The sequence below is a fragment of the Spea bombifrons genome, chromosome 4, assembly GCF_027358695.1.
Source record: "Spea bombifrons isolate aSpeBom1 chromosome 4, aSpeBom1.2.pri, whole genome shotgun sequence".
Lineage (NCBI taxonomy): Eukaryota > Metazoa > Chordata > Amphibia > Anura > Pelobatidae > Spea > Spea bombifrons.
The window spans coordinates 38,312,122-38,384,210 of record NC_071090.1 but is presented as its reverse complement, the minus strand read 5'-3'; the positions used below and the strand labels follow the sequence as shown (position 1 = coordinate 38,384,210).

The window sequence follows — 72,089 nt, the reverse complement described above, 5'->3', positions numbered from 1 at the left end:
TCTGCTATAAAAAAAGGTATTAGGACAGACTCCTTAGGTACCACTGCCCTTCCTGTCCCTCTCTACCAGGTCTCTGTATCATACAAAAATAGGGAATTGGAAATGTTTTCAATAATATATATATATATATCGTTCTGCTTTTGCTTTAACAGTAGGATTGCAATGACATCCTGGAGTGTTTTGATTCTGTTTTAGTTATGTTTATTTTTTATTAATACTGCTGTATTTTTGTAATACTGTATTTTCTGACACGATCACAGTATGTTGATCTCCTCTCCGTATCTGGTCTTGTTCACTGTTCATTCTAGAGTCTTTCGGACCCTGGTATGCTTACCGATTTGTTTTAGCAGACCGTTGTTTTACTGTGCAAACACAAGAGGTGTCTCTCATTCCTCTAATGTACACACTATAACTTGTCTTTACGCATACCTTGAATAAATGGAGATTTGAATTGAGATAAAAAAAACAAAAAACCGTAGGATTGCTGCAACTTAATAAAACAAGATGAAAATGTAGGGTATTTTGATGGCACATGACCTACATAAAAACTCTACGCAGCTATCAAAAAAAAAATAATGTAAAAAAACCTATGCATGTAGGGTATTTCCATAATCTAAAAAACACATACTGGATTTCTCTGCCATAACTCATAACCTGTGCCAAAAAAATTCTAAAAAACACAGAAGCGTTGGTGAAAAAAAATTCAACAAAGTATTTCTATAGCTAATTTCGGCAGTGATTGGTGGCCAAATGTCTGCTTGGACTGTGTCCTGAAACCACTAGTGACATATCCTAGATTGGGTGGTGTTCATGGCTTCTTTGTTTAAATTTTCCAGTTACAAACCCAACATACTAAATGTAAAAAAAAACAGTTCCAAAACAGCAATATACACCTTATAAGCCCAATTAAAATGCTCGAAATGCATATACAATCTGGACACCTGAATTGTTGTTGGGGGTATGTTCTGTCAATTTAACTGATTTAGTGAGGGTTTAGATCAGGCATGTCCGGACTTTTTTCGAAGAGTGCCAGATTTGATGAAGTGAACATGTGCGAGGGCCGACCATTTCGCCTGACATTCTTTGAACCATTAAAATTAAATGCAAATTAACTATTTTATGCAAAGTTTATTGAAAACGGAATACTTTTCATTTTGTGACTTGGATGACAAATCTAAACAGGTGTTAAATCACTCTGCCTTTAATATAAAAAAAACTGATCTATATTCGGGCAACTTATCCGTGGGGCCTTATCAGTCCGGAACGCGGGCCGCAATTGGCCCTTGGGCCGGACTTTGGACATGCCTGGTTTAGATATATATGAAAAATATGGGGTTTTAGTATTTTGTATAACATTACTCATTCTAAATGTTTAACTATGATGTGTGTGAAGATGTAAGTGACGTCTAAACATGAGACGCACGGATGCAAATTTGTAACCTTTTAAATTCATACATTGTCCTTTTTGTACACCTGTGCATTGGTGTTTTTTAATAAAGCATGAAATACCTGGCAAAGGGCCCTGAGGAAGCCAGCCCTGCAGCTCTTTAGCATACACACTGGTTGGGCCCGAACCATTGGTCTGGATAAACTCCATTCATTTTTGTTATTACATATGGTTACAGCTACTTTTAGTCAATAGTATAAAAAACACAACAGAAACTGATGGTCATTTAATTTGTTTATTATTAATTACAAAATTAATAGTCCAATTAATTAGGCCTGAAAGCAATGATCATGGTGACAGCTACCTCGAGACTCACGAAGAGTCACCTTTCAGCACGCAGGAGAGGAAAAACCACCCTAAGGCTGGGGAACCATGGCTTGAAAGATTGTCCTTCCCTCTGGACACTAAGAGGTTAACTGTGTATTTATACCTGTAGAAAAGAAAAGGCAAAACGTAATTGACAACACGGAAGCACAAAGCTTCTGTGGATGATTATGCCTCCACCGCAAGCTCTTTCCCTTTAATAGACTGCCTTAACATCATCAGTTCAATATAAACGGACATCGCATTAAAAATAGACATCGCATTACACATGGAGATAGCATTAAACATGGATGTAGACCTACTCACAGACATAGCATTAAACATGGACATAGCATTAAACATGGACATAGCATTACACATGAAGATAATGATACACATGGACATAGCATTACACATAGAGTTAACATTAAACATGGACATTGCATTACACAATGACATAGCATTAAACATGGATATAGCATTAAACATGGACATAGCATTTGTCACGGAGCTGGCTAGTCCGACCGACTACCTCCGCTGTCTTGTGCTCCCTTAGCCTGGGACAACACACTTTCCCCGGTTCCCCAGTCACTAGCCGAGACTCAGTGTAGGGTAAAACGAAGACTGATTTATTTTGGACACACAGGGCTGGATATATCCATCAAAACACACATTTACATAAAATAAGATATTGAGACACAAACTGCCCCCCTCCTTAATCTGCCTCCCAGAGACAACAGGGGCAGTAACTAGATTAACAATACAATGGGGGGGGGGGCTGATTTATACAACATTAAACTGAAACAATGGCAGTCACTCCCTGGTTGCAGATCCTGGCTGTATGCTGGAGATAATCCCCTCAGCCAGTGATGAGATGGTACTGCTGGGGGTAGCCACAAAAGTCTTTACAAACCCAGGGCCCATAGTCAATAGGGAGGAGGCTAGCAGTTAGGCCTCTCCAGTGGTCCCAGTGATTGAGGGTTCCGTCACAATTCTCCCCCCTCCAAATTGGACTGACACAGGAGGAAACCCCAAACGGGTTGACTCCGTAGTCAGTCAGTTCATTTGGCCCATCAATGCCCTCCCAAAATTGTTGCTCCTGCTGCTGCTGGGGAGATGGGCCGGCTGCGCCATCTTCCGGGTACCGCTGGGGAGTGATGTCTCCTGCATCCCCTCCCTGGTGCTCCTGCTGCCGTTGAGGAGGGAGGTCAGGTTCCTCCTGTCCCGGAATTAGGTTCTGCCGCTGGGGAGATGGACCGGCTGTTCCACCTCCCTGCTTCTGCTGCTGAGGCGGGTCGGCCGCTGTATCTCCCTGAATTCCTGCAGCTTTGGTATGTGCTGGGCAGAGGCCAGCGATGCTCTGCCCTGTTGCCAGCGCTTCAGCTGGGGTTACGGCATCTTCTGAATCCGCCACTCCGCTATACTTCCGAAGTCCGGATCCTCCTGAAGACTATCCCATAATAATCCTGGGCCACCAAAGTCATAGCCCTCTGGAGAACATTCTTTCACAGTTCCCCAATATGCTTGCTCTGTATACCACTGCAGAGCCCTATAGTAATTTTCCAGCTCTACCTCCTGTTGGACCAGCTTGTCCGATTTGGATACCCATTGCTCCTGGGGTTGCTGTCCCAGGAATGACATGCGTAGTTCCCGCTGGTCTCTAATCTTTTGATCGGAGCTTGGAAGACACTGACCCCGGCATATAACAGCCCTCTGCCATAGTGACTGTCGAACCAGTTGCCTCAGATTCTGGTATTGTTCTGTAGGCAGAGTAGTGGTGTAGCAAGAGAGGATGACCCACAGCAGCCCCTGGAATTCTGATACCACATCCATGTCCTCGTCAAGGCGACCGAACTCTGCCGTCCTGTTGGTTAATCCCGGTAGAAAGTGAGTGTCCCTCAGAATAAGAAGCAATCCCACTGCTTGCCACCAATGTCACGGAGCTGGCTAGTCCGACCGTCTACCTCCGCTGTCTTGTGCTCCCTTAGCCTGGGACAACACACTTCCCCCGGTTCCCCAGGCACTAGCCGAGACTCGGTGTAGGGTAAAACCAAACGAAGACTGATTTATTTTGGACACACAGGGCTGGATATATCCATCAAAACACCCATTTGACTGAAGGGCAGGGCAGGTTCATAAAGGCAGGGTAATCACAGGTAACAAGGCCCAGCTGGATGTATTGGCTAGGGCTCAACCCAGGTAACAAGGCACACCTGAGTTCTGAGTGCTCCAGAGGGCGGAGGGCAGCCACTAGTGGTAGCAGATTTAAACACCACAGGTATAAAAAAAAAGCCATGGTTCAGGCAGCGAAAAAGTGGTTCCTGACAGTACCCCCTCCCCAAGGAGCGGTCACTGAATGCGAACAGTCTGAACAAAATCTGTACACCTTTAATAAACTGAGCAGAAGGGTGTACTTAACGTGATTTCTTCTTTTCACAGCTTGTTCACAGATCTCCAGGTCTTCATTTCTGATTATATTGCCATTAGAGGTAATAACACAATCAAAGGAAAGGTTATCTGTGGTGCAATCATAGGTCAAATTAGGACTGGATGCTGAAGAAGTTGATGAGAAGGTATGATTCAGTGCTTTCTCTTTCCATGTACCAGGGGTCACATAGCTGCCCTGTACCCAGGGCACTACTGGGGGCAGGGGGGTAGTAGCAGAACTGCACTGGTTCAAAACAGGAGAAGCAGACTTGGTATGGGAAGCACTGATGGAAGGTCCCTTCCTCCTCAGAGATGGAATAGGGTCATGTATCTTTGCTATCAGTCCAGAGGAGATATTAGGGGCTATGGTAGTCTCTGGTGTATCACACTTTGCTGAGGTAAGAGTGATAGGAGTTGCAATCATGGCTGAACAGAAAGCAATTGGAAGTTCATCCATATGGGAGCAACCCACACTGCCACAGACTGTAGAATCACAGAAGCTGCATTCCATCACAGAACAGTCATCAGGCTTCAGGCTTCAGCTGGACATCCACTGGAGTTTGAGAAGCATTAGGAATCACCAGGGGTGGTATATACTCCATGCGTTCACTGTCCTGGGGAATAAAGCTACTTCCCCTTTTAGGAGAGCTCTGTGCTTGTGACATAGACTGTTCAATCAGTACAGAGGGTTTGGGAGGTTTCAGAGGACATTGGGTGATCCAGTGTCCCTTTTTGCCACAGTAAAAGCAAGCCTCATCATCACACCTTTGTTGCAATTCGGTTGTGGTAAGGGGTTCACGTTTCCTAGAAGATTCCTTTTTCATACTGGTAACAGGCTTGTTGGATTTCTCAGGTGATGTAACAGATGTAGGTGAATGGTCTTCATGAGGACACAAAGCAGGGAGTCCGCTTGGAAGGACGCAAAGCAGGGAGTCCGTTTGGAAGGACGCATAGCAGGGAATCCGTTTGGAAGGACGCATAGCAGGGAGTCCGTTTGGAAGGACGCATAGCAGGGAGTCTGCTTGGAAGGACGCAAAGCAGGGAGTCCGCTTGGAAGGACGCAAAGCAGGGAATCCGCTTGGAAGGACGCATAGCAGGGAGTCTGTTTGGAAGGACGCATAGCAGGGAGTCCGCTCGGAAGGACGCATAGCAGGGAGTCCGCTCGGAAGGACGCATAGCAGGGAGTCCGCTCGGAAGGACGCATAGCAGGGAGTCCGCTCGGAAGGACGCAAAGCAGGGAGTCCGCTTGGAAGGACGCAAAGCAGGGAGTCCGCTTGATCAGGACGCAAAGCAGCGAGTCCGCTTGATCAGGACGCAAAGCAGCGAGTCCGCTTGATCAGGACGCAAAGCAGCGAGTCCGCTTGATCAGGACGCAAAGCAGCGAGTCCGCTTGATCAGGACGCAAAGCAGCGAGTCCGCTTGATCAGGACGCAAAGCAGCGAGTCCGCTTGATCAGGACGCAAAGCAGCGAGTCCGCTTGATCAGGACGCAAAGCAGCGAGTCCGCTTGATCAGGACACAAAGCAGGGAGTCCGCTTGATCAGGACACAAAGCAGGGAACCCGCTTGATCAGGACACAAAGCAGGGAACCAGGAACAGTACAGGTGCCGAGCCACAGCAGGAAGATCCATAGACTTCAATACAAAGGCCCTGACTGAAGGGCAGGGCAGGTTCATAAAGGCAGGGTAATCACAGGTAACAAGGGCCAGCTGGATGTATTGGCTAGGGCTCAACCCAGGTAACAAGGAACACCTGAGTTCTGAGTGCTCCAGAGGGCGGCCACTAGTGGTAGCAGATTTAAACACCACTTGTATAAAAATGCCATGGTTCAGGCAGCGAAAAAGTGGTTCCTGCCATAGCATTAAACATGGACATAGCATTGCACACTGACACTGCCTTACACATGGATAAAGCATTAAACATGGACATAGCATTTGTGACAGTGTAAACCCCAGGGAGATGCTTAGTGTGGCATTTGGGTACAGGTGCTATCCAGATCGTAAATATGGGTCCCTGGGGTGGAGCAATTGGAGAGCAGGGTGGGCCAATGCTCCGTTTCCCCATGCTGTGGAAATTCCATGCCGAGTTTTCCAGGAGGCAAGAAATCTGCAGGATCCGGTCCGGGATTCCTATGTGGCCGGCATCAGGCACAGGTGCTGGACATTAAAAGCCCCTGGAGCTTGATACTCAGAGAGACTGTTGGGGGAAGAGGAAGTTCCCTGTGCTCCTAGGGCAAGGAGAGGCCCTGAAGAAGACAATCCCTGAGCCAAGTGAGGCAATACCTGCCTGGACGTTTTGTGTGTTTTCTGGGGGAGGTTTTCCAGAGCCTGGCGTAGCTGGGTCTGGCTGGGAGGTTGAGGTAGTGGGTGATTAGGCTGGTCAGTCTGGACCAGCATAGTTCAGTTAGAGAGGGCTCCAATTGGGAGCTAGGTTTTCTTTTGCAGGTTTCACAAATATGCAATACTTTTATCCAGCAAAAAGAAACTTCACGTCCGGATCATCAATAAGTCAACACAAACACATCAAGGCCATCCTCCATAAGCATATGTATTTCAGCCAGCAATACACAAGGGCACATACCATGCAACAGTCAAACAGTGGTTTACTACCTTTTTCACAAGCTGCTATGAGAGGGGAATGAGAAACAGACACAAATCTTCAGCACTATTGTGAGTGCAACTAACGTAATATAATTAACACCGTATCGTCTGAACAGTCTACACTATTGTTGTTTCGTTTGTTTTTCTTACATGAGCGCCCCCTATTGAAATTGAACCTATACTTTACAACACCTGGAGAGAGTTGTTTTTAAGGAGGCAGCTGTGAGAAAACAAAAGGGAAGTATTTTTAAGAGATTTACTTATTTAGCACACACTATTTTTGGGGCACACCGGTTCTCCTCACAATCTTTTTACTAAAGCACACACACCCAGGGACTCACACTAACACAACCAGACAATCACCACTAATACACACACACCCAGACATTCACACTAACACAACCAGACCCATACATTAACACACACCCAGACACTAACACAACCAGACAATCAGCACTAATACACACACCCAGACATTCACACTAACACAACCAGACCCATTCATTAACACACACCCTGACACTAACACAACCAATCAGCACTAATACACACACAGACACTCACACTAACACAACCAGACCCATACATTAACACACACCCTGACACTAACACAACCAGACAATCAGCACTAATACACACACCCAGACATTCAGACTAACACAACCAGACCTATACATTAACACACACCCAGACACTAACACAACCAGACAATCAGCACTAAAACACACACCCAGACATTCACACTAACACAACCAGACCCATACATTAACACACACCCAGACACTAACACAACCAGACAATCAGCACTAATACACACACCCAGACATTCACACTAACACAACCAGACCCATTCATTAACACACACCCGGACACTAACACAACCAGACAATCAGCACTAATACACACACAGACACTCACACTAACACAATCAGACCCATACATTAACACACAGCCTGACACTAACACAACCAGACAATCAGCACTAATACACACACAGACACTCACACTAACACAACAAGGCCCATACATTAACACACATGCACAGACACTTAAACTAGCACAAATGCATGCTATCATACCCAGAGAGACACACATAGACAATATCATACCCAGACACACACAGTAATAACATGCCTGCACACAAAGTCATAACATGCCTGCACACACACTAACATAAAACAATAGAAGAATTCCGCGCATATTCAGCGAATATCAATCACTGATCTGAGGAGTAAGTATTGGGGGTTGCATCACACTATATGGCTATATAACGCTCAGTTGCCACTACATCAAAATACCCCGAGTTGGACGTGTCTGTCTAACCAGCCTTAGATATAGCCATATAGTATAAAGAAATCCCCAATATATATTCTTTAGGTTTTTTTGAATGATATTTACTGGGTATGCGCTGAATTCTTGCTTTGTTTTGTGTATAGCAGATAGCATTAAACATGTTGATAGCATTAATCATGGACATAGCATTAAACATGGAGATAGCATTACACATGGAGATAGCGTTAAAAATGGAAATAGCATTAAGCATGGGCATAGCATTACACATGGGCATAGCATTGCACATGGACACAGCATTACGCAAGGAGATAACATTACACACGGACATAGCACTACACACAGAGACAGAGCCGGCCTTAAGTGTTCTGGCGCCCTGTGCGGACTACTCCTCTGGCGCCCCCCATCCCCCAAAAAAAGAAAGGAAAAAAATCTCCCCCTTCTGCCCCTTCTCACTATCTACCACCTCTGCCCCTTCTCACTGCCTTCCCCCCTCTGCCCCTTTTCACTATCTAGCCCCCTCTCCCTATCCTTAATTACCTTGTTGCCGGAGTCCTGCGATGGGAGCCGTCTTCCCACTCTGCCGCGGTGTGGCATAATTCCAGCGCTCAGCATGAAACGCCGGCACCCCGACGGAGTCTCGGAGAGTGAAGGGCGCCAAACGGTCGCTGAAAACTTCACGAGCGACCCGGGACTTAAATTAAAACACCGTTTTTTTTTGTTTTAACTTTATTTAACATCCTCTTAAGAAAAAAACTTTATTTAACATGAAGGATTTTAAATAAAGTAAAAAAAAAACACCCCCCCCCCGATGTTTTAATTTAAACCCTGTGCGGACGCACACCTGTAAGGCCGGCCCTGGCGGGGGCTTCCCGGCCCCTTTGAGTGGCGGACCCGGTCGCGGTTGCGGCGGGCTTAAGGGGCAGGTGCATTTTTCGGTGCACAAGTTTATAGCAAGATGCACAAAACATTTCATAAAAGCCAAAATACACCTACATTTCCATTCCGACATGTCATGTTTGGGACAGTCTATTTTAGTAGTATTAATTTTAATTCCAACTATGTACCACATGAGAGATACAAAAATAAAATACCTGTATTAACACCAATATAGGCTATGCAATGTTATACTTCAAGTGTAAAAAAGGAACTATTATTTATTAACTCTAGTTACCTGGGGAAAGAAATATATTTTTGCGAGCAGTTGATAGGAAAGCTACAGGTTGCAGGTGCAACTTATAACCGTTACAAAAATAAAAATGCCCTGGTCCCCAAACCTTAATAGAATTTAAGAGACTGGAAACGGCATGTGATGTAATTCTCTGCACTAAGGGAATGGCATCCGTAGTTCCCGCTGGTCTCTAATATTTTGTTCGGAGCTTGGAAGACACTGACCCCGGCATATAACAGCCCTCTGCCACAGTGACCGTCGAACCAGTTGCCTCAGATTCTGGTATTGTTCTGTAGGCAGAGTGGTGGTGTAGCAGGAGAGGATGACCCGCAGCAGCCCCTGGAATTCTGATACCACATCCATGTGTTCGTCAAGGCGACCGAAGTCTGTCGTCCTGTCGGTTAATCCCGGTAGAAAGTAAGTGTCCCTCAGACTAAGAAGCAATCCCGCCGCTTGCCACCAATGTCACGGGGCTGGCTGGTCCGACCGACTACCTCCGCTGTCTTGTGCTCCCTTAGCCTGGGACAACACTTTCCCCAGTCACTCGCCGAGACTCAGTGTAGGGTAAAACCAAACGAAGACTGATTTATTTTGGACACACAGGGCTGGATATGTCCATCAAAACACACATTTACATAAAATAAGATATTGGGACACAAACCGCCCCCCTTAATCTGCCTCCCAGAGACAACAGGGGCAGTAACGAGATTAACAATACAATGGGGGGGAGACTGATTTATACAACATTAAACTGAAACAATGGCAGTCACTCCCTGGTTGCAGATCCTGGCTGTCTGCTGGAGATAATCCCCTCAGAAAGTGATGAGATGATACTGCTGGGGGTAGCCACAGAAGTCTTTACAAACCCAGGGCCCATAGTCAATAGGGAGGAGGGTGGCAGTCAGGCTTCTCCAGTGGTCCCAGTGATGGAGGGTTCCGTCACAGCATTAAACATAGAGATAACATTATCCTATGGGCATTCCATCAATACTGTCATTCACCTGTCATTCCATAGAACACAGCTATAATTCCACTTAATATGAGGTTTAGAACCTATAACTCTACTAGGGGAGTATACATGACAAAGATCTATATGATATTTAAGATGGTTTTCTCTAAAAAACAAGTTTAATTTTTCTCCCATTATATCCTATGGGCATTCACTCAAAACTGTCATTCACCTGTCATTCCATAGAAAACAGCTATAATCCCACATAATATGAGTTTTAGATCCTGTGTCTGTGCTAGGGGAGAATGTGTGCCAAAGATCTAAATGATATGTTTTAAATTCAAAATCAATTATTTTTTTACCTTCCATTATAGTCAATGGGCATTTCTCCCCATTATAGTCTATGGGCATTCCTCCCCATTATAGTCTATGGGCATTCCTCCCCATTATAGTCTATGGGCATTCCTCCCCATTATAGTCTATGGGCATTCCTCCCCATTATAGTCTATGGGCATTCCTCCCCATTATAGTCTATGGGCATTCCTCCCCATTATAGTCTATGGGCATTTCTCCCCATTATAGTCTATGGGCATTCCTCCCCATTATAGTCTATGGGCATTCCTCCCCATTATAGTCTATGGGCATTCCTCCCCATTATAGTCTATGGGCATTCCTCCCCATTAAAGCTAGTGAAACAGAATAGTAGAGGAGAAAAAAGATTATTTACAGAACAGAGGAGGTCAAAGGTGGGCAAAAGCAGGGGAATGGAGAACGCAGGGAAGGAGCAAGTACTGAGAGCAGTGGATTACTTGTATTGCATTTGCAACCCTGAGCCCTTGATTTCTTATGAGAAAACGAAAGTTTGGTGTTTGATCTCTACATCCAGCAAGAACTTAGTTGCACAACACAAATAGGAATGGAAAGCATCTTGATACCTTTTGCAGAAGCACAAGTTCTCAACAAATTGCTGCTCCAGTTAGTTAGAACCCCTTAGCTAGAACCCCGATTCTAAACGTCAGCAGCAATGAAAATGATCTTGATATCGGAGGCAGAGGCACCAGTCTCCACCAAATGATACATGAGTTGCTGCTCTAACTAATTAGAATCTCCTTAGTTAGCCCTTAGAATCGTTATACCTTTTACAGAATCATCAGTCGACAGCAAAATCCTCAGATACTTCCAGGTATCCGAGGATGTTTATGCCGTGTAGATGGGTATCAGATCTCAGGGTGTAGGTGAAGCTGTGCCGGAGACTCAGGGGGCGGGGGGCATTTTAAACTTCGCCCCAGGCGGCGTTAAGTCTACGGCCGGCCCTGACTGTATGATCACTTTATGACATTGCTGCTCCCTGCTCTGTAATAGCAAGGGAGTACATTTATACTTTATATATATAATAAAATATAAATCATATATACAGTAATTGTATGTAGTGTAATTTCAATCACTCCTTATTGCGGATTTAGAGGGAAACGAAACTTTACTAAAAAAAAAAAAAGAGTTTGAAAACTATTAATAATCTGACATGTACAACTATCCAATCGTTTTCCGGTAGTGAGCCCTTGATTTCTTACAACAAAACGAAAGTTTCTTGTCAGCAAGGATTCAATTACACGACAAACAGGAAAACAACACATCCGTTGCTCTAATAAAATGTTCACTTTTTCGTGCACAATAAGCTTCAGTCATTTCCCCCCCCAAGTCTGGAAACTTTTAATGCTTCTACGCCGAGAGCCCAGCCTCCCCAATTTGTTAGGCGTTGCCTAGCGACAGAAGTTCGCCTGTGTGCTGGGGAGGCTGGGCCGCAGCCCGTAGATACAGTCGGGTGACGAACAGGCGCACCGGCTACCGGCTACCGGTAACGTAACTATTACTTTATATCTTCCTTGTCGGACATCACAGCCACAGCACCGGTGTGTGTCAACCCCTCTCCTCCCAATCTGTCACCCCCTCCATCCGCGGATATAGTTAATATCCAGCTTCAGCTCCGATTGCTTCAATGCATCTAACGAAGTTATTATAGAAAAGCAAATGTATTACTGATTTATTTACCACTGAGCAATATTATTGGTTTATCCATCAGTTATGCTTTAATCTAATTAATTCACTGCCTGCATGTGGAATGTCAAGTGGAACTGCAGTTGTATTTTTGTTGTAGTGTTTGTGTTCCATCAATCAATATGAAGTGTTTATTGCCAGATAAAGGTTATTATTATTATTATTATTTTAATTAGTATTCAAAAATGCTACCAGCTTATCTGCTATCTGTCCTGTTTTCAGAGTATTATAATAGTTATTGTGCAGTGTAACAGGTTAATCCACGTCAAATGACACCTGATCAATTTTATCCTTGTTTTTTTTACGTTTTATTATCTCCAATACTATCTAGACCCTTATGTAATATATTTGCTTTGGGTATAGGTAACCCCCTAAAATAAGGGCATGGTGGGGGTCATTATAGCTAGCTGAGCATTATGGTAGTTGTTGCTTCACAGCACCTGTAGAGTGACTTGTTGACTTGTTGCATGCAATAAAATCATTTTGCTAGGAAAACACAACAGTAATAATGCTAGTCTATATAACTGAATGTATTTCCTTTACCTCATTTTCAGGAATCTCGTAGCACAATTTTTAAACTGGTACACGATAGTGATACTAGTATTATCTGGTAAATTAACTATAATAAAATAATGCACTAATACACAGGAATATATATAAATATATATACACCAATCAGCCATAACATTATGGCCACCTACCTAATATTGTGTAGGTCCCCCTACACAAAACAGCCCTGACCTGTCGAGGCATGGACTCCACTAGATCTCTGAAGGTGTGCTGTGATATCTGGCACCAAGATATTAGCAGCAGATCCTTTAGGTCCTGTTAGTTGCAAGGTGGAAACTTGTCTCTCCAGCACATCCCACAGATGCTTGATTAGATTGCAATCTGGGGAATTTGGACACCTTGAACAACATCTTGTTGTTCCTCAAACCATTTCTGGACCATTTTTGCTTTGTGGCATGGCACATTTTCCTGCTGAAAGAGGCCAATTCCATCATACCGTGTCTATGAAACGTTGTACATGGTGTGCAGCAGTGCTTGGGTAGGTGGTACATGTCAAAGTAACATCCACATGAATGGCAGGACCCAAGGTTTCCCAGCAGAACATTGCCCAAAGTATCACACTGCCCCCGCCGGATTGTCTTATTCTCTTAGTGCATCCTGGTGCAATGTGTTCTCCAGAAAAGCGATGCACACGCACCCGGCCATTCACGTGATGTAAAAGAAAACATGATTCATCAGATCAGGCCACCTTCTTCCATTGCTTTATGGTCCACTTCTAATGCTCACGTGCCCATGGTAGGCACTCCCGGCAGTGGACAGGGGTTAGCATGGACACCATACGCAGCAAATTGCGATGCATTGTGTGTTCTGACACCTTTTTATCAGTACCATCATGAACTTTTTTAGTAATTTGAGCTACAGTAGCTCACCTGTTGGATTTGGGGCTACAGGCCAGCTTCCCCCTCCCGCATGCATCAATGAGCCTTGGCCACCAGAAACCCTGTCATCAATTCACCGGTTTTCCTTTCTTGGACCACTTTTGAGAGGTACTGACCACTGCAGACCAGGGACACGCCACAAGAGCTGCAGATTTGGAGATGTTCTGACTCATCACAATTTGGCCCTTGTCAAAGTCTCTCAGATCCGTACGCTTGCACATTTTTCACAACTTTGTGAAATTAGTGAAATGTTCACTTGCTGCCCAATATATCCCATCCACTGACAGGTGCCATTATAACAAGAGTATCAGTGTTATCCACTTCATCTGTATATAATGTACACCTAGTGCCACAGCCTATTACTCCTCATTGCCCAAAGTAATTGTATTAAGTTATTTTTTCTGTACACTTTTTATTCTTGATATTCATATGAACATCATAAAAACAATATAAATTACTAGTTCTCTGTGGACAAATAAAAAGTATAGATATTTCATGCCAGATATCAGAATGGATACCAAGAAGCTGAGCCAGCTGTACAATGAGATGCTCCAACCTCTCACTTTATTTCCCGCTACAGTTCATTCTGCAGATCACAAGAAAGGTTTGTATTTCAAGACAATGAAGAAACAGAAATATGAGTAAAATTGTCCATTTTACCTCTCTTAATAGATTGTTTTTTGCTATTTTTCTCTCCAACTGTTATTTCCCTAATTTCTCATTTGTAAATATGGCAGTCTTTATCTGTTTAATTTTTTTACGCTTCCCAGTCAGGAAATATTTGTTGTGTGACTGTGTTACATATATAGAGTGCCAGCAGATTATGTAACATCATTTTTAACCTTCCTTTTCTAGATCATGCCAGAACACCTGCCCCAAAAATACATGCCACGAAGGAAGACGTTTATAAGGGTAAATGCATAGGTTACATTCATGGGTTATGCATAGGTAAAACTAAAGTGATGGTTTAACATTTAGAATGATGCCTACAAACAGGCTGTTCTACTTGGTTTCTACTTAAGTAAGCTAGCATCGACCATTCAGTAACTTGCCCTGGTCATGGCTTCTTGTCGAGCTTCCCTTTATTGATTCTGACCTTTTTTCATCAATGTTCCATTGGCTTATTGCAAGTTTTTTGGGGTTTGTAGAAGCTGTGATTATGTTCATGAAAAGCTCACTCTAGGAAAACTGAAGTACAGATTCTGAATTCCCAAATCATTAAGATTAAAAACGTATTCATCATTAGCATTGCAGGGAATCCAATTTTGATCCTTAGATCCATACAAATTTTTTGATTGTAGTCTGTGTGAAATAGTATACTAATTGCACCGGGGCATCCGTAATCTCAAATATCTCTTCCTCATAAGGTAAATGTGACTGCCCAGGCAATGACTATAAAGAAGTGTTTATAATAAATAGTACTTTATGAAACTTCTGTTTGGAGTTGGATGACCGGCTCAAATCACAAAGGTTTATACCCAAGCCCACTTTGTCAAAATTGACCAGTTCAATGGAAAGAGGTTTTTAGTAAAATGATTAGCAGTGAAAAAAAAAGCTATGATAGGGCTTACAGTTCTATCACACAATCTTCCTTTTCATCGGATCCTTTCCTACTTACCATAAACTGTTGAAGAACAGGTTCTTGGTCACCCAACAGGATTTCCTATGGTGTTAAGCAGTAACGTGTGTAAAGTGTAACTTATTCTATGCCTGTTATGTTTTTCCAGATGAAACTAACATTGGCTCTTTTTCATCACTCATATAAGATTTTTCAGGAATGTTAACAACTCCTCTATGTGAGCTTGTTAAGAAGAGGCTGGATAAAAGATCTGCATTGAATATTGGTTCTACTGCAGTACAGAAGATATTTGTATGTACCAGCACTCTTTTCTGTTAAGTTCTGTTATATTGTAATGTCATGACTTTTTCAGTGAACACGAACACTGGCCTAGAAAAAAAGTTTAAAAAGAATATAAGGCTCAGCTGAACCCAGCCAACAGTGAAAAGTCTTCTTAGTTTGGGTCTCCTGATTGACTGGGTTCACTTAGTTATCCTGTGACATCAGAAGAGAACCCACAGTGCTTGTTGTCTTCTGTCCCTTTAACGCACACTGCATAAAACACTATTAAAAAGCAGTTCTCCGTCAAAGGGTTGTTGAAACATGTGACAGCAGAGCATTTATAAGGAGGCAATGAAACCAGGTGTCTCAGACTTCGTCTTATGGACACATTTTATAATTTCGTTGTACAATGTAAACTGGAATAAAACGTTTTTGTGTAGTTCTTTGTTTTTGGAATTAAAATCCACTGCATTGTAACATGTTGTGCCTTTTTGACTACCCACAGGAGGACATCATTCTTAGTGAAGTGAAAGTTATCAGTGAAAGCATCCCACAAGTTTTGTCCAGCTCACTGTTAAACCCGTCTGAAAAACAGCAGCTGCACCGTCGCTTGATCAGCCACATTCTTATCGTTTCAGAACAGCTCTTAGTCTTCTATTTGGAGAAAATAGAACGGAATAAGGCACAATCTGTTTTCTCTGAAGAAGCCAATATAACACGTTTCAAAGCACAGCTCTTACTTGATTGCTCAAGATTGTAAGTTTTATGGGTTCTTTCTCCTTGTGCATCTTTCTCATTTTTTCTCAATGTGGGGAAACCAAACTCACTGAAAAAACCAGCACCTTCAAATTGCCTTCTAGATTTATTGGAGTCTGAGCCCTGCATTACTCTGTGTCTTCACCTACGGGCTGGACTCATAGAGTCCCCTTTGATCTTAGGAACAATTGACCTGGCCATATTCTCAGGCTTCCTTCATACCTTAACTCAGGATAATACAACTGTTGATGGCTGTAGTTCTGCAAAACGTCATACACTAGCTTTCTAACTTGCAACCCATCAACAACTTGCAACCCAACAGCAACTGGACAAGCTATAACGTCTCTGTGGTCTTTATTATGTAGCAATGGACTGTTTTGTCTTTCAGCTTCAATGTCTTTTCAGTCAGACATTGCTTGATTGCGGAGATAAAAGGAATGAAAGGCAAAGAACTGACACATAGTGAAAGTGAAGATATATTAGAGGACAGGACCTTCGAGATTCCTGGCCATGCATATAGGAAAAGCACTTCTACAGGGAGCCAAAGTTCACATTTTACCATGGGATATTTTATAAAACTTGGTAGACCCAAACTTGCCATCCCTAAATGTCAACGTGATATAGACTTACTACAGGTAAATATGCATTTCTTTGTTTGTCTTTTTTTCAGTATCAATACAAATTACATCTCTGCATGCATATGAATAAATATATTCACTATATATATCCCTATATAATATCGATCAGACATTAAAGTTATGTTTCTAATCTATTAAAATGTTCAGTATTATTTTGATTTAAGCCGTTGCTTTAGAGTACAGGACCCTTCTGAAACCACAGGCATGTTTGTTACCACCTAAGTACCTATTTAACATTGTTAATACTATGTACGAGTCAGTAAGTGTAGTTGGTGATTCAGTGTTTAATTGCAATAAGATCTATCCTGTTTTTTGTCTTTAGCTGTGATTTATGTTTAGCACAATGTAGTTTACATATTGGGCAGACATGGCAAATAATTGTAAGTTACCTACTGACCTATATTATATACAGTCATAAGATAAGTTAACATTCTCTGACCCTCCTAGTTATTACATCACACTGCCATATGATGTATGTGATAACCCAGAGTGTTAATATGGGACATATGTACCTTTTTCGGAGGTTTATTCATTAAAGCAGAGTATTGCAGTGAATTAAAGCATCTCAACTTACCACCCTTACTATGCGTTATGAAGGGGGTGCATGTGGAGTTTCTCCTGCGAGAAAGAATAAGTAGGCCTTGCATCTTGCGGAATTGAATATTAGCCATGCCTTATACACAAGCAACTCAGCCCTTCTTGAAGAGAAACTTCCCAGGGTTTGCTGTTCATAACGCATAGTTAAGTAAGTTGGCTTAAATGTTTTAACTCACCTGTAACCTCATGGATAAGGGAATTAACTCCATTCTAAGGGTTTACACCGTGCACGTTTTGGCTGAAGAAAACCCTCAGTAGATATGTAAGGTAAGGGATTGTTAAACAGAACAGGTCTGAATCTGGGAAGATTGTAATCAAAGAGAGCATTCGTTCATAGTTTGCTATTGTTCTAAATAACTGATCTGGTTTTATTCTGGAACAGGGAACGGATTCTTATATATATATATACTGTATATATATATATGTATATATATACTGTGTATATATATATATATATATATATATATATATATACACACATATATGTGTGTGTGTACATGTAGCTTATGTATGTACTAAAAAAAATAATTTAAGTTTAAGTAAACTGCTACTATACAATATTTCTAGATTGGAAACATACAACAACTGGATTTAAATAAAGCACAGATGCTGATGCCAACAAAAGCAATTGAAAGCAAAATCACAAAAAATATACATTGTGAGTATACAAAAATGTATTCCTGTTACTTGAAATTAGATTCCAAAACACTGTAACAAGAATAAGTGATACAACATAAAATAATACAAATTATACCATGTCAAATTGAATGCCACGGACGCATTCCATTTACGTAGGTGTTGGAAACAAGTGTGAAAAATAAACTTAATAAGGTCAATTAGCATTGCAGGAGACTTGTACCACTCGTTTATTTTTGCCTCAATATCACAGTCCACTGTGGTCTTTCTCTCTGCGGGGAATCGAAATTCAATCTTTTTAATGCATGGGGATAATAGTGTATTATGGTCTTTTTATTTCACAATAGAAAGTTATTTCATTTTTACCAATTAATCGAACAAGCAAGGGTTGTTATGAATAATAAATAATTAATGAAATATTGGGTCTTTATTCCAAGATGATAACTTTTATTGGTCAAAAAAAAATGTGGGGTCACAAAAGCATTATCGACTCATCTTTAGATGTAAAGAAGAGATTATAGCCCCAAAAGACTTCAACTTCACTTGGATCATTAATATGGCTATAAGTATTTTCCCTATTCAGATAATATATAGTATTATTTAAAATATTTGTTTTAATTACTTCTTTTAAAAGCTTAAATGCAGTAAAACATCAATTTTAAACAGCACAACACATATAAAAAATAGAAACACTCTTCTGCTGTCTGTATAAATTACAATTTTATCTTAAAAATGTAACAAAAATAACAATAGATTTATGCAATTATCATTGCTCACGTTAAATATAAACAATCCCTTTTAAATGAAAAATCTTTCAAGCAATTATACTTCTTCAGAGACAAAAAAGCTAAATGATAGTTCCTTTTTCCAAAATGAAATTAGAATTGCTAGGAAATCTAAGACAGTTTCTTATTAAGTAACCAAATTAACAGTTCTCTATAGAGAAATGCCCAGTTATGATAAGAATGTATAGCTGAGCTCTGTTTACTTTGTTTAGTAATACATATAATATATATATTATATGTATTATATGTATAATATATATATTATATTTATATATATATTGTTCAGTTACAGATGAAGCTGTGACTACCACTTGTTGTGCCACAGAGGACCAGAAACCGGAGGAGAGAAGCGCTGGTAACAAACAAATAGTTTTGAAGGTTTGTTTTCCAATTCACAAACTAAGAATTGAAATAAGTAATTCTCGGCCGATTGTAAACATTCTAAATGACTACATTTACACTGCACTGTTCAAACTTGTAGCGATTGTTTTACGTGTGATTTTCTGTTGTCATATATAAGTATTGCAGATCAGCAGGGCATTGCCTCGTACGCTGAGGTGGTGGACCTGGTGGTGAAGGGGCATGATGTTCTCTCTTACATTAGCGAACAGTTGCCTGCAAGACGGAACTTAGTTTGCTGAGGTTACTAGGAACTCTAGTGTACAAAGCTTCCAAGTAAAGTATTCTAAACTTGTCTTTTTTGCCATTAGGTCAACTACCAATTCTTGCTAACTCATATTTTGAATGCTGTATGAGAATAGAGAGTTATTGTTAGATTTGTATAACACAGTAGTAACCTAATAAAAACATCTATTAATTGGCTTTCATTTAAAACAGAAAAGTGCATCAAGCCCTGATTTGCGAATTGGTGAACTCCTGGCTGATGAATTACATATTAATTTCCAAATATATGCCTCCGAGTGTCCAGAGATACAACATAGAGTGGAAACACATATAAGTGAAGGAGATATTATATCAGAGGATCTAAAGAGGTATGGTATGGTGTGGTATGGTAGTTTTTACTTACTTATGGGAACATCTGAATACAATAGTGTATAATAATAGTGTAATACCAATATAGCAGACGCTGGGCTGTGCTTAGCTTTTGGTTCAAAGCCTAAAGCTCTGGACTCCTTCCCTTGTACTTTCTATATCATCACTGCACTCGGTTACTAACTGTACATAGGAACTCCCAGGGTTTGCCCCAGAGTCACCGGCTGAAGCCCAATTTTTTTTGGCTATGTCCACTGGCCACACACTAACTTTCCCACACCCTGTCCACTTAAGGCTGTCTGGGGGCCAGCCCTGCCCATGTGTGGCAAGTGCCTGCCCTCTCAAAGTCACTCCCCAGAAGAGGGGAAAGCTCTGGGTAGCCTTATCTAGGAGGTTCCTAGATATGTTAATAGGATGCGAGATCAGAAGGTAATTATCTGTAGTAACACGTTTATGCTGCGTTCATTGAATTAGCAAAAATGCAATCATTTGTAAATATTTTAGATACAGTATTTGACTGAAGTTTAAAGGAAAGATATCGAGATTCTTTCAAAATGCATGTGAACGCCTTTTTAGTCAAATTTGTTTTAATCTTAGTTGCTGTTATTTGTACTTTATTTTTTACATTAATTCATGTTTATTAGTATAACATAACCAAGAATCCGACACCAATCTTAACATATATTTTAAAGGTTGGTAAAAGATTCAAGTTTGCAGAAATCATACCAAGAAACCGACTATAGCTATGAAGAAGAGATTCCACCTTTAATAAGTGCCATAACTCATGGGGTAGCAGATAAGTCCAGACATCACACAATGGAAGCTTTACTACAGGTATGAACCGGTATTCATATGTTTGTTATTGCAAAGCTGTCTAGTATGATTTTATTCTTTTCTTTCTATGATATTATCATATTTTTCCTAGTTTAGAGCTATGTAATGCATAGGGTCTGTGGTAAATCCCAACTTAATGGGAAGCACTTACATGAAATGTATCCATATTTAAAGATAAATATGCTGCACTTTAATCCAAGCCTGCAAACATTCTGCATTATTGTATAATGAGATTTAAGTCATGTATTTTGGCTAGACTTGGGTGCCGGAGAAGTTTTTGTGGTCGTCTTTGTGGAAAAAAAAATCTTTGTATTCTACAAAATAATTAACCCATTTCCATTCCATGTTTTTGGTATTCATTATTTTTTCTGGTTTTCTAGCAGGGGTTAATACGGGGTTAACACTGTAACACTTAGCAGCAGCTTTGGCGCCAGGATTTTAAAGGTCCGTAAGAGCGACTCTATTGGTCGCCTGCAGGGGGCTCCTCTCAGACTCAGACAACTTCTCTGAACCACTTGGGCTGGGAGGAATGGGGATTTCAATTCCCCTGGCAAAGAGCAGGGCAAGGTACACCTCAGAGCAACTTGGCCTGGGGAGACCAATGGCTTTGACGCCAGGATTTAAATTGCAAAGGTCTGTAAGAGCCACTCTATTGGTCGCCGGCAGGGGGCTCTGGCCTCTGGCATCAACAAATGAAGGGCAGCTACGAAGACTTAAGATAGGCTAGAGGCAGTGACTTGTATGGGGAGGAAGGGACCAGTCCAAGGAGATTAGCTAGGAGATATTTATGAAGACGAAGAAACAAAGATTTTTCTTTGTGTACGTTTATCCGTCATATTAGTTTATTCTGTATTTGTGTTCGTTTTCATGTTCTCCTAAAAACGAATGCACAAGTCTAATTTTGGCCAATGTACATAAGCTCACCTGCTGAGCATCAACATATTTATAATTACTTTAAATGTATTCTTTTGTTTGCTTGTTTGTTTTATGTTTTATTAAATTTCAACAAAGGTAAAGCATGAACAGTCTTTTCTATAATGGTAGACTGGATGGGTCAAGTAGCTTTTTATAGCCATCATAACTTATTTTTCAAAGGACCATTCCATTGTTTTCTATAGCAGAGAAGACCAAGTTTCTAACTTAGCACCAGTGTATTTTATACATAACCAGCAATATTTATATCCAATGAGGCTGTTGTATTGAGCTGTGAGTGTTTATATTTGCAGGACCCAGATCCCAATGAGCAGCATGTGCAAACCCAAAAGACAGAAGCAGATCTTCACCCACAGGCAGATTTTGTGGACGTCAAAATCCCAAAGAAGCCGTTAATGAGGAGAGCTGATGTTCAGACCTCCGACAGGATTTACACAGACTTCACCGAAATGCCAATCTATCCCCCTGTGTACAATGACTTCTCAAATGAGGTAACCAGCAGATATGATGAGCCTGATATTATTATCTTTTATTTCTATAGCATCAACAAATGACACAGTGCTTCTTGCAATACATACATTCTCGAGGTGTGGCAAAAATAGATTTGACAGACTAAGACAACCGATACAATCTAGAGGCAATGGGGTGTAGAGAAACATAAGGTATGGAGAAAGGGAAGAGTTGCCATAGGTGGATGTAGGAGTTGTATTGGTGGCAGATAAGTTCTAGCTGCAAAGACTATATGCTTCTCTGAAGAACTATGTTTTGAGGTCGTTCTTGAATATTGAAAGGGATGGTAAAATCCGGAGTTTAGGTGGATGTGGGGCCGTATATAACACATTAATGTTCACAGTAAATATACACTGCAGACTGGGGGTTATCTTTGCATGTAATGGCTACTGTAAAAAAGTATCCTTCTAATTATCAAATCATTTTCAACTAGTAGTAATCACCTCCAAATTATGAAAATAACTTATCATGTCAATATTTTCTTTACATATTCACTGTTATATATTTCCCATATGCCTCACGTATTAAGCCAGTATCACAACCCCACCATAACTTTTATTATGTATATTGAATTGGTATGTGAAGTCGATTGGGTGAAAGCAGATTTGTCAACTACAATTTGTTTTATTATTTAGACTCCTTATCTGGTCAACTAAATGGCAGTAGTCTCATTGACTTTAATTTATAAGTGTCCAATGAATAATACCATGCAACCTTAACAAGAAAATCCCCTATAGTTTCTGAAAAGTCCTGTAGATGGCAATGTTGATGAAGAAACCATTGAATATGCAAAACGCAAGCTACAATATAAGTTGTTGACTGTTTTTGTTTATATGCTGTAATTACGTAACAGTTAGTGGTGTGACTCGCATGTTAATGCCAAAGAATACCCACTAAAGCACTTTACATTTTCTGGATTAACACTTTATATAAAAAGTACAAACCAACTAGTGAAATACATTGGTAACCTGATTGATTTGTTCTACTTACAGAAAAAATCCCATGAGTGGAATAGCCTGGGGATAATGTACTGCCTGCATCTCTGGAGAATTCAGCTCAGTACTTATCCACCACACCGGGAACACAGTTCTTAAATGAGCTAAACATGTAGGACACCTCAGTACCAGTATTATTTAACACTATGCAAAGTACTTGTTTGTGAAGGCACTGCAAATAAAGTAAACTTAATGGTTAGAAACAAACAATTAAAAAAATGCCACCCTTAAAGGGTTAGTGGAACAAAGTTGGGAGTTAAAGTTCTTAAATCTTAGGATATAAGTTTTGCGAAAGAGGTAAAGGTATCATCTCAAAGCAGAGTTTACACTAGACCATTGGACTTAATCAAAGTCATTAAAGAGGCAGGCCAATTAGGCAAATAGCCAAATTATGTTGGCAAATTTCTATGTGTTTCCTTTTAAGGTTGAAGCTGCTTCAGTGTTCAGAATGGATACAAATCTGTACATCGGACAGGAGCTCCAAGAGGTTTATAAAGAGCTTACGAGGAATATTCCAAGTGATCACCTTAAGTTTGACCAGGTAGGAGGCATATATATTATTCCCAACACTATAATGTCCTAATCAAATTATTCATTGCGAGCTAATCCTCATGAATGAATGAGATTTTTTTATACAGTGTAATTGTCCTTGTGAATTAATTCATATATATATATATATAATTTATATCTGAAACTTTAAGATCTTATAACCACATTACATGTAAACCATATAGCTTTTCACTTAAATTGAAATGAACCCGTTCTGATTTTTTTTTAGGATGCGGTCATTGAACCTTATGCTACTAAAGTTGATTTTTCTAAATGTATTTCGTCATCAACACTGACCAGGAAAAAAAATCAGCGTGTTATCAACAAGGAGTTGGATTCACTGGCATTAAGTGACGAGCTTGACAGCAGGTAACATGGATGTAATCAGTGTGGAATTAATCTAACCCAGGGCAATGTTTTAGTTATTATGTACTGAATACTTTACATCCACATCCTATTATTAAACAAAGAAAACACTTATTCGTTATATATGAATATGCCTTTTCACATGCTTGTTTTATTCTTTATTTACCATTTTAAGCAATAGCTGTTTTTATTGTGGTATGGGAAATTATATGTACCTTTAATTAGCAGACCGTAATTACAGCTTTGCTAACATTGATATTTTTTGGTATCGCTAGTTATCCGTTCAGTTTAATCTAAAGAAGAATATGAGCTTGATCTTGCCCTGGTAATCTTTGTTTTATACTATGATTGTATATGTTTACAGCTGAAAAATGATCACATGATTTCTTAAAATGTGTTTCTTTTTTACATGTATATGTCACATATATTAAAAATGTACTGCACAAATAAAAGCAGATGAAAGCAAAGGTCAAACAATTATACTGAATATTTATACTAGGTCTCTTTTTTATTCCAAATGTTGTAGAGAACAACCAGTGCCTTTTGATAAGGAAGCTTCCAGGATCTGCAAGTCTTGGCTTCACTGGAAATCCATAGCAAATTCAGAGGACTACATGAATTACCTATCCACGCAGGTATGACGTTGTGGCTGTAGCAATAGTTTTAAGACAGTAGTGCTATCTGTCTCTACAGTTTGCTTTAGATACATTTGTAACAAGGTTCATTTTGTAGTCCAAACCTGTATACCTACTTATTTATTTATTTAACGAGCTAGGTATTTTAAAGATTGTTGAATGACCTGCAAAAGGTGCAAAAGTATGTGGATCCTCTGAACATCGAGAACACATCGATCCCTGTCCATATAAACAGGGAAATGACCTAGAGAAACAGCGCTTCACCCGGAGATTTCCCAGATATGTAGCAAACCACTGCAACTGAATATTTGTGCTGAGCTGTTAAAGGGTTAATATTTGAAATGTTCACAAAGCTCTCAGTTATACCATCTCTCCTTATTTTACCAAAAGTGCACAGTACAGAGTGCTCTCATTTAAACAAACTTCCCTGGAGACAAATGGATGGATGCAGGAGATTTTTTTGGCTATGTATAGTCCGCCGGACTCATTTAATGTCATCATCATTTTCCATGTCAGACTTGCAGATATATTTTTATATTCGCTTCAGGGCCAGGGTATGCTCTGGAGCTAAGCTAAAGATATTTTTAGTTTTGTGTACCTAAATGTACTCTTCTACTCAATAGCATTATTCATTCTATTATCTTGGATGGAGTGGAATCATCTTTCTGATTACATTAGAATGACTTTTTTTTTGCAAGCACCACTTGGAAGTTCTTTGGAATCACAGCCCCTGTAGATAAATTACAATTTTGATTATCTTTGGAACTGCTTAGTGAAATTACTAACATACATAACAGATAAAAATGTGGAATTGTATCCACGTTGCATGAACGACAGCTATTTGGACAACCCAATATCTTTATTCTATAGAATATTGTATTTGAGGTGACATGTTCAGTCAAGTCATACCACCTGACTCTTTCTAGGACCTCGACTTCCTGAAGGTGATATACCACTTATACAATAGTGATTCCGAGGACGAAGAGGCAATGAACACTGCTCTGAGGAAAAAGAAAGAAGAGAGGAAAAGGTCTGTATTTGACATCAATCCCTACCCCGAAAAATTATTTTATTCGTTCTCTGAGGTTTGTGTAAATTAATCTATTTGCTTTTTATAATTCAGTAGGTCTGGTTTATCACACCGAACAAAATGCTAGGAATGCCCTATGTGTACAGAAATATGAGTATAGGGTTTTAGTATGAAAATGCTAATAAAAAATCATTTTAACTATTTTATTAAAATTTATTAAACAGTAACATTCATAAACAGATTACAAAGAAAACAAATCACACATTATTTTTCATTTTCTGTACTTTTACATCCCCCCTGCTGTTATACCAGCCCCTCTCATTTTTGTAGTTTGGATTATTTTGATAAATGTGTTTTTTCTGTGACATACATCTCAGTGACTAGCATGTCTAGGTTCATGATGGCCACCGCTTTGGGCATATCAGCACGCTGCACTCGACTGATTCAGCTAATATGTTGCAAGCAATTAGTCAATGGCTAGCCAACAGTAAACTGATTGCTCATAAAATGCCGGCTGGTTATTCTTCCTATCGTAACAATAGCTGCAGATACTTGGGGCAACAGCACAGAGACACTTTAGATAAATAGTATAAAATAAAAGTTTATGTTCAGCATAATAAGTGATTCGATACGTTATTAATGATGGCTTCCTTTCCTATATATCTTTTTTTTTTCCTTCTGTTTGTGATAACAGTACATTCAGCCCACTTTATCCAGATTTTCTTTCGGGTCATTGTTGGCTTCTCCGGGTTTTGATGGATGACTTTAAAAGCTGCTTGAGTTATCCACTCAGAGCAATATTATTTATACCAGTCTTTCTTGACTAATCAAATAGGAACATTTTAAGAGTAGAAACTGGATCATGTGTGTATGTGCTTATATATATCCACAGGATTGAAACTGTAAAGAACATTTGTACATTCTGTAAATTGCTAATTACCCCCCCCCCATGGCACTAAGGAGCACTTTTAGATTGTAGCCCTTTTTGCTTTCTGTTCTGCATTTCCTTCCTTGGATAAATTAGCCCAGTTCAGCAGGGGACTATATTTATTTTTTCACTGTAAAATAATTGTGTGCAAATCATCAGTTTTTGGAGTTTTTTTTTCTTTAACAGGGAAAGAGACAAAAAGATTGCTGAGCTTAGAGCGGAAAAGCAAAATTACACACCTGGCATGTGGAATATTAACAGTGTCATGCTTGGGGGTCTCGGAATAGATCCTGACTTACCAGGTAATCAGTTATCTTAGTTCTAGACAATATATGTATTCTCTCAAGGTTTCTGTAGGCTACAGTGCTCCCTAGCTAGATGGATGGCAAAGTAATCCAAAACATACGTGTGCCTGATAAAATCCAAAAAATATAATATAGCTTGAGCTTTGAGAGATATCAAATGTTTGGATACGATTAGGAATGGTACTTTCTTTTTCTGTCATGTCTCTACAAAAAAAGAACGAGATGTTCTAGTATGCCTATGATCTAAAATACATTTTCCAGGATTAGAAAGAGGCAGAAACTGTCTGTATCTGTCGTGGCTTTAAATCCTGTTTCTGGGTCTTCTACATCTGGCCACCTGTGGCATCAGGTTATGTGCCACACTTTGACGCGTCTGTGGTGTCTGTCTGGCCACGTTAACTTCCTAGTCCGTTCCTGAAGTCCTTGAATGTGGGTGCATGCGTCTGGCGTCTTTTCTAATGCATCTTTGCCCACGTTACATGCTGTATCTGGTCTTACTACTGGAGCAGCAAGTGTCACCAACACGCAGTATCAACAAACAATGTTAGTCTGACGAAGAAAGCAGCCTTGAACTTTCAAAGAACAACTTGGTTTCTCACGATAAATGATGTGTCTAGATGAAAAATAATGTTGGTTTCTTTAAAAGATGTCAAAGTTATTTTGAAAGTGTAGGAACACTTTATTTTTGGTTGATTCCACTTTAAGTTATCATATTGAAACAGGCATTTGGACAAGGTTATATAATGTTTAAGTTAAACATTTGTGGAAAAAAAACAGTGTTTGCTCCGTCCCGCTGCTCATAGTGATTAAATCACTGGTAATAAGGTCAATTAGATGAAATTTATAGCATAGTTATTATTGTTTTTTTCCGAGAAAAAATATTTATCATTTCAGCTGCAAAAGATAGTTATAATTCAGTTAAATATATGATGGGTCAAGATACTTTCTGTCTTGTCAATATGTATATATATGAATTTAACTGATTTCATTACTACTCATTTACATTCTGATTATAACCATGCCACAAACAAAAAACACTCATGTAGTTCATGTATTCATAAACGGTTCATACAGTTCTGTACTTGTTAATATATTACTGATTGATTTGCCTGTGGGTTCTATATAACGCTTTTGGTATGTACTTCTACGTGGCTAACCCGGCTACTCCACCTTTTTCAGATACTGAACATGATATCCAAGAGACATTGGAATTTCAGGTACTTCAAAACTTTGCTAGATATGTAAACTGACATACGGCAAAAGGAAGCAAAATTTTGCTCACTCTGTTGTAAATGGTAGTTATAAAAAAGGCATCTTACCTTTATGGCTGCAAATGGAATATAGATATATATATATATATACCGTATTGGCTCGGATATAGGCCGCCCCCGTATATAGGCCGCACCCTAAAAGTTTGGTGCTTTTTTAAAGAAAAAAAGTCGGGTGTGGGCAGAGGTAAAACGCTTAGATAACCTCCCGTGCCGGCACCCCCCCCCGTGGGAAGTGCTGGCAGGGGAGGCTGTCTGAGCGTATCGGGGAGAAGGATGCAGGTCCCCTGCACCGCTGCGGGGGATCTGTATCTTAACCCCGCTGCCTGCCCGGCGCCCGGGACTGCATGTCCCGGGCGTCGGGCGCTAGAGCTCGAATATAGGCCGCACCCCCACTTTAAAAACTTAAAGTGGGGGAAAAAAGTGCGGCCTATATTCGAGCCAATACGGTATATATAATCATCTTATTTTAAATGTAAGCAAAGTTATATAACACAGTCGTGTTTGACACACTTGCAGATACGTGAATACACCTGTCTGCAATTAAAATGTGATTGTTCCTGTTACCCCTGCATAATATAAGAAATCTAATACTGTACAGTCTACATAAAAGCATGTATTAGACCTTTAACCTTTAGATTTACATTTTTCCTGCATATCTATGTTGTGTGTTTTTTTTTCTATATAGAAGAGAACAAGCGTGAGTCAGGAGCTGCTGCAGAAAAGAATAAATGCTGTGTGGAATACACTTCATGTTCCAGAAGGAATGAGACTGGACATGGCAATTAAATACAGTTCCACTGAGTACCAAGATCTTCTGCCTGAGGTATAACTGAAGCACATAAGACATCTGTGCTGTGGGGATGAGTATATGGTAAAAGATAAGCAGGGGCGTAACTTGAAACCACAGGGCCCTAGTGCAAAAATTGTGGGACCCCCGACTTCAACAGCTGGCCTGTGCCATCATTGCCCCTAACTTGTCTGTGCCTTATTTGCCCCTTGCCCCCTTCCCACATACACTCTGGCAGACACACAAATTACACACACTCATACTCACTAACACACACGTACACATTCATTCTAACACACAAACACATATACATCTATGTTCACACACAAAATTACACATCCATGCTCACACACATACATTCATGCTCACACACACTTACAGATCCATGCTCACACACAGAATATCATGTATTGTATTAAGTGCAGCGTAAATTGTTGGCGCTATATAAATAAAAGATAATAATATCCATGCTCACACACAAAATTACACATCCATGCTCACACACATACATTCATGCTCACACACTTACAGATCTATGCTCACACACACAGAATTACATGTATTGTATTAAGTGCTGTGTAAATTGTTGGCACTATATAAATAAAATATAATAATAATATCCATGCTCACACACACACAATTACACATCCATGGCCACGCACAATTACACATCCATACTCGCATATATAAATATGTATATATACAAACATATATACTTACCCCCTGCCCCCGCTTACCTCACCACTCCTGCAGCTTGCTGTCTGACTGCTCGCTCACTCCTCGCGCCATTTCAAAATAGTTCCGTTGTGTGCTTGTGCGCTCCAGGTCAGAAGGGCCCTTTCTAAGCAATTTTGAACTGGTATGAGGAGACAGGAACAAGGTGTCGCAGGGGTCGCACCCCTGTAGTTACGCCACTGTCAGTAAGCCTGTCCTGCCAGCTGCCGCATCTAGAGTATTATGTACAGTTCTGAATACTCCATCCGTAGAAGGATATTAAAGAGAGTTCAGAGAATGGCTTCTGAAATGGTTTGCAGATCTACAATTATCAAGAAATATTACAGTATCTGAATATGTAGCTTGGAGTAGGCAAAAGAGATATGATAGAAACATACAAATACTTAAAGGGATTTAACAAAGCACAGGAGGGAAGTTTGTTTGAAGGGGGCTAAATGTTAGAAGAAAATAACTAAAGGCTCAGATTTGTCGTAAGAAGTTACCAGGTATGACTATCATGATCCCCCCCACGCTCAAAAAATATTTATAAACAAAATTGTAAGCTATGCACTTTAAATGGAGTAGAATTAGCCTCCCTTGTGCTTTTTGGAACTCTTCTGGACTGCACTCGTCTGGAACGTATATTAAATAAGTTCCACATTTTATTTTAAGATAGAAACCCCCATGATAGTTTTGTGCTTTGTCTGTTATTTTATTATCGTGCATTTATAAAAAGAAATATCTTTAAGTTGCAAAATGAATTAAAACTGCTCTGTGTTATTGTTATTTTAGGCAATTGAAATGTGGGAACAAGCAGTAAAACATATCCAAAAGAGAGAACAAATTTTAGCAAAACTTGAGATGTTTGAGAGAACAGCTTCTGATCCAAACAGATTCTTTCAAAGAGGTAAGCCTGCTAGAAGTAGAATGATCTGACAACCAGACTGTTGTCAGCCGAGGGATTTATTCAGTGAGCTGTGCTGTGAGTCTCTCGACCACAGCATGTTAATTAAATTACATGGATAATGCTAGGTTCCAATAAAATTGCTAAACGTATGGCATTATGAACAGAGCATTCAGTGGCACATTTATGAGAGTTGCTGCTCTAGGACTGACCTGTGGCCACCTCCCAAAACTACCAAGGAGGACCTCCTTCTCCACTGACGTCTTCTTGTGCAGATCATCATATCGAAGCTTTAAATAATGTGGAACCTATGCTACAGCACAGACTTATAAAGTACAACAGGGCTGGTTGCAAAGAATCTCTCTGATCCTTGCTGCCCCCAGGTTCTGCCACCCTAGACCAAGCAGCCTATTACAGAATATGTCACTGACAGCACCTAGATATGTGTATTATTTGTTCAGCTGTGCCCTTAGGTACCATTACCATTTGCTACCATTTGAATTGGATGAAATCATTCCACCAACATTTACTCTACTTCAAACAGAGGGCTGTTTGTCTATTGTAAACATGATAGTTATTTTAGGGCAAATTTTGAAGTTTTGATGCCTAGGGCTGAGCTGTGAGTGGTGACATTTATCAGAGAGTGGTGACGTTTATATTACTGAGCACCAAGGCATACGTTGGGGGTTGCCAAATATTAGTATGTTGGCACTTAAATCTATATCAACACTATAAGCAATGTAATTGAGAAAAAAAACATTTTCCTTATCAAAGTTTCTGAAAGGGAAGCTCTACAGTTTGGGGGTTATCTCAGATCCCCATTATCCACAAGTTTGTCCCCACATTGGTTATTGCCTGAAATTTAGAGCAGGAGTAAGGTTGACCTTGTCTCACACTAGACCAAGTAACAACATTTTGCTTTTTCTTGAACTTTGATATGTTCTAGGTCATGATGGGACATCAATTGCAAGAATAAACGAGTCTACAATAAGAAGAAAGTTTCACACACAGTTAACAAAGATTGAGCAGGAAATACCAAAAGTGTTACAAGTTATAAAGAAGAAATTTAATGACACTGTCACATTTGAAGTAAGTCCACATTAGCTATTTCTGTATTCTTAGCCGAACATCAAAAGCTCAATAACCGATACCTTTTTATCATTTTTTTTAAGGGCCGACCATATGCTGAAAAAATGCAACGAGACAAAGTAGAAATGCTTTACTGGCTGCAACAGGATCGTCGTAAAGATTTAATGGAAAGACATTTTAAAAAAGAAAATGCCATGTTAAAACTGGAACCATTGAGTTAAGAAGAATAAAGGGGATCTATTGTACACAAATATTTGTAATTGTAACCTTAAATTCTCAGGAAAGTTATATAGAATTATAGAAACCAGCTGGATATTTGGTATTTCCTACAAAATACTGGACTTCAAAGAACGTGAGATGGTGAACGAGACCTTGTTTCTCCTAATCGTGATACTCTTCCTGAATGTACCAGATGTCTCGACATATTGGGCCAAACTGGATAAATGCAAATGTAATTTTATAATTAAGATGTAAAATCGCATAGGCTTTCAAGGCTTATTCTTCTAAAAACTTATGACTGTACATCTTTTTCCATATAGGCTCAATGAAAGCTATCAACTTCAACTAAAGACTCCTTTTTCTCTTGAGATAACATGGTTATATACATTTCCCTTATTAGGATTAAACCTGTACATATAAAATTATATTTTTGATTAAAATAGAAATCAATAAAATGTATCCTTGTTGCCTGGCGATTCTGTCATATCTCAGTTAACTTATTTAAGTTATTATTGCTGCTTTATAATGAGTATACCCAAATGTATCAAATTGCACAGGGAATGGACTACTAATTACCATTAAATATTGTATTTATTATTAGTAATATGATCAACATTGTGCAGTGTTTTACAGGCTTTTTCTAATATAAATGACTGGTACCAGATGAAGCCCATGCATGCTACTCTGCCCCTTTCCTCTCATATACATTCCCAATTCTACATACAACTACGACATACAATTCTACTAATTCTACTACTAATGGACTCCAATATGTGTTTAACATCAAAATTAGGCCAAAACTGCTCCTTTAAGTGATGCCTGAGCATAGCAGATATAAGGACTAACCAGGGGAGGGCTGGCAGCCTAAGGCCTGCAGGGCGAGTCTAGTCAAGTGCCCCATTGTGCCACCAAATCATCCCACCATCCATGCCCATCCTTTCCTGGTTTTCTAACGCATGTTGATGTAATATGATGGGATTGGGAGTACATCAGTACAATAGAAAAAAAAATATCATACACAGGACGCCTGAAGTCACAATTTAGTGCCCCTAATCCTTTTTAAAAACATATGGAGATTGAAATAGAGTAAATAACACAAAACCTTTACTTTTCCTCTTTCTGGGCCTAGAAAGTTTTGTCCTCGGAAGTGACTACAAATTCAGGAGGGCCTTTTATCTCTGGATAAGTAAAAATTAAATAGTTCTATTTATTCAGTAAGTAAGTAGAGTGCCAGGAAACAAATGACCAAATACACACCAGGACAGGATCTGCCACACCTACACCCAAACACACACACACCAGGACAGGTTCTGCCACACTGACACCCAAACACACAACAGGAAAGGCTCTGCCACACCGACACCCAAACACACACACCAGGACAGGCTCTGCCACACCGACAGCCAAACACACACACCAGGACAGGCTCTGACACCCGGACAGGCTAAGCTACAACAATAAAAAAGTAATTTACACACTTCTTTGTCATTGACCCCTCCCCCTTTTGTGTTTCCCCCCCAGCCAGCACTATATGTATTTATGCCCCCGGTCTGCCTCTCCCTTTAGTATTGATTTATGTAATGGCCCCAGCTGCCCCCTTGTGTATTGATGCCTCCAGCCCAGATAAAATGCTGCCCTGCAGTATGGAGGGTGTATATCTGACTAGTTGGTTTCTTCCACGAGTCTATACATCCCCCATATTGCAGGGCAGCATTTTATCTGGGCTGGTCAGCAATATGTAAAAGCTATATGTGTATATGTATATGGAAAACATGACTGATGTGGTCACCCTAATGCCCCCACACCCTTGTGTATTGCAGTTTTGTTTAGATTTAGTGGGCCTGGGGGAGGGTTGCCCCCGCCCCTGGGACTAACAGTTGCTACATCTGGCTCTGCTCCAAAGTCCTGCAACCATTCTGTGTGCCCTTTAAAAACTGTCAGTTAACCTACACCATATATACGAAAGTATTGGGACACCTGACCATTATACCAACAGGGACTTTTATGACATTGCATTCTAAATACATAGACATTAATGTGTAGGTGGTGCCCCCTTTGCAGCTGTAACAGCTTCCGCTCCTCTGGGAAGGCTTTCCGCAAGTGTTTTGTGGGAATTTTTGCTCACTCATCCAGTAGAGCATTTGTGAGGTCAGGCACCGATGAATCTCCATTCCAGTTCATCCCAAAAGTGTTCAATGGGGTTGAGGTCAGGGCTGTGTTGATCAGTCCATCTTGATAGTGAAGCACACTTGCATAAACTAATTGGCTTCTTGCTGTACTCAGTGTATATTACACATATATATATACGTGGAACGAGCAACTGACAAGATGCTCTAGAAATTATACTATTTCGTTATCTCATAATTCTACGTCCCAGAAGAAAACAGCAAAGCCTTGTGTTTATCCACCGGCTAAGGTCAGCTGGGGTGAGTGAGTGTCTGGATTGGGACATATCTACATGAGACCTCAACAAAGCGGTAAACAAAACCTGAGACACTTGTTGAAAGGGATACAATTTATTGACGGACGTATATAGCTCCACCATAGTCTGCAGCACTGTACAAAAGGTTATGCGGCTCTGCTCATAAAGATTATTTATTCATTTTTGTTTAAAGGAGACACAAACACATACAGGGTGGGATACTGATCGGATCATGGCATTCTATGTATTCACACTGTGTATATATATGTATATATTATACACACTCTGTGCCAAAAGGCTGGGATATCATTACAGTCCCATGCTAAGCATGATGTTTGTTTGTTTGTGTGTTGGGGGGGGCAGGATCATGCCCTAGTTGTTTGTATAGGATGCTGCTGGAACCCAGCCAGGACTTATGACCTCATGCTGGATGTGCAAGTAACTGTACTTCTCTTCCTCCTTCCCTCACACTTCCCGGGCGCTGCCCGTACCGCCACACGGGTTTAAGAAAGGTGAGTAGACCGGTGTCAGGATTAACCGTTTTATGATCACCAGTAATGATCACTGACATGACAAAACATTAACCCCTTCACCGCAGAAAGGAAGAGACCGAGTTGGCTGTCAGCGCCCAGGAAGTCGCTACCCTCTTATATACTTTACATCTGCCGTTACTAAGTCATTGTAACGATGTGCCATACAGGATCACAGCTTCCTGCTTGGCCTTAACTTAATGTCACCTGTATTGGTTGAAGTGACGTGTTAACCCGTTCAGATCCGAAGCGCTAGCTAGGCACTGAACAGCGCCTTACCAGACGTTTCCGGCTCTCTGGCGCTGCGAGAGTTACAGGAAAGACGACGTCACTACGCGCAGGGCGTGTCGGGACTTGTAGTCTGTGATGGCGTAGCCGTGCTGGGTATTTGTATGAGGAGGTGTGCAGGTAAGGAGGGCTGGTTTGGGTGAGGCTTCACTCACTGATCATAATGGGGTGTTTTGGGAGAGGATACAGCTGTCAGAATGTCTTTCATGTTGACATAGTTATCAGTTTTATGAGTACCAGAGTAGGGCAGTAGGTTGCACCTCAGCCCCTTTGGTACTGAGTGGGGTCTGCATAAAGCATTACAATATGTCTGTATCAAAAAGTATGGCTTTCCGTGTTTTAGGTTTGTCAGCAGGATTTCACTAAATATTGGAAATAGGCAATAAAAATGACTAAAGCATGAGACATAATGAACATGGCCCGGCTAAAGAGCCCACATATCCATGTCAAAGCAAGCTTCCTTTCTTTTTACACTAAATGAACAGCGCCTTATATACATTTAAATCAGCGATAATATTAAATATGCAAACACCTGGAAACATACTTTTAGTTACCCCTTTAGGTTCCAGCAATGGCATGAGCGTTGATGCCTATATGAGAGGTGACAAGCAAGCCCACTTGGTTCCATTAGCGGCAAAGCTCTACAGGACCACCCGTACTCGTGTAGAGTTAGTTTTGGCAATAAGTCATTTTAAGTGATCCTTCATTAAAAAGAAAAAAATCTTCAACTTTAGTTAACAATTTTAGGGATAACTTCGCTTAAAACTTATAGATCAACAGTTAACTGTTTATCTCAGGTGGTGATTTGGAATGATTTACTGTCAGTGATGTTTCCCAGGAATCATTTGAGCTTAGGAATGGAGTCATGTGTAACTTCAGCACCTCTACAAGATTCCAAAATGTCCATCACTTCTGTGTCTTCCATCAATGCCAAACATATGATGCCCGGTATTCCCAATACTGCTTCAGAAGAAAGGGGCATTAGGTCACATCAAAGCAAAACTACAAAAAGTACATGTCCGTCGAGGAGAATGTCATCGTCTTCTATGTTAACTGGTCAGTGGTTTGTATACTGGGCGTTCGAAGAGTAGTAACAGAGTAGAAATGTTTTTTCCCCCCAGGTTGTCTTACGGTGCATGGAAAAGAAATCTCAAAATGGATGAAAAGCCTCGGAGTTTGCTGCTCCAAAATAGGGCAGCGCTGGTAAAAGACATACGAACACCATACATCATGGACCACATGATAAACGATGGTGTCCTAACTGTGCAAGAGGAGGCCAAAGTAAAGGCACAGGTAAGTATTGGTTACATCATAAAGTCGCTGTGATAACTACAGTGGATTGATTTCTAAAGGATATTGGGGGGAAATCTGCAGGAACATTCTGCTGGTTACTATGCAAACTTCTCCGCATTTAGCACTTTACCACTGAATTGCTTTTTTATTATTATGAAACAGCCCAATTGTTGTTTGATTTAAACTCATGCTCATCGACAGACGCATTGGATGGGCTCATACAGGAAGATTATGTTCAGAGCGACATATCAAACAGGAGGGGTAAAAATGGTATTATTCAAGTGAATAATTCCTATTTATCATTTTGTCCATGTTCATTCACTTGCTTAAGCCATGCGGGCCATCTATCCCTACGGAGCAGGTTATGCACAAGTACTGTAGCCTCACATATATTTTTCTTCTCTTTTGATAGGCCACTGCAGTGGATCGTGCAAATCATCTTATTAATCTAATCCTTAACAAAGACAATCGTGCCTACGTTTCATTTTTCAATGCCCTACTTCATGAAGGATACAGAGACCTTGCCGCCCGTCTGAAAGATGCCACCAGCATTGAGTGTTCTGACGATGGGAAGAAATCTTCTAATGGCATCACTTCATATGGTGAGATGCCCTAAAATACCTATGTTTTTGTAAAAAGTTATGGGCCAGAAATCAAAGCAGTATTTGCTTTTGAACCATCTTGGGGTAACCAAAAGGAAGGCACAACTAAACTGAATTGAAAGGTTCATAATTGGTAGGAATTCCACACATATTTTTGGCTCTGTAACAACATAACATCTGTTAAATTGCTCCTATTTCACACTATTAGCAACATCTCGGACAGTATAGGAACCCCAGCAAAATAAGCCAGTCCACACAGATTGGTATAGAATCCATTTAAATTGACACCGGAGTGGTAAGATAGGAGGTAGTTGAGAGAAGAATATGGTGCAGATGAATGGAATAGGCACCCAGGCTTGATGGGAAATGGCATTTTGCAGAGAAGTGATGAAGGAGGGACCAAATTTTTTTTTTGTAAAACCGAACTAAAGCTAAAAATGATGCTGACGTGGTAGGGAAAATATTACAGCATATAGATAACTGTCACAATAAGGTGGAAGAAAGTAACACAATGGTCAAGCAATGAAGGAAAGACTATGCAGCTTCCTTGCATGTATTTCTGAATTGGAAGAGCATCACTGCAGATATTGTTTATGTTACGCATTGTTGTGATTATCGTTGTAGTTAAAACCAAGCTTTGTGAAGGTGGCGTGCCTCAGAGACCTCTTGTGTTTGTCTCTCGTCCGGAACTGGTTAATGACATCCAGCGAAGTTTGTACAACGTGAAGAATGAACCTGGCTGGGTGACTGTCTTTGGGATGGCCGGCTGTGGAAAGTCTGTGTTGGCAGCGGAAGCACTCAGGGATCATTCGATCTTGAAAGGTAACAGTGGCCCAGATAACATGGAATAGAACTGTTTTATCTTCTTTAATCTTCTTCTGCCTTGTGCTTATTACAGTGTGCACTTTGCTGAGCGCTATCTTTAATCGATGTACAGCTGGACAATTGATGTTTTTGAGTAATGTGTCCATTTTTCGCCTTAAAATCAACACATATTATTTTATGTGATCTTAAACCTTTCTGCTACTGTAGTTTAGCCTAACCCATCTAACTTTTGGCTCCTTTTACTTGTGTCATGGAGAGGAGGAGTTCTTGGTGCTAGGTTTCTGTCATGTATATAAATGTGCATATGGTTGTGACAGTTTTCTTTCCTAGACTGTTTTCCTGGAGGTGTTCACTGGATCGCTATTGGTAAACAAGACAAAGCAGGACTTCTGATGAAGCTTCAGAATCTATGCACACGTCTGGATCAGGATTTGAAGTATTTGCAGAGACCCCCACTAAACATCGAGGAGGCCAGAGACAGGCTTCGGGTGCTAGTTATGCAAATGTATCCCAGGTAGCCTCATAGCCTACATTGCTTTGCTTTTTAGATGCATTCTTCATATCAGACTTTCTTTCCTAGCTATTGGAAACAACTACTGTCCTGCAATAAAATACTGATGATAATACATCACCTTAAAGAGAGGAGTACAGGAATACCTAGTAGGTTAAAACATAACCATGTTCCTATACTCCTCTCTTTAAGAGTAAGACTGATAGACTACTTTGTTTTTTTCTCTTACTGACGATAATAAACTATAGATCAGGGGCGTCCAACCTGTGGCCCTCCAACTGCTGCAGGACTACATCTCCCATCCTCCTCAGCCAGCCCCTTAGCTGAAAGAGCATTGGGCATCATCAGGTTTACTTTTGTCAGTGGGATATATGATAAAAGCCAGAAACCATATTAGCAGGAATGATTCTTAACGGTAACATAGACTGCATCACAACTGTGGAGTGTGTGCTTTTATTCTAGGTGCCTTTTAATCCTCGATGATATTTGGGATTCCTGGGTACTCAAAGCATTTGATATTCAGTGCCGAATTCTCATCACAAGCAGAGACCGCAGTGTGACTGAGGCCGTTTCTGGTAATTCTTAAACCTTATGGGGTGATACATTTTAAAAAAAGTGCTATACTTTTTAGAATTTTCTTCTTTTATTTAGGAGTCAGTAGTACATTGAACAATCTATGAATGAGTTTAAAATGTGCGAATTAGAGCATTTACTAGAACTGTATAGATATATTTTCAGACTATGGGCTTTAACAGTTTTATATATTAGGCAAATGCTTATATTGAGTGTATTTTTCTGTATCTATTCCATTTTATGTTATTCCATTAAACTCTGATTATAAAACTGTAAATTATGAATAGAGCTATCCTGGATTAAAATATCTAACTGGCTTTCCAGTTAAATGTACATAGACCGTTATCAAGGTTTCCAGTGACGTACTCAAATGTATTATAATGACTGTATAACTGTCTTTTTTCATTAAGGAAACAAATACTTTGTACCAGTGAGCAGTGAACTGGAGAACACCAAAGGGCTGGAAATTCTGTCTCTGTTTGTAGATGCTCCTGTGGACATGCTCCCACAAGAAGCCCATAGTATTATTAAGGAGTCCAAAGGTAACAAATGAAACAATGAAGAGTTTTGCAAGACTGGTTATATGTTTGGCCAGTCTTTAGGTGGGTTAGAAGTAATGTGGATTCACATTCACATACAGCCTTTGTTACTTGCGTGTAAAAGCTGTAGTCTTCTGCTTCGTTAGATGGTCTTGATATTTTCTTAGGGTGACTCATTAATTGGTAGGAATGTTTTTACACCAATTAGGTGATTGTGTGGCCTGTATAACACAGACAGACCTGTGGACCATCAGATTACTTTTCAGGGACATTGCCATTGGGCATCCAGTTGGACGACAATATGGAGTTCTACCTGCGATATTCATGAGTGCTACTGAGTATCATGCAACATCATTAAAGAGGTGCATTGCACCTCGTTTAAATAAAATGCACTTGTAAGGTGATTACTTTCACCAAGCAGCTGTGTAAACTAACCATAGCTATTTTGTAATTGCCATCCAAATAATATCAGATATACATAAAATGATTTTTTGAAATGGATTTATAAAAGATGATGCACATTTGTTTACTCTTTACAATTTGCTGTTCATTGTCAGTGAATTGTTTTTTATTTAATAGGCATTACTGCCTAAGTAATGGTAGAGATGTGTAAAACATGCAAATGCTTAAATTGTGAATTTCAGTACTAGATTTGGCAGTAATTTTCTGGGGAAATGGGCAATCCATTAGACTATATCCACTAGTCTTCAGGTCGCTGTCATTACCAGCGTTTTTACCAGTGATTACATTGCATGTGTAAAAAAAAAAAAAAAAAAAAAAAAAAAAAAAAAAAAAAGGATTATTAGAAAATTTCACCTTCCATTTTCACTTGTATTTTTGTTCGGTTTCTTGCTAATCTGGTACTGATACAGTTCGGGCAAATTCACACCAAAATAACGACATTAATCTTCTTGTGATTAAGATGGTGCAGTGCCATGTCTTTGATATTGTTTCATTTCTATTTTCACAGGGTCACCTCTTGTAGTATCGTTGATAGGAGCACTTTTGAGAGAATTTCCTAACCGCTGGGCCTTCTACCTCAAACAACTCCAGCGAAAGCAATTTAAAAGAATCAGGAAATCCTCCTCGTATGATTACGAGGCTCTTGATGAGGCAATGTCCATAAGTGTGGACATGCTGAAAGAAAACCTCAAAGACTACTACAAAGACTTCTCCATTATAGGAAAGGATGTGAAAGTGCCCACTCAGGTAAAGCAGACAATCAACTCTGACTACAGAGCTCAGCTCTCTGACTGATGCTAGATAGATATAGACCTTAAACACATGTTCTCGGTGCAAGTTCTTATAGTATGGTTTGTTTGTTTTTTTGACAAAACGGTGATTGCACTTTTTAGTGTGTTAAGAAAATAAACCGTATGGGATCTGTCATTTTTATTCTTAACGCTGATTATTTAATCACATAAAAACATATGACAATTCATTGTTCTTGGCAAAAATTATTAATGAAGCAATATTTTGCATGGCTAAAGATTTTTTTTTCTGGGAAAAGTTTGAGTATTCATCACTAATGACTGCATTTATTTATGAAAGTTAAGTTCAGCCGAATAGGTGGGACAGCACCTTTCAAACCACAAAAATATAAGGAGAGAGACATTTTTAATAGAGACGTTCCATACGTGATTTTTACAGATCTTGACTTGGCAGACAATTGCAGGAAATGCACTCCATCAATAAATTGTTCTCTATTCTGTCCTACATGTCTGTACATATCTACTAGACAGAGCTCTTCTTATTTTCAGGTGCTGTGTATACTGTGGGACATGGAGAGAGAAGATGTAGAAGATATACTACAGGAGTTTGTCAACAAGTCCTTATTATACTGTGATCGTAATGGAAAATCCTTCTTATACTATTTACACGACCTTCAGTTGGATTTCCTTACAGAAAGAAACAGAGACCAGCTTCCTGTAGGAACCCATTGCTTATACTATTTATCGTGCTTATTTTCAGTACAGCCTTTTGTACTGCCTTATGCTGCACTTGCGCGTTACCAGTGAAGCTATCTTCTGCTATTATCCGTAATGGTATATGATTATTGTTCTCCTCCTCCATTTATTTCCAGGAACTGCATTTGAAACTTGTTGGCCAGTATAAGAAACATTATCCAAATATTATGCCCTCTTTGGATCAAGAGGATTGTGCCTATTGGTACCACTACCTGGCCTTTCACATGGCACAGGCTAACATGCGTCAGGTAGGTACATAACTACATACTTTTGTTGATTACCCTCCTATTTCTTTTGCGAAGACTTTCCAAGACATTTTGGCATGGTCATTTCCTCTTTTATTTTATTGTTTTTGTTTTTTTAAAACATGATAAATTTGTTTTTGGAGACATTGATAAAGGACTTGCCCTCTATGTACTCTCATAGCACTTGTTAATATACTTAAGGTGATAATAACTACAATAATGTGATGCCATTTCATGTCACACCTGCTTAAACTAAATTAACAGATGTATACGACAAAAGTAAATAAACTTGCTTTTCTTTTCCAGGATCTCGCTTCGCTCTTATTTTCTCTGAATTGGTTGAAAGCCAAAACGACATTATTTGGCCCAGCTCATCTCATTCATGAGCTTGTCAATTACAGGGACATTTTAGACACGCAGGTATGTGCTATGCATGTGAAACCACACCTGGTGCCGGATCATTGCTAATGGTACAAAATGTGATGCACAATATGTTCTGGAAGCGTAGGTGTATTGGTGAAATATGGAAAGCTTAGATCTTCATGTACAAAGAATATATGTGGGTGGTGATTAGGTGATAAACTGCTAGGGATAGACTTCTAAATGGCTGTGCAGTAGTTCACGTTTTAGCAGCATGTATAAACCATATATTTAAAATCAACATTTTTACGTTAATTGTTGTGGAGAAAAATGCATCTTTGATGACTTAATGTAGCCCCTTAAAGCCCTAAATTTAGAAATAAAAACTATGGGTAAAGATAATGACTATAATTTATTAAAATACATTAGTACTGCATATTGTATCCAGTGAAGTGAATATATATATTTTATCAGGAGTTGTTGGATGTTGTATAGATCAGATTGCAAGCTCATATTTGATATATTTACAGAAAGTAAAGAAAAAAGTTTTAGCTGTATTGGCCCCAGACAGGATGGGTTTTCAGTCAAAGGCGGTACCCTTTATTGAGCTTACATAGAACATATGTAGATTGATTCACAAGCTACCAGGACCTCAGAGTTCTTTCCTTGTTTAAAAGAAGATATTATACGCAGCAGAAATGATCTTCATTCGAATAATAATTGGTTTTATTTTAAATGCACACATGATCGCTGTATAAGAAATTTCTGTTTACATCTGCATTTCACAATTCTCTCAAATTTACCATCAACAGGACAGCAAAGCGCGTGAACATTTCCATGAATTTCTGTCTGCAAATGGCCACCTCCTAGGAAAAAATCCAACTGTAAATGTTGTCCAGTTGGGTTTGTGTCAGCCGCAGGATTCTGAAGTCTTCCGACAGTCACTCCAGCAAGCCAAAGAGGATCTCAGATATGGAGCTTTCTATGTCAACTGGGTGTAAGAGTTCTTGGTCTTCCTCCTTTAATGTAAAACAGAATGCTACAGATTTCTTGGAGAAATTTAATGACCTACATTTAGATTTTTTGATACCATTGGGCAGAGGGGGAACCCACATATTAAAATCAGTGGTGGATTGTACCTCTTTCTGTACTGCAAAACCCATCTAAAATGGACCTATTCCTTCCTAGGTTTGGATGTGACATTACCCTGCCATTACTCACTTATGCCAGCACTCACAACTAACTTGTGTGGGGGCTTGGAAGCTTACTAAGTGTGTGGGGCTCCTACTTCTTCTGTTCCTGTACTCTTTTTATTCTTTTTATTTTATCCCTTTCTGGGGAGTTGTGAGATTGAGCGAATGAGTATGGGCAGTTTAATGCATAGGCACATTTAACAGCCATGCCTGCGTATTTATGTTTTATTTTTCTCTTTAGAAACAAAGCAAGCATGAACAATCTTCCTACTTTGACAGTCCGTCCACATACAGAAGCTGTTTATCATGCATGCTTTTCCCCTGATGGACAGAGAATAGCCTGTTGTGGAGCTGACAAAACATTACAGGTAACTTTACAAACAAATCCAAATTCTGTAGGATTGTAGAACGTAAATGCACTACAAAATATGCATATCAAGTAGACTTTCATATACTAATTAATTACTATTAATGACTGCCCCTTGTTATGACTCCTTTGTAATAGTATGATATAAACATGTTCCCTATGCATAAAATAGAATAATAATTCTGAAAATACAATGCTGCTCAAATTTACTAATATTTCTGTCTCCTAGATGACTCCACTTAGGAGACACAAATAGTTATATAGATAAAATATTGATAAAAGTATGATCAAAATGTCTTGTGATCTAGCTGGCATGGTGGCAGGATAGCTAATCCAAGTATATTATTGTTCCCGATCACACCAGGTTTTTAAAAAAGAGACAGGGGAGAAACTTCTTCAAGTTAAAGCCCATGATGATGAAGTACTGTGCTGTGCATTCTCTGCTAATGATATGTTTATTGCCACCTGCTCAGCAGACAAGAAAGTAAAGGTGAGCTCTGCGTCTTATCCTACGTAGATTATCGATGCCGTAACAGTAATTCTGTTCGTATGGATGCTTGGTGTGACTATGGATTCCTGTGCACTGCATCTGGCGGTTAATGTTGCCTGTTAATGTGGGAATTATGAGGCATGTTGGTAGAATTGTGGAAGCTGTTTCCAGGAACTCGCTGTTCATGTTATGTCATTGCTGATATAGATATGGAACTCGCGGACAGGTCAACTCATACAGCAATATGAGGAACATACAGAACGGGTCAGCTGTTGCCAGTTCACAAACGGGATGTCACCGTGTCTCCTGGCCACCTGTTCTCATGATGGTTTAGTCAAGGTATTCATACCCTTGTCTCTGTTGCCTCTGCTCGCAACCACAAATCTCGAGTCTCTAGCTTAGTTGTTAAGCACAGTTCATTCTTTTTTGCCTCAGGACATGGATGTGTATGTGTCATAGGTCTATTGTGGTACCTTGTTAACTATGTAATGTACATATATGTAAACATACAAGTCAAGGCAATCTCATTTTTGTATCTTAGGCAAGGATGTTGGATGTGATGTTTTTATCACTAAATACTGTCAGCAATGTAACCTGAAACGACTTGTTCTAATCGAGTGTTTTGAAACTAATGGATAAGGGTTTTTTAAATTGCCCTTTTTCATAATTTATTAATATTATTATAGTATATAGTCATCTACCTGGGCCGAAAAAGGCTCAAAGTCCATGATAGGAAGTAGAAGCTTAGATGTTTTATCTGCCAATCTAACCTTAATGTGTCTATTTTGAAATGCAGCTTTGGGATTTTAATAAGATATATTGCCAGAACACACTCTTTGGTCATTCGGGTTACGTCAACCATTGCAGATTTTCCCCTGATGATCAGTTTTTGGCCAGTTGCTCAATGGATGGCACCTTAAAGGTAAATGGGCGATATTTTATTGTGTTCCTCAAATACATCACCTCATTTCTGTATGTAAACTATGCTTGAGCTTTAAAAATACAGCAGATAACTGCTTTGCCGACATTTGACTGCTCTTTGGAATCGTCTGTGTTTATAATTACATTCATCCCTCTTCCACTTGCGTGGGTATTTGCTGGTTTTTAATGATGTTTGTTGATACTGCCAAAAAAAATCTCTTGTGAAACTTCAGAAAACACCTTTTTACTTTTTACTCATAATTTTAACTTTTTATGAATACCTCCCCAGATTTGGGATGTAACCTCTGCTAACGAGCACCAGACCATCGATGTTAAAACATATCACCATACTAATGATGAATCGCAGTTGCTGCTCCAATGTTGCTGTTGGTCGAATGATTGCAGGAAAGTTTTGGTGACTGTTCGAAATTTTTTGTATGTAAGTATTGATTTTCTTTTTGTTTTTAAATACAATATTCAGAGGCAAATGTACAGCTGCGGCTTAGAATACATCTGCTGTGACAAAGGTTCCTGTTCGGCTTTTACATTAGCTATTATATGAAAAGAATTGAGATTACAATGGTTAACACGGCAGAAATCACAGCAGGCTCCTTTTAGAGCCGATTCCAATAATAACTCAGCCAGATTCTTCTATCTTCAGAATGAACGGTAATGACTCCACAAACCACTTTATATGTTAAACAATTGAGCCGTCAGGGGAAATGGCAGACCTTTTTTAAAGTCGCCTTTGTGCCTGGCGTTAAGGAGATCTAATACAGGAGTGTAATTGATTTAAGCGAGCACTCAAACAATAAACACAAAATATGTATTTATTAAGACTTACCCTACCTACCAATGACATAAAAAGGTTTGTGTTTTGTCTATGGTTGTTTCCTAACTACAGTACTCCTGAGAGGGCCTGTGTTGAGTGCAGCGTTATTTACTTTACGCTAGTCATTCATTTGACGTCTTCTTACTTACCGTTCAGTGTAACCGCTAACAGATAAACTGTATAATTGCAATATTACAACTGTCCAGGCGCTGCTGGTTCAGCTCAGATCGGACAGTGTGAGCTAATCCTTCTTCTCTTGGTCATCGTAAACGTCCTTACAGGGACACTCTAACCATCATATGCACCTTAATCATGGCAGAATAATGAGCTGTGGGCCCTGCAGCAATTAAACGGGAAGGCTCCATTCTCTGGATTTCATGCCTTTAGCAAGCTCTTTTCCCCATTTTCTTTGTCTTTTCTCTGCCTCTTGCGTTTTTTTTTTTTTCTCCTTCAGTTCTATTTTTCCCTTTCTTTGGCAATTCCCTTTTGTCCTATCTCTTTTTTGCACCTCACTTGCTGATATATTTTCCTCACTTTGTTCTACCTTCTTTCCTTTTTTCTCCTATCTTGTCTGCTCCAACCCACACATACATATACACACATGTATACAAATACTGTGTGTGCATAATATAGTGTGTGTGTGTATGTATATATATGTGTAGATATATGTATATATATATATGTATGTATATTTTTTTATATATATATATATATATATATATATTATCATTCACCCTCACTGGGTGGCGAGAAGTGATTATGATTATGCCCACAGCCACACTTCACCTGCAGCAGCCTTTGCAATGGTGAAAACAATTGGACAGTTTGGGTTGTTGCTGGTGGAGTTTAAGGACAGAGGAGGGCTGAAATGAACAATGACACGAGTGAGGAGGAATAAAGGAAGCGGGGCAGGTATAAAGTGGGGAGAAATGAGAGGGGAGTTGAGGAGAAATCAGCGATGGAATTCTAAATAGACAATTTAGGTTGCTCATTACGCAGCAATCACGAATTTTGTCATTTCAAAGAACAGCTCAGTTATCCTCCAAATTGTGTTTGATTGTACATAGATCAACTATTCACATACAACAAATAAGAGTTAATGATTTTTATCCAGCCATGTATTATGTCATTACGTTATTATGTTCTTGCAGTTCACAGTGTAACCATGCTCCATTGTTGTTTATCTGTCTTAGATATTTAATGTGGACACAAGTGACCTTCTGTCTAAAGTGGAAACATATCATCAAAACATAATCCTGTACTGTGACTTTTCTAAAACAGAGCCATATGTAGCAATAGCTTTATCACACTATGTCATCCAGGTAAGACCTTCTTGCTTTGCAATCCAAATTATCTCACCCAGTATATGTGTTTGGTCAAAAGAAAACCTAAATTGTGTGCTTTAGCTTTGTATGGAGACTGTTTCATGGCAGTGCTGGAAATGTACAACCATTCCCAGAATTAGGAATAAGATTATTTTTAATAGAAGCATGGGTCTCCTGAAGGATATAATATATGCTGATCTATCCCTTGGGTTATAGACAGAAGGAAATGTTCATGTGTGTTTTCGTGCAATATGAAGCACTATGGAAGGTCCTATAACATGAATAACCAAAAGCGAACAGTGTTACTGTAGTAACATCAAAAAACAACCACCAGATGGTAGTCAAAGGCAAGGAAATAAATCACCCTTTTACAAACTAGCACTTTACCTGTACAGTCCCTATTATAAACTGAAATAAATGGGAAGGCTGCTATCGATTGTCCCTAGTGTTATCTGCTGGCACAGTGCCAAAATATCAATTGGGCCTATGTGGAGATATTTGTATTCTTTAATTCCAGGAATGAGAATAGCAACAATTTAACCCTTTGGGAACCCAAAGTTTGAGCATTGTGTTGGTTTGCAAAGCATTGCTCACCACTCTGGGGCACAGAAGGTTTGGTGAAATCCATTCCTAGATGTGGGGTGAATCCTTCCATGCTTGCAGTAGGCAAATGACTTTAAAGTTCCGTCAGCTCTATGTGAAACAACGGCACAGAGCCGTGTAAACTAGTGTTGTGAGACTCTAGGGAATATTAGCTTGGAGGGATGCCAGCCGTTTGAAAGCAAGTGGCAGCAGGTTGTACTCCAGCAGAAAGATTTGTTCCAGCGAGTGGACGGTATCTGATCCTCTAAAAGGAGTAAGGGAGAGGGAACTAGCAAGAACGGGGGCTGGAATTAGGAGAACCAAGGGGAAAATGTACTATACATTAGCTCCGGCTATTTTATAATTAATGTCAGGCTTTCCGGTGCATCATTGGAGTTCTGTGGGTTCTGCAGCTACTGGGAAAAAACATGTGTGTGAGTAGTGATTCCTGATTGTTTCTTCTTAGATATGGGATATAGACTCCAATACAAAACTAGCTGACTTCAATGCTCATTTCAGCTGGGTGCATTGTGTGGCCTTTTCTCCAGAAGGATCCTCATTCCTGACATCATCCGATGACCAGATTGTGAAGGTACAGTATAACATACAAGCTTTCCTTTTTTTTGCATACTGTTTGGTTTATTCTCCAAGTAATGACAAGTGGGTAATGCGTAATCATTTTAAATACCGTATTTGCTCGATTATAAGACGAGGTTTTTTTCAGAGCAAATGCTCTGAAAAATACCCCTCGTCTTATAATCGAGGTCGTCTACTAATCAGACCTCAAAATGTCCGGTGGGGCCATGCTACTTACCGGGCTTTGGTCGCGAGCAGCAGGAGAACAAGAAGCTAGCAGCGTGTCACAAAACTCTGCCTCCCCCCTCCTTCCTCTGGGGGCGGGGCCAGAGAAGTTGCACGCACAGCGGGCCCCTGCAGAAGTCTTGAGTGAGAGATCAGCAGTTCAGGTAAGGGGGTGGGGGGCTGGGGGGTTTGAGTGTGTGTGTGTATATGTGATTAATGGAATGAATGAGTATTTAAATGTTTGTGAATGAGTGTGTGTTAGTATGGATGTGTAAGGGTGGTGGTGGTAGCATGGCATAGGGAGGCTGTACTCACACTCCTATCATCCTAGGTTCCAGCATGTACTGGCTGCCTTGGCTTGATAGGGGTGTGATTGCTGTTAGCAGTTATATATATATCTCCAGAAATGCCTTTTAACCCCCTATATGCCACTCTGCCCCATGATATGCCTTTTAACCCCCTATATGCCACTCTGGCATATAGGGGATTAAAAGGCATATCATGGGGCAGAGTGGCAAATAGGGGGTATAAGGCATTTCTGGGGGCAGAGTGGCAACCCTGGGGGCAGATGTGCATAACTGGGGGGGGCAGGTTGGCAAATAAAAGGAAATAAAAAAATATATATTTTTCTCAATCATAGCTTTTATTAAATATGAAAATATTGTTTACATGAATTAATATTTACTAGTAAAACTTTTTTTCCTATAGGGTCGTCTTATATTCAGGCTTTTTGTTTTTTTCCTAAATTAATATTTAGATTTTGGGGGGTCGTCTTATAATCAGGGTCGTCTTATAATCGAGCAAATACGGTATTTCTGATATTATATAAAAAAACAGGAAGTCAAACAAAAAAAAGCAAAAGCAAAAAAAAAAAAAAAAAGTTTAGTGAACAGAAGAAAATGAACCGACCGCAAACGAAAAAGTAGGAAGAAGGAGGGGGTGAAAGAGAAGTGCATGTTATAGGTATCAGGGGAATAACAATACTACTCGTTAGTAAATGCCCCGTTAGCATTACTAAACACTTTTAAAGAGCAGAGGCAACAGAAGGAGCCGGGAGGTGGGGGTGCTGGCCCACAATGCCTGCAGATATTTAGTACTGGATGTGCCGGAGTGCCTGAGTAAGCAAAGAGAGAGATGTTCATTAACAGGGTATCTCCCCATCATTTTCTTTAACCACTACACTGCCTGCCAGCAGCTTGTTCTCCGCTTTTCAAAGGGGTTTAATGCCGGCAGTATGTTGGGTCTCGATGCACCGTAGTCAGATTCCAAATTGTCGCTCAGAATACCTGACATACTAAATATTCCTCTCTGCAAAAGCACCGCTATAGGTGGTCTACAACTCCCATCACTCGGCATGTGGAAAGGTATTCGGCATTCAACGTAATGCTCCAGTGTGTGCAAACCCACCTAGCTGTAAAAAGTAGGCTGTAAGTCATAAAGGGCAGGATGGAAATCTGCAATTAGGCATTTTTTTGCTGACGTCGGAGCTCTTTAGGCTATGCGACCATAGTTCTCCAAACACAGCAACAAATACAAGGATTTTTGTTGTCAAATCCCTTTTAGGAGTACAACGGAGGTAAAATACGTTTACATTTAAATTCCTATAGAAACCAGCAGTATTATATACCTTAAATATACAGTACAATGATAATCTTTTGCTTTGGCACATATTTTAAGGGGGGGGGTCCCTGTACGCAGAAGGGCAGAGAGCTCAATGCAACTTGGAAGGAAGAAACATTTATACATACAAAAATCCTCTTTACACTTAATGAAGGGAGCCATCGCAGTTATCCCTTGACAGTGGGGTTTGCAAACTTCTTTGAAATGAGTTACAACGTTTGTAATTGGGTGTACCGTATTTGCTCGATTATAAGACGAGGTTTTTTTCAGAGCAAATGCTCTGAAAAATACCCCTCGTCTTATAATCGGGGTCGTCTTCTAATCAGACCTCAAATAGAGGTCTGATTAGGAGACTAAGATCCAGATCCCCCGCACCGCTGCAGGGGACCTGGATCCTCCTGTCGTCGCCCCCCCACACACACACACACTTACCGGTGCTCCCGGAGGTGAAGTTGGCAGCGGGGGTTTGTATGCGTCCGTCGCAAATACCTTCCCCGACTGTCAGAGATCAGAGTTCCAGAGTTCCTGATCTCTGACAGCCGGGGAAGGTATTTGCGACGGACGCATACAAACCCCCGCTGCCAACTCCACCTCCTTCCGGCTGCCGCGGAATGAGACGTCAACCCGCTGCCCCGGCAATACAGCAGGAAATTGGAAGCACCGGTAAGTAAGTGTGTGTGTGTGTGTGTGTGTGTGTGTGTGTGTGTGTAGGGCATTTCTGGAATGCCTTACACCCCTATATGCCACTCTGGCACTTAAGGGGTTAAAAGGCATATTATGGGGCAGAGTGGCATATAGGGAGGTATAAGGCATTTCAGGAGGCAGAGTGGCGTTAAGGGGGCATTTAATAGAGCACTCTGCCTCCTGAAATGCCTTATACCTCCCTATATGCCACTCTGCCCCATAATATGCCTTTTAACCCCCTAAATGCCAGAGTGGCATATAGGGGTATAAGGCATTTCTGGAGGCAGAGTGCTCTATATAATGCCTTTTAACTCCCTTAATGCCACTCTGCCTCCTGGAATGCCTTATACCTCCCTATATGCCACTCTGCCCCATAATATGCATTTTAACCCCCTAAATGCCAGAATGGGATATAGGGGTATAAGGCATTTCTGGAGGCAGAGTGGCACATAGGGGGTCAAAAGGCATATCATGGGCCACAGTGCCATATTGGTGTGGCAAGCCTGGGGGCAGATGTGCGTAACTGGGGGACAGGTTGGAAAATACAAGAAATAAAAACAAAAAAAAAATATTTTTCTCAATCATAGCTTTTATTAAAAAAAAATAGTTTACATGAATTAACATTTACTGGTAAAACTTTTTTCCTTTAGGGTCGTCTTATATTCAGGCTTTTTCTTTTTTTCCTAAGTTAATATTCAGATTTTGGGGGGTCGTCTTATAATCAGGGTCGTCTTATAATCGAGCAAATACGGTAAGTGCTGCAGCAATTATGATTAATCCAAGTGATTACTGCATTAAAAAAAACTATGCAAAACAATAAAGATATGTTTATTACACCAGGGCTGACTTTTTACAGGAGTTTACAGGCCCTCTCAGACCTAAAAGTACACAAGCTTCGTTTTTCTTGCCTTGTGAGAATTGCGCAATTCTGCAGTACTATGTAGTTTCGCTTTCGAGTAAGGCTTCTTTATCATTTTCTTGATTTGTGAGCATGTTGCCTAACTATATTACGAGCATTCCCTTTCAATAGTGTCACTGTGTTTCTTTGCTTTATCTTATCGTAAACAGCTCTGGGAAACAAATAAAGTATGCAAGCCGTCCAGTACAATCTTGCAGCAAGAATACGATGTGGCATTCACTGGCCAGGATGTCCTGGTACTTGCCCCTGACAAAGAGCAGAGATTACTTGTGAGTAGCTCTCTGGCAAACTGAATGTAGAAGGGCAATAAGCTGCCCGTGTTTCCTTTTACATTGATTATAGATGACTCTTGTATGCTTGTCTAATTATCCTTGTGTATGTGCACTGTGAACCAATTTCTATACGTTTCTCTACATGCGTTTTGTTGACTAGATGACATCTCTCTGTTTTTTTTTTAATCATATGCACGTAGGACAACCCTTTGGCTGCCTCTGTTCTGTCAAAAATGATAACATTTGAATAATGTTCCTGTTTAAGCATTGCCATGAATTATCATGCACTTGTTTTTGGTAATGTCTGTTATTCAGTAATATCTTCATTGTATTGTTTTCTCAGCTAATAAATGGGAAGAATGGAGACGTTGTGTTTGAGAGCAGTGCCCCGGAGGTGTGTGTGACGTGCTGCTGCCTCAGTAGTGACCAGCAGTTGGCAGCCTTTGGAGAGGAAAATGGAGCCGTGAAGGTACATGTGCTAACTATAATACAGGAGAACATCTATATTACACTAATGGAGCCGTGAAGGTACATACATGTGCTAACTATAATACAGCAGAAGATCTGTATCACACTAACAGAGCCGTGAAGGTACATACATGTGTTTATGCCCCGTTAATGGAACTATAGTGCTCCATTCCTTTTATTAATTTTGTAGCCCGCCTCTGCACCCTTTCTAGTGCTATATCCTTCTTTAGAAAAGGTGCCCAAAATTGCACAGCATATTCAAGGTGCGGCCTTACCATTGATTTTATACCTTTATAAAGATTATATCTTTATCCCGCGACTTGATGCCCCTTTTTATACACAACAATATCTTACTGGCCTTAGCAACTGCTGACTGACACTGCACATTGTTGCCTAGTTTGTTGTCTATCATATGACAGATAAGACCCCCTATAACATCTAATTTGATTAAAGAGGGCTTGGGCATCCAGCAGTACTAGGAATTATGTTTGTAATGCTGGATTTAGTTGCAAAAAAAGTGTAATTTAGCTGGTGTAGTTGAACCTTTTAAAGGTCGGGGGGACACAATTCAAATTTGCCAAAATTCAAATTTACCTTATGCCTGCAGAAACAACTGTCCCTCTTAATAAAAAGTTGGCAGAATGCATAGCTTTCATCTTGCTGCAGATTACCTAGTATTTTATATCTAATGAATACAGCCCAACGGTTAGAGGACTCCTAAAACTCCTTTAGGATCATGATCCGTAGTACCTAGTTTAGAGAACATCTGTTCTTTTGTCCGCAAGGCCGTGTAAACGTGGGCAGTGCTCCATGTTTTTATATTATTTTTAAATTGCCAATTCTCCAGCCTGTATCTACAAATATTGAGCGTAGAATCTTGATATGTGAACCTAATTAACTGACAGCTAGTAAATCACAGTAGCTCTCTTCTAACAGTAAGAGAAAGGACTTCTTTACGACACTCCTTTAAACCCATGCCAAGAGAAAGGGTTTGTTTGCTGCTGAGCTGTTATACATTCTAAGATCATCCCGGTTAAAAGACTTAGAAGACCTCCGCTGGATTAATCCCTTTCAAACAAGCAGGTGTCAAAGTGTCACAGGGCTTCATTTTATTTCTGAACATCTGGTAAAATTTGAATAATGTCAGTGGAATGGAAACTCGAGACAGGACAATAGCCACCCGCCTTGCGAATAAGTGTTCCTTTCTTGCAATGGATTTTAATTCCATTTAAAGCTCTGGTTTTATGATCCAGCAGGGGACCATTTGCCCTGCCGTAATCTTTCATTTTCAATAACAAATTTGCTCATTCTGCTCGAATAAAAGAATGTGTATTTAAAGGATAATTTTACCGGAGCAGGTAGCTAAGCTATTTCTAGGAAACAGAAAAACACGGTTGAAGACTATGACATGTTACATAGTGATTGAAAATGGATTTTTGAAGGTCTGTTTGTATAATCTTTGCTTTTCTAATAGTTTTAATAGTCTTAGTAACTGCTCCATCCCTGCCTGCGTTGCCAGAAATATGTAGCCATAAATGATTTCAATTTAGCAGTGAATGTCTACTTATGTTTGTAAGTCCAGAAAGGGAAAATAACGTGATTTTAAAAACAATCTAGAAAAGCAATGGGCATAGAGTGTCCACCAGGACTCCAGGAGTTGCTGGACTACAACTCCCATTATGCTTATCCTGCTAGATATGTTTCCACAGCAGAAAATGGTAGCTGTAGCCCAGCAAGAGTTAGAGGTAATCCAGTAGCCACCTTATTCTGATCCCGCTGATTTAAAACTTCTTTGCTAAATGTCATAATAATCATGTATGCAAACAGGACTATCTTGTTACATTTACATACACGAGTCTGCTAAGGTCCATGATCCGTCAGCTTTTATACACGTAGCTATATAACGTTAAAGGTGCCTTTTATTCTGTGGTTTCTCTTGCTCGGTTATGTATCCCTACATGCCCTATGAACAAATACAGCCTGTAACGTTTCTCTTCAACTAGCAGTTGTCCCGTATATGGGGAACTCTATACATACTGCACTAAAGCCATTGAGTGGATTGTCTTTCTTATGTCTTCCTTGCCGTAGGTTTTGGAACTGTCCGGTGGCAAAGTCCTTCACCACCTTGAGGGTCATAGTCTTACCGTACAGCACTGCCAGTTCACAGCAGACGGAAGACACCTCGTTTCTTGCTCAGATGATTCTACTATCAGGGTGACTGTTTAATTTCCTCTCTCTTTAATGGATTTGTGACATTGCAAAGCAAGAGTTTTTTATTTGTATGTCTACTTCTGGAGAACGACACTTTAAAATGACTTGCCTAGCGTACCTTTTATTAGGGAGTTTTTGTTACCATGGCCTTTGAAATTCAGTTGCATCAAATTGCTTCTGTTAAGAACTGACTAAACAGCTTGACCCAGTGTGAACATTCTGTCAGATTCTTTTTTTTTTTTGTAATTTGTTATTGTTTTTGTTGAAAACAAAATAAATGAAGGGAAGAAAATGAAGGACCACACAAAAAAGGGGGGGGCCCGTGACAGTGAACACATAAGAAAAAACAGCACACATCAAAGCCCTGACACAGCAGGACAACACAAATTACACAAAAATCAAAAAACCCATACAATGACAGCATGGTGAAACATAAATACGAAGCATTCCCATGGCATTCCCATATTACTAACGACATTAAGCTAAAAGGACCGTGTCGAGAGATCCGCCACATAACGGGACCAATAGAACCATGTTCCCCCATGTCTTGCCTCTTGACCCGTAGCTTTGGCCACCGGCTCCTCAAGAACCCGTCCATTCTACACCCTCGCGACCCATTCCCTAAAGGAAGGCGGCGAGGGCTTACCCCAATGCAGGGGGATTAGGACCCTAGCCTCACTTAATAAATGCCTGACCACCAATTCTGTCAGATTCTAGACCTTAACTACTCTGGCCTCTGGTTTGAGTGTCTCGTTTGGTTGCCATGGTGATAAGACCACTTTTTAAAACGTCCTACAAGGATTTTCTGGAAAATACAAGGGTGCTCACTGAGCTTTGTTTTTTGGCATATGAAATGGCTTTCATAAAGTCAATAACTTTGATTACAGTTACCAACCAGCTATCTCTTGAGGCATTGAAGAAAGCCCTCTATGGAAAACAGTTTCCGTGCGACTTTCATGGCATTGCTTACGTCATCCTCTCCTGCAGTTTCCGTTAATAAAATTACTTTATTGTGATGCAGGTCTGGGACCTGGTGTCGGGACACAGCGCTCTTTTAGAAGGACACAAAGAAGCTGTGAAGTGTTTTAGAATTCTGAAGGATTCCAAGCTGTTTTCCTGGTCTTTTGATGGGACAGTGAAGGTAAACAAGACCTTTTTAGAGACTTTCAGAATTGTCTGAGTTACCTGATATTTAATTGTCCATTGGTAATAAGTCTCAATTTTCATGTTTGTTTTTTATTTATTTATTTTGCTGTGTGAAATAGTAAAAACAAAATGTAAAAAAATCCTGAAAGTGGAGAGATAACAGTGACAGAAGCGTCTGCGTTTATAAATCTTCACGATATTTGAATAGCAAGTTGGTACATACAGTGATGGATGTACTTGGATTTTTTATGTAACTAAAATACTAAAAAAAAACACGTTACTGTTTCAGATATGGGATCTGGCTACTGGGCACAAGGAGCAAGATTTTCATTGCCACACCGGGACAATTCTCTCTTGTGATATTTCTCCAGACAATACCAAGTTTTCATCTACATCTGTCAACAGCGATGCAAAGGTACAACATGTAGAACTTGTTTAGGGATTTATCACACACCGGGCGAAAAATAAAGTCTATGTTTCAGAATGCTTAACATACCGTATTTATCGGCGTATAACACGCACTTTTATAACTAAAATAAGAAGAGGAAACCCTACCTGCGTGTTATACGCCAATAAATCCTACAGCTGCATGATTTGCAGCCGCGTCTCCCTCACTTCCGGTCCGGACAGGGGTGCGTGTTATACCCCGGTGCGTGGTATGCGCCGATAAATACGGTATATCTAGTGAGCAGACAGAATGCTAGCCAACACAAGGACCATGGTTTTGAAAACCTATTCAGTTCATTTGGTACCCGTGCTTACAGAGCTCTAGACTTTATTACTGTATTACAATTGCAAGTGATAATAAACCTGTCTCATATATATTTAATGAAATAAATACAGAAATGTCTGCGCTCCAGAGGAAGTTAAGACTGGCAGTAGAATTGATACCTTTTGATAAAAGTACATTAGTAGAAACCGAACAACAATAGTTTAAAGTTAAGGATAATAAAGATGGCTATATTGAAGTAAATCTCAATCTAACGCTAACCTTATAGGTATTCTTTAGCCAGTATATGCACACAAAGAACCGTAATCATACATGTCTCTTTAGATATGGAGTTTTACCGAATCATCTCCTCTCCATGTACTGAACGGACACAAAACCTGTGTAAGATGCTGCAGTTTCTCACCGGATAACAAATATTTAGCCACTGGGGATGATCATGGTGAAATTATGGTATGATTTCTTCTTAAACTCATATACGTGGGTAATACGTGTTAAGAAACAGGAAATTACAAAATAAGTGTTGTCATTTACCTGCTCCATATACAGCACTGGCTCTGGTATAGCAGATATGCGCTATAAAAGGTCATTGTTTCTGCAGGCACAGTGCATTGTCAACTTCATTGAACAACGGGGAGCTCACTTTAATAGCTGCTATCTGTCCATGTGTCCGCATATGAATACTATGTATGAGGACAAAATGCTTCACATGCATTCTCAATATGTAAAAATTAATAAACGGTCACTCAACTCCCCCACATCTCCCTCTGTATATAAGTAAATACATGAACCCAGGTCCCATAAGATGATCGCATCATTTTCCTCTTGCTTATGTTTATGTTGTGGGTCTTGTAACCTAAACAACATGCAGTTCAAAAACAGGGGAGACCCCACCTGCACCCATTAGAAATAACATACCCCCTATTCATCATCAGATACCCTTTGTTTGGGCAGCACAGAAGATGTAGCATCTCATAATTCTTTGAGAGCTTAAAGATCTCTTCTTCAGATCCTCTCCTTCAACCTTCAGAAGAGACCTATTTTATGGTACCTGAGCTTACGTGGTTCTACATGTTCATTGGTCGAATAAAAGATATTATCCTTAGCAAAAGACTTACATTTTTACAACCAACTTTCCATTAAATCAAATTTGCAGGGAATAATTAAAGGTCCCCATAAACATGTCCTAATTACATTAGATACATTACATGTTTGAGTGTCTGATTGTATGTGTAATCTGTTGACACATCTTACAAAAACTCCAAAAATATGTACGATTTCCATATATTAAATATTCCCAGTCAATTGGGAGACAATGCCATAAACCGGCAATCTCCAATCACCTGGCAAACTGTTTCCTATATAATGTGTAAGTAATGTGAATATATATTCCTATATGACTGTGCTTGTGAGGGTAGGCTGACGTTATGCCACAATAAGTTGTGAAAAATAAAGCAATTTTAGTATATTCTGTAAATTGTAGGTAACTGTAATACATTTTAGTAATCACCAACAGATCGATAGTAAACCATTTAGTGATCATGCCAATGTTATTGAGCTCTTTTATTAAAATGTATCTTTGCAGTGTGTGTATAGACTGTAAGTTAGAGAGGGGCTAGTGAACTGGTATTGTCTGTGAACAACACACGTCTCATGAATGATGTAGAAGACCAAAAGTATATTGGTGGAAAATATTATTAAGCACAACAAACTGCATTGGTGGAAACAAGTAATAACAAGTATGTCCTTAATGAACTGCTTTCTATGGTAACGTACTCACGTTGGTCTTTTTGGCAGATTTGGAGCGTACAAAGTGGGGAGCTCCTCCGACAGTGTTGTGAAATCTCCATGCAAAATGATGACGGATGGGTGACTGATATTCACTTCTCTCCTGATTGTAAACTGATTGTGTCCACTGGAGCATACGTCAAAGTAAGTAATCTCTGGGTTTCATTTGAATGGTTGTACACCCTGCTCAGGGGCATCATGGATGGCCAACAGAATTCTGTATATATTGTATGAAAGCTCTATAAGGACTGCCCAAAAAGGAAATTTACTTATTCTCCAGAAACTTATTCTCCCAGCAGTCATTCGCCCTTACATCCCTCTTCTCCCCTTCCCAAGTAAACAAAAAATTCTGGTAACTTTGTGTTTGTTCTGTTGGGCAATTTACGTAATTTTGGAGTCACTGCTGCTCTAGTACACAGAAGTGTGATTATGGAACGTGCAAAATTGCTTCAGTGGTTAGTGGTACAGGGAAGCAGAGATTTAAGGTGAATAGAACTGTTTTTGGCCATTTATAGATAAGCCATGCAAATGACACCGGTTAGATCCACAGCTTTCCGTATTAGAATGGTAGCTGTCACACATGTCAACAAATGTAGACTTCACCACCCAAAACGTGAAACCCTAGAAGCACATGGCAAACTTCTTGCCTGTCTATTTAAAGCTTGATCTGCCAAATAACAATATAACTACATTTCACATATCCATTCCACCTCCCTAAACTTACTACAGATGAACTGCCTCTATTAAACTAAATGACTAGATGAGTAAAGCTTTGACGACTTACAAATAGTTTTTTTTTTAATCTCTGTAACAATTTTGGCTTGTGACCAGCGTGTCATGTATTATTATATCAGCATTTAAACATAGACATCTAAATATATACATAGTAAACATGAGGCTTTAATACTCTTGGTGAGACATACTTTTCATAGACACTATGGATGAAACCCAGCAATTTTAATTAAAAGGACACTCTAGCCAACACATGCACATTAATGTATATGATAGCTGTGTGTTCCCTTATATTTTCATGTGGCCTATTTGCAAATGCATGGGGATTTCCCCAGCTACATGCCCTGCAGTACATTCATTCAGGCGAATGCATCTCTCTGCATATAACGCACTCGATTCCAGTCAGCTCCAGCAGTGGCTCTGCTGGACGCTACATGCAGGGGTCTGTTTGAGACCCCAGTGCGCATGTGTATAGTCTTCCCATTGATTTAAATGGGAGCTTGTTCTTGCCACGGATTGGCTGCATATTCTGCGTCAGGTAAGTACATAATTTTAATTTTATGACTTGGGAGTCATTTAATATGTATTATGCGGTAGGATAGGGTCATTAGACTGTTCCTTTAAAAGGTATTTGAGTTAGGACTCACTTAGTGGTGCCTTGATGTGATAGGTGAGCTTATGTGCTTTGGCCAAAATCCAGTACTGGGGCCTTGCGTTTATTCAAAGCAGTTGAGCAATTACATTATCAAGGCAGTAGCAGACAAACAACAAATAGCAAAAGTTTTTCTTCTTTTAGATGTTTGGCTTATGTCATGTATATAATGTATGTATATATGGCTAATGCCATTTTCTTTTGCAGTGGTGGGATGTAGACACCGGAGCCTGCAAACAGACGTTCTACACAAATGGCACAAATCTCAAGTCAATACATTTGTGTTCTACTTTTAGAACTTTTGTAACCATCGACAATCTTGGAATTCTGTATGTGCTTCAGCTGGTAGAGTGACAATGACGCGCAGTGTGCATTAAATATGTCATGCCATTAGGTTCTTTCATAATCTACTGTGTATGACAGGAAGCAAACTGTGTGTAAACCTACAGGGATCTTGCTCAGATCTTGTTTCGAGCAGCTCTTAAATACGGCATGCTGGGTTTTTTAATTGCTACTTCGTGGTAGGTGGAGCAGAGTATGATTGAACGTCTCTCCTAATCAAAAATCCAAATACAGCATCTTAAATAGCAGTGCAATAAAAGGGAACACAATGTATGCATGTAACATAAATAGCAGCCATTTTTATACCTGGTGCTGTCCTTATGTACCAATACTTGCATGTGTCATACAGACGCGTGTTTTGTATATGGTAAAAAAAAAAATATATATAGTTCAACAAGCTGGTTTCCAGATAATAACACTTCATCTGGGCAACTGCAATATTGAAATCAGATTTGTGGGAGCAGCCATATTTCTTTTTTAGGGAAGCATGCCTGCTATCATCGCTGATTACAAAAAAGCCAAATATTCTTTGCAAAACTTTGGAACTTGTATGGTAAGGTATTAATGTAATACAAGCGAGTCTAACATATCACTTTGTAATTGTGTTTCCCACAAAAGGGTTTATCCACTAAAGGAAGGGTAAAGCCATGTAATATAGAATTCAATGGGTGAGGAGACTTGAACAGGTTTTGCTAATTTGATGCGGACATTTGATGAATGAATGAGTTTAAGGCTGTGGAAGACAATTTTACAGCAGGAAAAAAATGTTTAGTTAATGAATAATATCCACAGAATATTCCCTGGCATGCCACCTCTGATCCCAAACATATTTAATTTCTAGTCAACCCCAAAAATTCACAGTGCTGACATTACCCAGTAGTTTAATCTTCACCTACTGCTGAATCCTGATACCGTATGGTATGTTAAAGCTGGGTTCTTAAATATCTCAAAGTGTTGGTAGAATTTAAGTGTGGGATAAAGCATTACACACACACACACACACACACACACACACACACACACACACACACACACACACACACACACACACACACACACACACACACACACACACACACACACACACACACACACACACACACACACACATATATATATACACTATTGTTCAAAACTGTGGGGTCACCTAGAAATGTCCTTGTTTTTGAAAGAAATCCACAATCTTTCCATTAAAATATCATTAAATGGATCAGAAATAGAGTGCAGGCATTGTTTCTATTATAAATGACTTTTTTAGCTGAAAACAGAAGATTTTGAATGAAATATTTTCTTAGGCATACAGAGGCCCTTTATCAGCAACCATCCCTCCTGTGTTCCAGTGGTAGGTTGTTTTCTCTAGTCCAAGTTTAAGTTTGAAATGATAATTGATCAGTAGAAAACCTTTTGCAATTATGTTAGCACAGCTAGAAATGTCCTTATTTTCACTAAAAACAGCTAAGTGACCCCAAACTAGTAGTGTATGTATGCGTGTGTGTGTATCTATCTATATATAGATAGATATAGATTCGGATATATTTGTTTAGTCACGTGAGACAGCATTTGCCCACCTTTTTTATGTCAACGTATTCGGGAAGAACTTTCATCTAGTTATTATTACATGGAATCCAATCCTAAAATATTCCCTCAATACACATCACATACTAGCATTCATGCAACCCAGAGCAATAGTCACTATCTGATTTTCATTCAAATGAACTACTTAGGCTTTCATAAATAATTTATGTTGATTTGGCTGAAATTTCAAAAATAGCAAGTCAATTTTCACTTAACTGCCCGCACTTCCATTTTTTAATGCAGAATGGTTTAATCTATTTACCTGTGTCTTGAACAATCAGTAATCACGATCAAGAGCACTACATTAAATGTGAAATCACCAGCACATAGATTTTCAATCTCCAAAATCGCAAACTATGACTCGAACATTTTGGGTAGTACACCGTCATACATTCCCAGTACTAGGCCTAAATAATAAAAACATTTTTGGATTATTTAGGCATGATGGTAGGAGTTTGCTGAAGAGGATTATGAAGGGCTGACCACCGTGACCTCCTCCAGAAACAACTGTAGGCCAGCTAAGCTCTGGTTGTCAGAGAAGCTCACTGGGTTTGGCCCTTAATAATAGTAAAGCTGGTGAGTTGAAATGTAAACTCACCAGAACCTCCTGATTTGGTAAATAAAGTCCATAAATATTTGTCCATACAGTGCTAGATCTCTAGGCAGATGGCAGTATTGTGAATGAATTGTGAGTTCACCTTCCATTGCTTTGCGCCGGAAGCAGTGAATCCTTTTATGCTAATACTATGTGTAAAATGCTTTTATACTGACTAAATACAACACAAAGCACAGATTGAAGGTCACTGTCCGTGTAATTTTCAGTAGCGACGCCATGAATTATCTTCCTTGCAAGCACAAGACGTTATGCTTGCCCTTTGTTGATACAATTATACTCTGTTTCCATAGAAGCAGGTTAGTCGTTCGTACGAGAGGCAAAAATATTTGCTTGACCAGCCTGAATCAAATCAAATGTGAATCCTTACCTATGCAATATTTTGTTTTTTTTTATTCAAGAAAATGTGAATATTTTGAATCAATAAAAACGTTACAAAAGCAATATCCAATTGTTCTTTGCATCCTGAATTTTAAAACTGGGCCAGTGCATCCTCAACCTATGAGGAGCTGAAAATGATGTTATCGTTGGGACCAACGCTCTTTGCCCAAAAGCTAATCGATCCCATGCATGTCATACAGCCTGTAAGAACTTGGCAGCAGCCATTGTGAAGTCTCAGTCCACTTGTGGTATCAAATGTACAGATGAAAAGCTATGTGGGGTAAGAAAACATTGATGGAGCCATAGTCTAGCGATGTTCACATTTGTGTCAGTGGTTAAACCAGGGTTTATTAAGCTCCCTTATCCCTTTCTTTACTTTTGCCCTCTTTTCACATTCACTTCTCCAACCTTTACTTTCCATCCATTAAGATATATATTAATATATGTAATATATAGTAATATAATATATATATTACTATATAAAGCTTTTGCTTTTTGTTTGCCAGTCACTGTTATTGTTTTGGAGAAGTAGGAACCCAAGACCGTAATCACTACTACACAGGTTTATTGAGTGGTCTGCAGCACAAAATTATACCTGCAATACCAGTCGGTACTGAGCAATGTTCCCATGGTCCTATTATTTTTCAATTTGACAGTCTACTGGGCTTGTAATCAACAGTTGTTAACACGACTGGGAATTGTTTCTAAATTGTAAAATAATTTTACAGTAAGGCATGACCAAGAAGAATATATTAAGTGAAATGTATTATTTTACATTTCGCATGTAGCATAGTATACATACAGGCATACAAGCACAGTTTCCTTTGCTACTGGATTGTTTCTGTTGGTTTCCCATCAAGTGCATTAAAGTGCATTCTGGTGCGATTTAATAGGATTTAAAAACCCATGACATTTCCATTTCTTAAATGGCAAAATGTTTGTGGCTTTTTTCCACTTAAATCTTGTTTATCGTTAAATACAGTTAAATACAACACAAAGAAACTGCTGGATTGGAAATGGGAGTAAAGGAGTAAACTTTTATCCATATGCTAAAAATGTCTGAAAATGCTGTTCCCACCCAGAGTCTCAGCAAACATATTTTACAAGACCATGGAAGGGGCACTGCAACTTCTCCTAATGATAAGTACCTTTTCCCTCTGCAGGTCAAACAATGCCTACAAAGAACTTTAATATCCATTCTTCATTGGTTGTCCTTTTCTTAAAACACATAACTGAAAAGGAATATGCAGAATTCTTGGCCTTTTTTGCACCCCATGAAGTTGTGCACCCTGATCCAAGGCATATATTCTATTGAATGGTTATTTCTGACATCCGCCATAACATCACCCCAGTATGTTGAATGTGTACTTGCGTTGTGCATAGAGAAAACAATCTTGCTACAAATTGGGAAACAATCAGCAGGGATGTTACACTTGTTTCATGAAGACAGCACCACATTGGCCACTTTGCCTTCAAGATTCAGGAGAGTGAGCCATTCATGGTTCAGAACGTTCTACGTAGTTGGTTTTGAACCATAATGTCTACCAATCATACACCTTCTTGCTGTTACTCGTAAACATAGCCACTTCCTAGTGGAAAATGCAGCTTTGACTGTCCGTTTCAACAATGTATCACCTTGAATGTTTCCTTCCACAGTCTGTAAGTAGCCACAGATTGAGAAGCTTTTCTTATGAGATTTGTTTCTAGCGGTTAGGTGAGCTGTAAGAGCCATCAACCATATAGAAATCTGCGTAGAACATGTATTTCCACACAGACAATAAAGCTTCACGAAGACAGGGGTTGCCACTTTTGTGCTGATTTATGTAGTGATGTTACCATGGAGACAAACAGAAAGAAATCAATGTGAAGGCCACAATGACTATGGATCAGTTTGAGAAATAACAATAATAATTTTTCAGTAAAGGAATTGGAGTGGATATTTACTACAGTTTTAAAAAAAGAGTATTTTTCACCACATATCGAGTCAGTTAACAGGACTTGCTCACAGCAGGTAATAACAATATTTAGCAAACTTACAAGGCGGTGGTTTGAAATCGAAACAAAGTGAAAGCACATTCTGAATGAAATGAATCAGGACCAGCTTTGCTTAAAATGAGCCGAACTGCTTCAGTTTTCATAATCACCAGCTGATGTTTTACTGGTAGGATTATTAAACTACTTAAAGCAATTTATAAATATTGGTACCAAATTCCCATCTTGTAATTTTTCCAAAGAAGGTGGATGATGATGTTAATAGTTTAAAAAAAAAAAAAAAAAGTAACATGTATGTAACATTTTATATAAATGTTGTAACGTCTTATATCAAACGTCTTGTCCTAAATATGGGGGGGAAATGGGGTAGTGGAAATTACATTTTGCCTAGAACATCTAAATTCTTGAACTACCTCTGATGGCCACCGTCATGTTCTATTTCTCAGTTAACCCAATTTTTCTACAGAAAACTTTCCGGGTCAGGGAAAATATTTAGCCCTGGGCTGGTAATTGTACAGGCTGTTTCTTTTTCACTCAACCTTGTTCGCTCTTTTTCACCTGGAAAAAATTGCAGAAGGAGAACACTGCAGATTCATGGAATTCAATGGAACTGTGGTGGGAATGGCAAACTGACAGGCATAAAAAAGAGCTCCAGAAGAACTGTAATTCTCCAGAGATTTAAGGGCAATGGTTCATAGAAAACAGTTACAGAGCAAAGTACAATAGTTTTTATTCTGTTGTAGTATTTGTGGTATGTTTTAAAGCTGTCTGTAAAGTGCAGACACGGAGAGCAGTAAGACAACACATTACTGAGCCATGTTTATGAAGATACATTTTGGGACAAATTTTTAAATTCCAGTGGAATGTTCATGCCAATTCCACCATGTTTAGAACTTTGCCCTAGGATTGCTTTTTAGATTTTAAGAACTATAGCCTATTGTATGCAGCACCAGGAAACAGGTAACTGGAGTTTATCACAGTCTGCCATTGTTTTACAAGAAGGTAAAGTAAAGACGATAAAAGAGGTATTGGACTGGGGTGGGGAGATAAGAATAAGAAACTCAGTCAAGGGTACTTCCGTGAATATAACAATCATAAACTTAGGATTTTAATGTACTTCTTATACAACGTCATTTACTGCGCCTGTTATCTGTATATATATATATATATATAAAAACACATATATTGAGGGGGCAGTTATATGTAACAAAACACAGCTTATTTGGTCCTGTGTTAAAGGCTTGATAAGAATAAATTCAAGGCTTCTGGTTGCTTTCGCGATATACCACAATGATTGGCTACATAGAAGTTCCTACACCAGAACACTAGGTGGCAGCACTCTCCACTTTTACTTGTGGTCAGGTGATTGAGAGGCAACCGTAATCATTAATGTAGCCAACCAATAACATGTATTACCATTTACCAATGACAGCAGTACAAATACTGATAAGGAACAGAGTTTGTAGGGATCCATGATCTGCTTACCTCATTTATTTTAAGGAAATATGACTGCCAACTAGTAACATATAGTGGGAGTAGGCAACGGTCTTGGTCTCCTGAGAAAAATGAAGTTTGTGTCATGAGAGTGGGTACCTGTCAAGTGATGATGTTCCTCTCGCAGTGTGTCTGTATGCTCTGCCAAATGTGGCAACCTGGCGACCATGATAAATCTACACGTTATTACATTACTTCCCCCATTTTTGTTTTGTCTTATAGAGTAGGGAAAAATGTAAAAGCTAGCAAAATGTAGTAACAAATAACCAAGGAAGAACATCAGACTGTACACTTGAACCTCCCTTTCCTAGGACTGTCAGAGCAATTTAGAGATAAGAAATAAGTATTAGGTTCAGTTACAAATGAATCATAGAGAAGAGACTAAAAAAACCAACAAAAACAAACAGTTCTCCGATCATAATGATCGGATCATTATACATGTCCATGCCTAAAGAAAGGTACATGTTAATGAGAAACTCAGGCTCACTGGAAGTGAAATCCCACTACATGCCTCAGGAAAGATATATCCTGAGGAAAAACTGAAGGCCTTTGTGAAGCATGGAATAAGAGAAGAATCCAGGAATAAGTAAATGCTACGGACGAATGGAAAGAATAGACAGGGAAGGTGTGAAAACTCACATTTATGTTATAAACTGAGTCTCTTAAAAAAGATCAATGAACAAAAGGTATACCTGAGGTTTTGACCATCCAAAAACCATTGCTAAACACATTTGGAAGGTGTTGAAGCTCCTCCATGTGAATCTTTGACTGATGAAAGACCTATACATTTAATACTGGATGAATAGAACCATCCAATTTGCTAACAGGGAAATTATAAATCATGATAGATTTTTAAGGGGTCTGCAACCCCAGTACATTCTGCTATGCCCAAAGAATGTGAGCTGAAAAAGAATATTTTGAAGCAGCTTAAAAAGAGTCTTATTTCCTATAGGGCCCATTGGTATGAAGTGATATTCTGCAATTCTGTGTAACATAGAACAATAGTATAGTATAGTATAGTATAGTATAGTATAGAAGGAATGCTTACCAAAAGGATGTTTGCTGGTCATGCCTCTGGCAGAAGATGATGAAAACCAGATAAATAAATCAGCGGATACCCAGTGAATATTATTCAAAATAACATCTCTCTACGGCATAATTATTGGCCATATATTGCTTAGCCCATACATCAAAGTACCCCAAGTACGTCGAGTCCTATCTAGTTTTTCATGGCTTACCAAGGAGCTGAATCAGTGGGACTGCAATGCATTTTAACTCCTTCTCTGGACACCATTATTAAGGGACCTGTGTGGCAGGTGGGACTGCTCAACCATAAGGTTTGGTCAGTATTTCAGGAGGATCTATAAGGTCGTAAAGATTTACCGTTACTACAAAACAACTTCTTAGACTTCAGTCTAGCAAGACATAGTCTTGTAATGTGCCTTAACCTTGGCAATGAAATCAGTAACAAAACAGTGAGACCCTGATTTGGGACTTAGGTGATAAGCCTGCTACCTTCAGAAACTTATGAAAAGTCTAGCTTATTAAAAGCGCATCCAAACTAATAGTTTTGATAAGGACCAATTTAAAAGCTAATAAGGAATCCTTGTGAAAAATATCAATCAGATTGTCCTGTCTCTCAGCATTATCTAACATCAAGGCTGAGTCTTCAAGCTTGTAGAACTATGTGGTCCAACACATCCAGTTAAAGATGTGTTGCTTAAAACTGATATCCAGACAAAGTCTTTCTCAGGAATAGAAAAAGCTTCCACATGAAGAACATCTTTGATCTCCCCATACCGGCCTATTTCTGCTAGACTTCATTAAAAGATCCTGCGTGCCTTTAAGATTTGGTGCGCTGGGATATATGCATGCGCTTCAGTTCCTAAAAGTGTACAGCGCCTTTTATTGTGCCAGAGACACCGACTGCAGAGGCGACTGTGGGTGATCCCATGGATTGGTCCCACAGGTAAATATATCACTGGACACTGTCCTAAGGAGCAGTGCTCGGGCGGTTTGGGTCAGAGCCAATAAATGGAGAATTTTTACTGTTTTCCATTGTTGAAAAATATAATCGAGTGTATATGTGCACACTGTACGTAAAGTATCACTAACTGAGTTAGTCCGTGTAATCGCCGGGTGTCCTGCCAACCCTCACTTACTGTTGCTAGGTAGCAGGAATCCCTGAGAACAAATTGTAAGACAATGCAGATGCAACTGTTTCTAACTATGAGGCCTTGATTCAATAATATATTTTTTCCGACAGCTCTAATGACAGCACTTAAATAGAGCGTTTTATTGTATCAAATGTCCAGTGAGTCTAGTAAGACTTCCACGGCTGTGACCTATGGATTGGAGGTTTGAGCTGAGTTTTGATTTGTAAGGTATGCAGGATTCCTCGCCATGAACTTCAACTGGATTTCCACGTGTATGTAAAACATGTCTTTGGAGTCAGGTTGCTTTATTAAACAGAAGTTGTCTCTTTAACCTATAAGGTTTTACCTGGAATTAAGAGGTAGGTCCTGGTTCCTGGATTTAACTCTGAATGTCCTGGAAAATGCATGGCCATGTTAGTTCCAAGGTAGGGTCACTTGGGCAGCCTTTGCACAAGTGAAAATAACTAATTGCTGCAGTTTGCAGGGTGCTGGAATGCATGTGAAGGAGAAGCGGAGGCATGAAACACTCATTCACATCCACCAGGCAAGCCAGAAGACCTGCTTTTCCCACAGAAATATTGCGGTGCTACCACCACTGCAAGGGATTCTGGGAAATCATATGTGAATAAGGCACACAATGATCACCTTTGTACCTCTATATCCACTTTATCCATGGACCCCCTCTCTACTTCTCTCTCTGTACTCTCTGCTTACTTTCATATTCTCTTCTTTACTCAGTTTTCTTTCTTCTCACTCATGTTCTTCTCTCCTATTAGCTTACACTCTCATCTTGTTCTTCCCTATTCTCTCTTGTCCCTTTTCTTTCTTCTTCTGTGTTATCTCTCTCTTCTCTTTTCTCCTTTCTCTTCTTTCCTCAATCTCTTCTCCTTTCTATCATCGTTCCTGTCTTTCTTTTTCTCTTATTTCTCTTCCTCTATTCTTCTTTGTCTTTCTCACTCCTCTTCTTTCTCCCTACTAAACCAAACATTTTAGCTGTCACCAGTAAAACAATGCCCTCTGAGTGTCTAGGAAATAGCTTCGCAAAAGGTGACAATCTTAAGTACCTAAAGAGTGTTTTTGTGCCTGGATCAGTGAAGTAAAACATTATTGAGCAGCTCAATGAAAAAAAAAACTGGCTTAGGTCATAGTGAGCATGTAATAACTGAAATTATGTATATATTTAGGCACAGGCTGCAGTGAAAATGCTATTTTTCAACATATAATGTAGTGTGTTGCCCACTCACTCTTAGCCAATTGCTTGACGTCCTTGGTTAGAAAATGAGAAATACATGAATTCAATATTTCTATTTCATTTTATGTTCAATGCTGTAAATATTATTCAGACATAAGAATCCCAATCTGAAACATGCTGGACTGCTGTCCCAACCATTTTCACGATTTAAAAAGATGCACTTAAACACATTCATGTAATGGCAGCTGTGAGCGTGCAGTTCATGCAGTAGGTAAGATGGTAAGTTGTGGACGAGGTTAGACATGAGATAGGTGCTTATTACTTGATCTTGTTGTAAGCAGAATTAAGGAGTGATATCACCTGAGTAAACCTGTTATGTCATCACAGAGATTAGAAGTTTCTGATAAAGAGGACTATTCATCAAGGTTGCTCCCCGCTATGGGGCATTATCCCTGTGGGGAAAATAGTTGTAGAACCTACTAAAAATAGGGTGGGGCCAACCTCACCCCTATCAGCTGCTAAACTATAGGAACTTGAGACCTCACTCAATTAAATAGAAATGCACTGAAAGCAACAGTGAACTTGGATGAGAGCTTTCTCTAGCATGCTGGAATGAAGATTTTTCTCCATATTCAATTCACTATATTCACAGAAAATGTGGGAAGCGCTTGAAAATTTCCACCAAGTTCTCTTATATTGTGGCTTGCTGCATTCTAAGAATGCCTTCAGGATTATACAGGATATTTAGATAACAGGGCATCTCCCAGCCGCATGCTTCATAGACTGCATATCTCATTACTCACTTAACAGGCCTATCTTGCCTGCTTTTCTTAATTTTCAGATGCGCCAGATTTATTGCCATTTTGGGTATTAAGTCCGGAACCAGCATCGTATTTATCGTTTGTACTGCCTGACCCCCCAGCCACCCCCTCTGTGGACATCATCCTTGCTACTGAATGCTTGGATTTTACATCATAACCCGGGGCATTACCTGTACAGGAAGTGTGGCACCTGGGAACAGTGTTCTATGGAGGCATTTAACATTTCCCAGTAGGGTAATCTGACCCCAGTTATGTGGTAGTGGTGCACACCCCCAGACCTACATCTCCTGGCCCAGGCCAGTATATGCTTCTGCCCAGAATAGATATCTTTGTTTTTTTGCCTAAGCAATATATAAAATATTTTCAAGATATCCCATTTCAGATAGTAGATCTCGGTAGATCTAAAGGACTTCACAACAAACATGCAATCAATACAGTAAATGTCAACACCAAACACACCCTTTCATTTACATACTTATGTATGCAGTGCGTGTTCTGATTCCATCAATCGTATTGATCCCATATACAGGATCTTCTATTCTTCGACTTATTTTTAATTGATAATTTTCTCTGCCCTTTGCAAATGCCACTAGTAGATTATCCAGCCTACCCCCTCACTGGTGGCAGTTATATTAACATTGATCTAACTGATTAACAGGGTGCTCAGTATACGTGGTTTGGAACGATAGTCCTTGTTTGGCACCGAAAAAAAACATTATCCGTCATGTCAGTATATTATCTGATCTCAAATACATAGGGACATTTTCATCAGGGCCACACCAGACTTATGACTGGAGTCCTTTTACTGCAAACCTGACAAGTGTTGTAATTAAAGCACATTTATATCTTACACTGCAATCCATGTAGACTTTCAAGTGTGCTCCTCAGCATTGGAAAAAACAATGAAGCGTATGGAAAGTATGGAGAGTGATGACCCAAAACTGGGGGACCTGGAAAATCAGCCCAGCTAGCTCCCTGCAAAGTGTCCCCCTTTTTTTGCTAGGGATTTGAAGGTTTGATATTTATTGAATGCTGCACAGGTTAAAAGGAGCAAGGAGTGAAGGAATTAGCAGGGACTTTCATTTTATTGTGATCACTCCACGTTTAGAACGATCTCCCGTAACTCCTCTTTACAGTTTGTTGTACATTTTACATTGTTTGTAACAATCAAGGTGTGCATTCATAAGCTTCCTCGACCACTCAACCAAAATACCACATATTACTACAACCAGTGAAGTGACATGTTGTGTCGTTCTATGGGTACTGGAAATTACGGGATGTATGGATTCATAAAATCCTAAAGATCTGTTAATAACCATGTATCATGTATGATACTGTAGTCTAATATGACAAAATGTTTTTGATTTACATGTAATACACATAATATAATGCATTTAAATAACATGAAATGCACGTAAAAAGAAATCAGGGAACAAAACTTAAGATCTGAAAAAGAGCCTAATCTAATGAGAAAGGAAGTCTCCTACTAGACAGATATGATTTCATAATGTAACTTTGCCAGTTTCCCAAACTGTACACTTATTCTTGGCTGCGGAATTGTTTAGCACAGGGAGACGTGTCAGAGTTAAATGTGCTGTTTCTAACCTGTGGACTGTGTGGCCAGGCGGACAGCCA

General features: G+C 39.6%; 2 protein-coding genes across 3 annotated transcripts; both read left to right on the top strand.

Moving 5' to 3' along the window:
* The first annotated feature begins 14,123 nt into the window (after positions 1-14,123).
* On the top strand, positions 14,124-32,477 carry CCDC87 (coiled-coil domain containing 87). Its single transcript, XM_053463656.1, has 19 exons — positions 14,124-14,332; positions 15,456-15,559; positions 16,035-16,285; positions 16,674-16,920; positions 18,088-18,178; positions 19,228-19,319; positions 19,779-19,933; positions 20,627-20,768; positions 21,995-22,192; positions 23,631-23,747; positions 23,985-24,124; positions 24,648-24,756; positions 25,683-25,786; positions 26,901-27,016; positions 28,199-28,236; positions 28,976-29,113; positions 30,584-30,698; positions 31,642-31,784; positions 31,868-32,477. Exons 1-19 carry the CDS (start codon positions 14,185-14,187, stop codon positions 32,003-32,005), a joined length of 2,586 nt encoding a protein of 861 aa, XP_053319631.1. The 5' UTR covers positions 14,124-14,184; the 3' UTR covers positions 32,006-32,477.
* A 2,818-nt stretch (positions 32,478-35,295) lies between these two features.
* APAF1 (apoptotic peptidase activating factor 1) lies at positions 35,296-60,613 on the top strand. Of its 2 annotated transcripts, XM_053464811.1 has the most exons (27): positions 35,296-35,363; positions 36,365-36,536; positions 36,949-37,138; positions 37,763-37,960; positions 38,294-38,477; positions 38,937-39,049; positions 39,458-39,589; positions 40,557-40,795; positions 41,347-41,514; positions 41,670-41,801; positions 42,105-42,218; positions 42,971-43,155; positions 43,593-43,719; positions 44,083-44,208; positions 44,416-44,547; positions 45,005-45,130; positions 45,419-45,568; positions 47,155-47,283; positions 48,335-48,460; positions 52,042-52,161; positions 52,508-52,633; positions 54,721-54,846; positions 55,865-55,984; positions 56,279-56,404; positions 57,044-57,169; positions 58,514-58,648; positions 60,096-60,613. In XM_053464811.1, the coding sequence occupies exons 2-27, from the start codon at positions 36,399-36,401 to the stop codon at positions 60,240-60,242; spliced, it is 3,735 nt and encodes a 1,244-aa protein (XP_053320786.1). In that variant the 5' UTR covers positions 35,296-35,363; positions 36,365-36,398; the 3' UTR covers positions 60,243-60,613. The 2 variants fall into 2 exon arrangements, with proteins under 2 accessions (XP_053320786.1, XP_053320787.1); XM_053464812.1 differs by lacking the exons at positions 52,508-52,633; positions 54,721-54,846; positions 55,865-55,984; ... (2 more) ...; positions 58,514-58,648; positions 60,096-60,613 and having other exon boundaries at positions 48,388-48,460; positions 52,042-52,154.
* The last annotated feature ends 11,476 nt before the right edge of the window (positions 60,614-72,089 follow it).

Excerpts from the sequence above, each read along its gene's own strand:
- CCDC87 (XM_053463656.1), top strand. The coding sequence starts at position 14,185 with ATGCCAGATATCAGAATGGATACCAAGAAGCTGAGCCAGCTGTACAAT. Across the intron at positions 20,769-21,994 it reads CAATGGAAGCTTTACTACAG|GACCCAGATCCCAATGAGCA; the intron begins GTATGAACCGGT and ends TTATATTTGCAG. Across the intron at positions 27,017-28,198 it reads AATAGATCCTGACTTACCAG|ATACTGAACATGATATCCAA; the intron begins GTAATCAGTTAT and ends CACCTTTTTCAG.
- APAF1 (XM_053464811.1), top strand. The coding sequence starts at position 36,399 with ATGGATGAAAAGCCTCGGAGTTTGCTGCTCCAAAATAGGGCAGCGCTG. Across the intron at positions 54,847-55,864 it reads CAGATGATTCTACTATCAGG|GTCTGGGACCTGGTGTCGGG; the intron begins GTGACTGTTTAA and ends ATTGTGATGCAG. Across the intron at positions 55,985-56,278 it reads CTTTTGATGGGACAGTGAAG|ATATGGGATCTGGCTACTGG; the intron begins GTAAACAAGACC and ends TTACTGTTTCAG.